The 72,089-nt window shown below is 43.5% G+C and overlaps 2 long non-coding RNA genes across 2 annotated transcripts; both read left to right on the forward strand.

Moving 5' to 3' along the window:
- The first annotated feature begins 10,650 nt into the window (after positions 1–10,650).
- On the forward strand, positions 10,651–36,145 carry LOC126991494 (uncharacterized). The gene is made up of 3 exons (XR_007745586.1): positions 10,651–12,294; positions 34,853–35,032; positions 35,795–36,145. It is a non-coding gene; the product is annotated as an uncharacterized LOC126991494 (long non-coding RNA).
- An 8,598-nt stretch (positions 36,146–44,743) lies between these two features.
- Positions 44,744–46,914, forward strand: LOC126991497 (uncharacterized). Its single transcript, XR_007745589.1, has 3 exons — positions 44,744–44,812; positions 45,415–45,594; positions 46,228–46,914. It is a non-coding gene; the product is annotated as an uncharacterized LOC126991497 (long non-coding RNA).
- Positions 46,915–72,089: the final 25,175 nt, after the last annotated feature.

Consider the following 72,089-nt stretch of genomic DNA (forward strand, 5'->3'; position numbering starts at 1 on the left):
AAACACACACACATATATATATATATATATATATATATATATATATATATATATATATATATATATATATATATATATATATATATATATATATATATATATATATATATATATATATATATATATATATATATATATATATATATATATATATATATATATATATATATATATATATATATATATATATATATATATATATATTTGGCAGCGAGGCAGGGTTAGGTAAATTTCTGAAATGTAATATGCTTCACACTTCTTGTCACTGGCAATCAACGGTTAAGTCAGCGGGTCAACTCCAGCAACAGTTTGCCTTCCTTATGATTTTGTGAGGGGTTAGGGGTTTCTTCTTCCTAATTTAACTGTAATGTGAGGAGATAACTTTGGCCAAGCCTGTTCTGACCTCTTACCCAACCAGGCCTGTGGCCGGCTGCATCGATGCATTGAAAAAGTAACTTCACTGCTCAGTATAATACATAAATCGGTCCATAAATCTTTCACGTCAACATAAAAATCTAAGGGTTGAAAAAAAATCATAGACCTTTAAGATGAGGACGGTTATAAGTAGGTGCCTTGCATTATCTTGAAGAACAGTCACCCCAGTGTTGTCTGAGGGGATCTGTGGACTGCTTGAATGGCTTGTGTACAATATACATTACGTACGAAGTAACGGGTTTAAACTGGATAAATTCAGATTCAACAGGGACATAGGCAAAAATTGGTTTACTAACAGGGTGGTGGATGAGTGGAATAGGCTTAGCAGTCATGTGGTGAGTGCCAATACAATTGTCACATTCAAAAATAGACTAGATAAATTCATGGACAGCGATATTAGGTGGGGTTAGATACACGGGAGCTTAGGGTCAAAGGAGCTGCCTCGTACAGGCCTACCGGCCTCTTGCAGACTCCTGCGTTCTTATGTTCTTATGTTCTTATGTTATGTTCTTATTTCGCTTGCCTTCAGAGCACTGTTGTGTCTAGTTGCTCGCAGAAATTCATTAATTTGCGGAAGTTAGAAGACAGAATTTCCACATATATCTTCACTTACCGTCTGGCATCCTTTGGGAATAAATGGAGCTTCACACCAGGGTGTGTTCTCCGTTTCTTCCCACAAACACAGCAGGCCGCATATTTGAGATTTGGAGCCATGGCGGGCAGTTACACGAGGGGCCGGTGTGTTGATATTTGAATGACGGCAGCGTTGCCGTCGATCTGAGAAAGACGTCTGGAAGTAGCGCTATAATAACCAGTATATCGGTTAGCCCAAGATAATCTTATCCACCCACTCTTTCCCCCCACAAACCAACAAATCTATGTAAATAATTACTGGAGGAATTAAGTCAGCGTGCTGCTAAAATACTGAGGTTGAGAGAAAAACATGTTTTGAAAGAAAGGCAGTTGGGCTACAACCTCGGTTCATTCCTGTGTATACAGACAGTTAAAACACATAAAGCACATCTAACCACTGCTAACCTCCCACAAATGCAGATAAAGTAATATAACCACGGTACAATAATATAGCATTACTAACATGACATGCAGTCAGGCTATATCTACCTGATAAATATATTTACTTCTTACTGTTCATTTTAGTATTTTTCTTTCTTTGTTTTTTTTTATTTATTTTTTTTTATTTAAAATGGGAAATAACCAGACTGAAGAAAAAAGTAGCAACATTTGCTGCTTGATCCCATGTAGCAACACTGCTGATGGGTACTGGGGTTAGGGGGTCTCTGTCTGGAGGGGGGGAGGCGCCTGGATGTAAACAACGCTGCACCTGCGCCATCTGTTGCAACCGACATACACCACCACCCGCCCACGGTCTCCCATAGAGGCCCCCTCTCCTGTTCTATAGTCTCCTTGGAGGAGACACATCATTCACAGTCTTGCCAACACTGCTGACACATATAATAATGAGGCCCTTATAACCTTACAAACACTTCAAACAAAATTACTCCCCCCGTACATACAACCAGGTATTCTTCCTTCCCAGGTGTCATGAATCAGACAAAAGCACCTGATATTCCTCTAATAATTTCATCCCTTAATTAAAACCCGGCACCTCATCAACTATTACTAGAACAAAACAAAACACACATTTCTCCCGCACTACAGCAGGTGTTCTCCCCCCCAGGTGTCGTGGATCAGGCGCCAGGACCTGCACGTGCTGACCACAGGTAACTTCACGTACACGACGGACACGAGGTTCCGCGCTGCACCTGCCCGGCTCGCCCTTCTGGAGCCTGGAGGTGGACCGGCCCGCCATCACTGACTCCGGCCTCTACGAGTGCCAGATGTCCACGCAGTCCAAGATATTCCGCCGCTTCAGGCTCAGCGTTGTGGGTGAGTGAATGGGGGGAGGGGGGTAAAGGGTGTGTGGATGTGTTTGGGGTGGAGGAAGGGTGGGTATAAGGTGATGAAGGTGGGTATAGGGTGTGTGGGTGTGTTTCGGGTCGAGGAAAGGTGGGTATAAGGTGATGAAGGTGGGTATAGGGTGTGTGGGTGTGTTTCGGGTGGAGGAAGGGTGGGTATAAGGTGATGAATGGGGGGTATAGGGTGTGTGGGTGTGTTTCGGGTGGAGGAAGGGTTGGTGTAAGGTGAAGGTGGGTAATTTTTTTTTTTTTTTTTTTTTTTTGAGGGACCCATCAGCCCTGGCTGGGCTATTAGGCCATGGGTAAAGGGTGAGTGGGTGTGTTTGGGGAGGGAAGAATTGGCACAGGGTGTGTTGGAATGGAGAAAGGGAGGGCACAGGGTGTGTTGGAATGGAGAAAGGGTGGGCACAGGGTGTGAGGGTGTGTTGGAGGTGGAGGAAGGTGAGTGAGGTGTGTGTGTGTGTGTGTGTGTGTGTGTGTGTGTGTGTGTGTGTGTGTTTGAGGGTGTGTTGGAGGTGGAGGAAGGTGAGTGAGGTGTGTGTGTGTGTGTGTGTGTGTGTGAGGGGGGAGTATTACCCGAATGAATGATTATGAAATATTACTCGTCTGCAGTAGGCTATGTATTGTGCATTTTTGTTGTCAGTCTGTAAAATTATCTTTTCTTTTGCTTTATACCAAATTTTACAGTTTCATTTTTAAGCAAGCAAGCCTAACTAACCAACCAACCAACCAATCAACCAACAAACAAAGTACTAACCATATAAACAAATAACCAATAAACTAACTTACGAGCTAACTAAATTACCAACTAGCCTAACTAACTAATTAATTAACCAACTAACTGATTAACTGACTAGCCCACCAACCAACTAACTAACAAATTGAGTAAGTAACAGTGGCGTGTGGTGCAGATGGATGTGTTCATTAATAAGATGACAGTGCTTTTTTTATGGGCATCAGCCCTGGCTGGGCTATTAGGACATATATATTTTTTTGTTTTTAGGTTTTGTTAATTTTTATTTTTATTTTTATTTTGTCATCAGCATCATTCACACAGCTCATCCACACAGCTTAGCAAAAAAAAAAAAAAAAGATTAAATAAATACATCTTAAGCCCAGTTCACACTGTGCCCACTCTGGGCCACGACTACCCACGACTCTAGGGTACACGAGGTCTTGGGTGTTGATGTGAAAGGGTCGGGCATGTCTTGAAAGAGGTCTTGAGACTGTTGCCGAATGCTGCGCCGACGTCGTGACGGGGGTCTGGAGTCGTGAGGGTTAGCACGACATGCTGGCAACTAGTTGGCCGAATGTCCCAGACAGTCGGCATGACACCAAGAGCCCAATAAAACCTACCCCCCATTCTTGGAGCGTGGGAACCAACTTGTCAAATGGAAAAGTCGCTGTGTTGTCGTGGCCCAGAGTCAGCACAGTGTGAACGGGGCTTAAGGGGGCCTATCCAAAGCTAGCAAGTAGGGGTGGGCGGGCACACAGGAGTACCACATTCACACGCTGTGTGGCCCAGCAATAGACCAACATCGCATATAAAAATGAGATAAAATATATATCAATTTTATATGTATCACCTGCTGATTATCACGTGGACCACAACAGTAATAGTACATTTGTTTACATAAGGTATATGTAGGATAACCATAATACTATGTTTATATTTCATATATAATAATATAAATTTGGAACCCCCCCCCCAAAAAAAAAATGTATATATATGGTGTCGTCACATCTCGTCGATCAAGTGGGTCTCTCTTAAGAAAAGCATCAATATATCGGTCACCTCGGGATTCCCATCCCCAAGAACTGCGTCCAAGGTGATGGGAATATCCCTCGCTCTGCAGTAGTTTACCAGTGGACTGCGTTCACGGGTAAATCTACTGCAGTGCAAGATGAGTTGACTGATAGACAATATAGCATCACAAGTCTGACATATCGGCAGTGCGTGTGTTTGGTGTATGGTGTGGTGATGGTGTGGCGTAAGGGTGGGGAATGAGGGAGCAGGACGGGGCAGGGAGGAGGGGGAGGCGTGCGTGGAGTGGGAGGGATAGATGATGGCTTCTGTCTTCAGCCCCGTTCACACTGTGCCGACTCTGGGCCAACGTGCCGAACGTGGCAGTAAATTCTCTATTCCATTTTACTTTAGTTGGCCATGAAATATATTTGCGTTTTCTATTTTTAACTTTTATCTTTGGTATTTTTTTTAACTTTTTCCTCTGCTTTGAATTCTATTCTCAACATTTTTCTCCTCTTTCCTTATTTTCCTGTTTCTCGTATTTTCTTTTTTACATTATTTTGGTTTTGATTTTTGAAGTTCGTATTTATTTTTCCATTTGTCCACTTTTATATTGCTTTGTCTTTCTCTTGTATATTTACGTCCTTGTTGTTTTTATCTTTTTTTTTCATTTTTAGACATTCTCTTTTCTGTCTTTCTTTTCCATTTAAAATAAATTTTTCTATTCATATTTAAGGACAACAGCTCATACCATTGTTTTCTTTTAGCTTATTATTATCATTATTATTATTATTATTATTATTATTATTATTATTATTATTATTATTATTATTATTATTATTATTACTGACTTTACTGCCGCTGCTAATGCGACTACTACTACTACTACAACTACTACTACCACCACAACTACTGTTATCATTATCATCACTGTTTTTACACCTACTACTTATACTACATCATTATCTTTTCATTATCATCTATTTTCATTATTACTATCATCCTCATTATTGTTACTATTAATCTACCAGTACCTTCTCTCACTTCCATTAGCATCCATTGAGTTATTTATCAATTTGCCTTCCTTACGTATGGGTATTCATCGTAGCAAAACAACAACAACAGCAACAAAACCTCTTGAGCGCCAATCACCAGGGTTCACGGGCACCAAATCCCTCCAGTATTTCTCTAAACAATCAAGTCGTTCCTCTCCCTCTCTGCCCCTCGTCCTTCCTCCGTCTCCTTTCTCTTGGCCTCTGTTTCTCATGCAATTTCCTTAACTCTTAACCATCTCTCTCTCTCTCTCTCTCTCTCTCTCTCTCTCTCTCTCTCTCTCTCTCTCTCTCTCTCTCTCTCTCTCTCTCTCTCTCTCTCTCTCTCTCTCTCTCATCAGGTTCTTTATAATCTGGTTTGATAATACGAGATCTTAATTGTTACTCTCTCTCTCTCTCTCTCTCTCTCTCTCTCTCTCTCTCTCTCTCTCTCTCTCTCTCTCTCTCTCTCTCTCTCTCTCTCTCTCTCTCTCTCTCTCTCCAGTTCCCTAGTTTGGTTGTTATCTTCTTCCCCTTCCTCCCTCATTTATTCGTTGCCTTATCTTCGTTCCATTTCCTTATTTAATAAACATACACTCGCCTTTATTCTTTCTCTCTTCGTGCTTCTTCTGTTTCTCCAATGTCTATATTTCTTTGCTTTGTTTCTTATCTACTGCGTTTATCCTAATTTTGTATCATCATAACCTCTCATTAATTGTAATATTTCCTTTTTCCTTTTTCATTTCATTCTTTTTTTACTTAATTCCCTTCTAAAACACCTCATCTTTGTATCACTCTTCTCTTTTGTTCTCTTCTTTTTGTAACTTTTCCTTTTGTAGCTCGACTGTCATTTATCTTCTCTATATTCTTTTTTTTTCATTCTCATAGTCTTTTAAGCACTTGAATGTTCTGTCTTTTCCCATTCTCCTCTCCTCTTCGTTGTCCGTTTATTTCTCCTTTTCTTTTCTCGTTCCTTTCTCTTCCTTACATCTCTAGTCTTCCTCCTCCTTTCTTCTTCTGACATTCACAATCTACTTTCTCTGATCTCTCCTCTTAATCCTTCTTCTCCTTCGCCCTTTTCCATCATTCATCAGCGCCTTTTTTCCCTATCTACCTTCTTCCTAGTTCCTTCTTCTTCCTCTCCTTATTTTCGTTACCCTCACCATCACTCCCTCTTCCTTGATTCTTCTCCCTCTCCCCTTCTTCATTGACCTATCCTCCACTTCCTTCTTCCATCTTCTCCTTTTTCCTTACACTCCACTTTTTGTCTCACACCTTCGCCTCGCTTGTCTTTCTCTGCTTTCCCTTCTCGTCTTCTTCCCCTCCTGATCATGTTTCTCTTATTCTTCCTTAATTCCTCTGTTTTCTGTTTCTCTTGTCTTCCTTCTTTCTTTTCTCTCTGTGCTTTCAACTCTCTCACTTTTCTTTCGGTTGAATTTTCTCTTTTCCTCGCTTTTTCAATGTCTTCTGAACATATTAAAACTCCTTTTTTTTTTCCTTCCTTCCTTTTTTTTCGATCTTTCTTTCCTTTTGTTTTTGTTACTATCAAATCTTTCTTTTCTAGAACCTCATGTTTACTGTTTTCCTTTTACACTACACAATGTTTCCGTGATTTGCATTTTTTGTCTCCTTTCTTCTTCTCGTCCTCTTCATTCTCTTCATCCACACGACCTCTTGGTGTCTCACCGCTTATCTTTAGTCACCCATTTAGTCCACTTGCCCGTTTGTTTTAGGATTCGTCTGTAAAATATTTACCTCCACTTCCGTGTCCTACAGATTCACCAACCTTGTCAACCTCCTATTAATCTTTGTCCCTCCTCCTCCTCCTCCTCCTCCTCCATCTCTTGTTCCTCCTTTTTTCACTCCAATTTCACCTCCAATTCCTTGCCCTGCAATCGAGTCTTTCTCCCACTTCTGTAAATATTTTTTCCTCATTCTCCTCCTTTCTCTTCCACTTCTTCCTCCTCGTTATCTCTCTCCCTCCACACCTTAGAAGAAATGTAATCTCCATCTGTTTCTCCACGCCTTTATTCTTGTCTCTCCACATTTGCTTCGACTGTTTAACCGCATCGTAGATCCACAATTCCTTTATAAATGTAATTCCTCCTGTTTCTCCACCTCCACCGAGGCTCAGGACAAGCGATTGGTCTTTGAGGCGTTTTCAAGACCCTGTGGGAGCGAACTCCCAGTGTTGGAGGCATCTAACACAGCAGTATCTATTTTCCATGCACAATTTTTATACAATTCAATTTATGGTCACAATTTAAGTTATTTCGAAAGCGCTTTTAATATTTGCCCAAACTGTTAACTCGCTTAAATTTCTAACAATGCCTTCGAACCTTAAGTGTGACGTCTGTCCCGGACGTTTTGCAGCTCAGTTCTTCCAGCTGAGTAAAACTTGCCGCCTCTGCGTTCAAAGATTACATCTTCAGAAGGCTGTTACTGAATGGAAAGTCAAGCACAATGATCTTGAAAAGAAATTTGTAGCCCTTCAGGAATTTGTTTTAACTAATGTGGCAGTGACTCCACCATCGATGGTGGAGAGGCCCTCCACTGAGACTGTGCCCTCTCCAGATGACCCTCCTGCTTCACGGGAGGACGTGTTACCTGCCTCACAGGTTGACTCCCAGCCTGCCTCACAGGCTAACCCCCAGCCTGCCTCACTGGCTAACCCCCAGCCTGCCTCACAGGCTAACCCCCAGCCTGCCTCACAGGCTAACCCCCGGCCTGCCTCACAGAACAACCGCCAGCCTGCCTCACAGGCTGACCCCCAGCCTGCCTCACAGGCTAACCCCCAGCCTGCTTCACAGGCTAACTCCCAGCCTGCCTCACAGGACAACTTCCAGCCTGCCCCACTTAACGCTTCTCTTCCTGCTTCACAGGATGTCGGGTTCCAACCTGTAAGGAATGGAGCCAAACCGAAGCAGGCAACCAAGGATTTACTGACCCCCCACTACCTTCAATAGGTTCCAGGTGCTGGCAGACACCATGGAGGATGAGTTCGAGACTCGCCTAGTTGGGGACTCCAATGGTGCGTGGCCAGCAGGTTGAGTTCTGTGGTCGTTCATCAAACGGCCGCAGAAAACGTTACTGCTATCCAGGTGCCAGACTGGACGACATCACCGCAGCTTGCGATGATGTCACGAGAAATGCCGACCGAAACACCCTCTTTGTCATTCACGCGGGGACAAATGACGTAAAGACAACCCTTTCTGAGGAACAGCTTGAGAAATACCGCCGCATGATCAAGCAGTATAAACGTAAAACGGATGCCAGTAACATCATAATCTCAGGAATCCTCCCGAGGGTCGGTGCCGAATCTAGCTTTTACAGTAAGGCCTTCAGCACAAACAACAGACTTCAGTCCCTTTGTTCACAAGAAAACGTCCAGTTCGCTAACTTGTGGAATAGTTTTTACTACGATTCCTTACTGATGGCATCCACTTAAACCCTGTCGGAGCAGCCCGTTTCGGCAGGTTCCTCTGTGACCAAGTGGCTCTTCGAAAGCCAAAAAACGCGAAGGCGAGAACACTAGCAGCTCCACCGTAAAGGGGCACTCAACCCGCCAAACCCCCACCTCGAGTCACATTTAAGCTTGCTATATAAACGCTCGTAGCCTACGTAACAAATTTGAAGACTTAGAAGTCCTCGCAGCTACAAATCATTATCACATCATCGGAGTCACAGAATCTTGGATAGACACTTCAAATAGAGATTTCATTGCGGAATATAGATTACCGGGTTATACCATCTTTAGTCATGAAAGAGAGAACAGACAGGGTGGAGGCGTTATCTTTGATATTCACAACTCTCTCCATCCAGTATCCGTGAAAACAGATATTATAACCAATGTAGACACGGTCTTCATTGAAATTAAAAATAAATCTCGTAAAATAGTAATTGGACTTATCTACAGACCGCCAAGGCAGACTCTTGATATCGACCACGCATTAAGTGAATTATTAGAAACAAGTAGCAGTTGCGAGGCAGTAATTGTTGGGGACTTTAACTTGCCAGTGAAAAGATGGGGTGAACCGTTGAACTGTCATACAGGGCTCGACCTGTACACAAATTTACTAGAAAGTGATTTACATCAACACGTTCAAGAACCGACTCGGGAAAATAATATACTTGACCTTATCTTTTCAACGACAGCTGATCTAGTTAACGAAGTAAATGTTGGTCCAATTTTTTGTTCTAGCGATCACCAAACAATCACATTCAGTATCAATATGAAAGAAAGTAAAGTAACTCCTAGTAAAGAAAAGGTGCCTGATTATCAGAGAGCGAATTTCGTAAGACTCCGATCAATTCTAAATAATTCTGACTGGACTGAAATCACGGCGGAAACAGATATTGATAAATCTTGGGGGGCCTTCACCACAATATTGAACAATGACATAAGCATATGCGTACCCTATCGTAACAGACGTTCAGCTTCTAAGAAGAAACCCAAATGGTGGAATAACGAAATTCAAAATAGCCTATCTCTTAAAAAACGCGTATACAGTAGGTACATATCATCTCAGAGCGAGGCTGACAAACTAAAGTTGGACAGAATTCGCCGCGAAACCAAGAATTAATAAAACGAAGCAAGAAAAATCTTGAAGAATATATAGCGGAAACAAGTAAATCTAATCCTAAAGAATTTTTCAGCTATGTAAATAATAAAAAGTCACTCACTTGTGGTATCGGACCGCTTGCTAATGAAAATGGTAACCACACGAACGATGAAAATGAAATGGCTACAATCCTAAATAACTTTTTCGCATCCGTATTTACCGATGAAGATTGTTTATCACCTCAACCGCCGGAGGTTAGAAGGACCGAAAAGATGTTAAGTGGCGTGCTCATCGTAGAAAGTGACATTTTACGCACAATTGAAAAGATTAAAGTAAGCAAAGCTCTTGGTCCAGACAAAATTACCCCTAGGGTCTTAAAAGAAATCAAACATCAAATTTGTAAACCGCTCTCCATCATATTCAATAAATCTTTAACAGCTGGAAAAGTTCCGTCGGATTGGAAACTTGCAAATGTCACACCAATTTTCAAAAAGGGGGACTAGTCTCATCCAGGAAACTATCGACCAATTAGCCTGACATCGATTGTTTGTAAGTTAATGGAGACTATCATTTGCGACAATATGGTGAAATTCTTCGAAGAAAATAATATAATAAATAATTCGCAACATGGCTTCCGTAGTAAACGTTCGTGTTTGACTAACTTACTTGATTTTTTTCATTATATTTTTGAGGTGTTCCATGAAAGCAGATTAGTAGATATCATATATCTGGATTTTCAAAAGGCATTTGATAAGGTCCCCCACCAACGATTGCTCAGCAAACTACTGGCGCACGGTATCTCGGGTAACATTCACAACTGGCTTGCGGACTGGCTCTCTGAGCGGAAACAGAGAGTAGTTCTAAACGGTGTTACATCTAACTGGCTCGATGTCAAAAGCGGCGTACTTCAATGATCAGTGCTTGGCCCCATGCTCTTCTTAATTTATGTTAATGATATCGATGATGGGCTCACTTGCAAAGTATCAAAATTTGCTGATGACACAAAAATTGCTAGTAAAGTAACTGCGATACTCGACGAAGAAGCTTTACAATCAGATATAGATCGACTTGCACGTTGGGCCAATCAATGGCAAATGAAATTTAACGTTGAGAAATGTAAAGTGTTGCACATCGGAAAAAATAACAATCGCGTTCGGTAAGTAATGAATGGCCAACAACTTTCTGCAGTAAGTAAAGAAAGGGATCTTGGAATCACTATATCAAGCGATTTAAAGCCCGGTCAGCATTGTTCAGAGGTAGTTAAAACTGCAAACAAATTGGTTATCTTCATCGGACGAGTCTTTAATGATAAATCGGAAAAAGTAATATTGAAACTGTATAATTCGTTGGTTCGACCCCGTCTAGAGTACTGTGTACAGTTTTGGTCTCCCTACTACAGAAAAGACATAGAAAAGTTGGAACGGGTCCAACGAAGAGTAACAAAGATGATTCCTAGGTTGAGAAATTTGTCATATGAACAAAGGCTTAAAGAAGTAAATTTATTGAGCCTATCAAAACGAAGAATGCGAGGCGATCTAATAGAAGTGTTTAAAATGTTTAAAGGATTCAGTGATATTAATGCGGAAGATTACTTTACAATTGATCGATCAAATAGAACAAGAAGAAATCACAATTTGAAGATAAGTGGTAAAAAATTATCGTCGCACGAAGCTAAACACTTCTTCTTCAATCGAGTTATTAATGTTTGGAACTCTCTACCCTGTGATGTCGTTGATAGTACAACAGTTACGGCCTTCAAGAATAGATTAGACAAGTGTTTTGAATCCAACCAGCAATTAAGATATTACTCATTGTCATATTAACGTTAAGTAAAAGATTCTCGTCGCACGAAGCCAAACACTTCTTACATCGAGTCGTTAATGTTTGGAACTCTCTACCCTGTGATGTCGTTGATAGTACAACAGTTACGGCCTGCAAGAATAGATTAGACAAGTGTTTTGAATCTAACCAGCAACTAAGATATTACTCATTGTCGTAATAACGTTAAGTTCTTTCGAATACTGGTGTCCTTGTCCGCTTTTATCGCCCGGTTAGTGGTAGCAGTAATGGTAGTTCTTTCCTCTTTCCTACATAAATTCCATGCAGTTTTTCCATGCTGCATGGTTCTTTTTCCTTTCCTGCCAGCTTTGGCTGGAGGGATGGGGGGGTGGGGAGGAGCCTTCGCCTTTGCTGTCCTTCATCTTCCACCTTTGATTAGATAGTTAGTGTAGCTTGTCACAAACAACCTCGTAAGGACCAGCAGGTCTGCTGTTGTTTGTTCTTCCTTTGTGTTACTTTGTGTGTGTTCCTCCTCCTCCTACTCCTACTCCTCCACTTCCTCCTCCTCCTTCTCCTCCTCCTCCTCTTCACCATACCCCCCTCCCTCCCTCCCTTATCGCTAGTGCAATGAACAAGCCACTCATGTCTAACCCCTCTTCCCCTCTCCCCAGTCCCCAGCGCGCGCATCACCGGCCCCAGGGAGATCTTCATGAAGGCGGGCAGCGACATCAACATCACGTGCGTGAAGGGCGCCATCAGGGGAGCGCCCGTCACCTGGTACCACGTGCTGCCCCGCTACCTACGTGAGTACACACGGGGGGGGGGAAGAAGGGAAAGACAGGAAAGTGAGTAGGGGAAAAGGGAAAGGTGAGGGACTGTACCGTTTAGAACTACTCTCTGTTTCCGCTCAGAGAGCCAGTCCGCAAGCCAATTGTGAATGTTACCCGAGATACCGTGCGCCAGTAGTTTGCTGAGCAATCGTTGGTGGGGGACCTTATCAAATGCCTTTTGAAAATCCAGATATATGATATCTACTGACCTGCTTCCATCGAACACCTCAAAAATATAGTGAAAAAAATCAAGTAAGTTAGTCAAACACGAACGTTTACTACGGAAGCCATGTTGCGAATTATTTATTATATTATTTTCTTCGAAGAATTTCACCATATTGTCGCGAATGATAGTCTCCATTAACTTACAAACAATCGATGTCAGGCTAATTGGTCGATAGTTTCCTGAATGAGACTAGTCCCCCTTTTTGAAAATTGGTGTGACATTTGCAAGTTTCCAATCTGACGGAACTTTTCCAGCTGTTATAGATTTATTGAAGATGATGGAGAGCGATTTACAAATTTGATGTTTGATTTCTCTTAAGACCCTAGGAGTAATTTTGTCTGGACCAGGAGCTTTGCTTACTTTAATCTTTTCAATTGTGCGTAAAATGTCACTTTCTACGATGAGCACGCCACTTAACATCTTTTCGGTCCTTCTAACCTCCGGCGGTTGAATGATAAACAATCTTCATCGGTAAATACGGATGCGAAAAAGTTATTTAGGATTGTAGCCATTTAATTTTCATCGTTCGTGTGGTTTCCATTATCATTAGCAAGCGGTCCGATACCACAAGTGAGTGACTTTTTTATTATTTACATCACTAAACAATTCTTTAGGATTAGATTTACTTGTTTCCGCTATATATTCTTCAAGATTTTTCTTGCTTCCTTTTATTAATTTCTTGGTTTCGCGGCGAATTCTGTCCAACTCTAGTTTGTCAGCCTCACTCTGAGTTGATATGTATCTATTGTATACGCATTTTTTAAGAGATAGGCTATTTTGAATTTCGTTATTCACCATTTGGGTTTCTTCTTAAAAGCTGAACGTCTGTTACGATAGGGTACGCATAGGCGAGGGAGGAAAGGGGAGAGGGAATAGGGAAGAGGGAAGGGGAGAGGGGGAATGAGAGAGGAGGAAGGAAAGAGGAAGCGGAGAGGAAGAAGAGAGAAGAGGAAAAGGGAATGGGAGAGAGAGAAGGGAGGGAAGAAAGGGAAGAGAAAGGGAGGAGGGAATGGGAGAGGAAGGAGAGAAAAAAGAGATAGGGGAAGAAGAGGAGGAAAGAGGAGGGGGAAGGAGAGAGGGGAAGATGAGAGGGAGAAGGGGACTCTGGGAAGGGGAGAAAGAGAAAGGGAGAGGGAAAAAAATGGGGAAAGGAGAAAGGAGGGAATGTAGTGAAGGATGCTGAGGAAATGGAGGATGTAGCAAGGGGCTGTTGGATGCAAGAAAAGGATTGATGCAGAGGAAAAGCGTAAAAAATAACGCGTAGACACGTCACGGAAGTGTAAGTATGTTAGTGATGTAGCATCGAAGAAAAGAGAACAACAAAATGACAGCTACACAGGAAAATCAGTGGAAAGGAGCAAGAAAATCAAGAAAATAGACGAACATCGAAAGATAAAAGGTAAAAATAATGCAATACAGAAAGAGAAGAGTAACACAAACAACAGCGACACAGGGAAATGCGTAGAAAATGAAAGAAAGGCGACAAGTACCGAAAGCGAGAAAAAACAGAACATAACAGAAATACAAATGGTAGATAAAATTTAATAGAGAAACAAATAAAAAGGAAAAAAAGAAGAAGGATGTACGGGTTAGCGGAGGGAGTGTGTGGAAGTGTACGAAGATGGAGAAGAAGGAAGGAAGGAAGGAAGGAAAAAAGAGAGTTGCATATTTTGTTTTAGACTGTGTTCACTATTTGACACTTTCTTGTTGTTGTTGTTGTTGTTGTTGTTGTTGTTGTTGTTGTTGTTGTTCACTCTATAAGGCTGATGACTTTGTTTTCGCTTTCTTGTTACTGTTATTATTGTTGTTGTTGTTGTTGTTCGCGTGACAAGATTGAATGCTTTGCTCTTGTTCTTTTTTATTTGTTAGTTTCTTTGTCGAGCGAAGCTTTTGATTTTGCGGATTCTCTCTCTCTCTCTCTCTCTCTCTCTCTCTCTCTCTCTCTCTCTCTCTCTCTCTCTCTCTCTCTCTCTCTCTCTCTCTCTTGTCTGTGTTTCCACGCGTGTAGCTTCAGTTATCGCTTTGGACTGTCTGTCTCTGTGTGTGTGTTTGTATGTCTGTTCTTTATACGTATTATCTTCTGCCTTTTTTTCATTCTTCATAATTTTCTTAACTTCCCCCTTTTATAAATCATTTTTCTTTGGTTTCACTTTATATCTATTAATATTATTTTTCATACTTTTTGGACATTCATTTGTCACCACCGGAAAATCTCTCTCCCACTCTTTTTCGTACTTCAGTCTGTTTTTTTTCAATGCACAGGTTTTTTTCATATTTTTGCTTTCTCCACATTTCAGTTGTTTTTTTAATATTCTACATCCATTTTTTAATATTCCACAGTATATATCTTTTTACATTCCACAGTCAGGTTTTATCTCATATTTCAGTCTGCTTTTCTTCATTGTCCACTTTCTGTTATTTTCCATATTCCACAGTCATTTTTACCAGATTCAGCAGTAAGAGTTTTCTTTTTCAATGTTTCACAGTCATTTTCCATATTTCAATTATTTTCTCCACACTGAACAGTTATTTTTTAATCCATATTCCAGACTGTTTTTCTCCATATTCCACAATCTTATTTTTTCCATATTGCACAATCTTCTTTTCCATATTCCACAGTCTGTTTTTTTTCCATATTTCAATCTGTTTTTTTTTAAATATTCAAGTCAGCTTTTTCCATATTCCACAGTCATCTTTTTTCAATGTTCTAGTCTGTTTTAAATCAGTATTTCCCTATCTACGTTCTGTCCTACCTGCTCCTCCTCTCCTCGCGGCCTCTTACCATCGCCACTAATTCACTCTCGCCTCATGCATATCATTTCCTTTATGCGGTTCCTTTACCTGCCTCCGCCGAGCCGCCTCCTTTGCCCTATATATCAGACCTTGAGACTCTCCGTATTTTTTTTCCTTCATTTACCACCATCACCACACACCATAACTACCACCACCACCACCTTAACTACCACCACCAACACCAACAGCAGCAACAACAATAATAACACATATAACCAGTAACTACCACCTCTTCCTCCATCACCACCAAAATAGCAACACCCATCACCACCACCACCACCACCACTGTTTCCCCTTGTTGCACACCCCATACACTTGATTTCCCCTCCCTGTTCTCTGTGTTTCCTTCTCGTGAATATTTCGACCCCGCTTTTCACAGCAGGGTTGAGGGAAAAAAAAGGATAGGTAAGGGAGAAAACAGGTACGAAGGAAGAGATGAAGAGAAATGAAGGAGGAAGGGGAGGACGAGGAAAGGGGGAAGGTGGTAAGGGTAGGATGTGGAAGGGGTTTGAAGGAGGGAAGATAAAGAACAGGAAGCAATGGGGAAGGGAGGAGAAATATGAAGTTAAGTATATATGATTGAAGGGATAAGGAGGAGCAGAAGGAGTTGAAAAAGAAGGTAATAGTGGTAAGATATGGAAAGGAAAATAATAGGAGGAAAGGAAAGGGTTTGAAAGAGGAGGGAAGAAGAATGGGATGCGATGGGGAAAGGGAGGAGGAAGATGGAGGTAAGTATCTGTTTGAAGGGAGATGAGGAGGTGGGGGAGAGAGGTAAGGAAGCAAGAGGTGTGGGAGGAGGTGAGGGAAGACAGAGTGGGTCAGGGGAGGAAGGAAAGCCAGTTAAATAAATATAAAAAGGAACAGTAAAGATATGGTCTCGGGTGTGAGGAAAACGAATAAAAAATAGAGAAAAAGTTACAGCTAAGAGGGAAAAAATTCTGGAGATCTATTACAATATAAATTATTCACTTTTATATTTTAACATTAAGTGCAACTGTGATTTCTCTCTCTCTCTCTCTCTCTCTCTCTCTCTCTCTCTCTCTCTCTCTCTCTCTCTCTCTCTCTCTCTCCTTTCTTAATTTACGTCTATTTTTACATATTTTTTTATCCTATTTATTTTCCTTCTCTCTTTTCTAATATTCTTCCATTTATGGTTTTTTTTTTTTTCTTTCTATTCGTCTCATTTTTTTTTCTCATTTATTGCATTTTTTTCTTATTTTCTATTTTCTTTCTCACTTCTCTAAAATTCTTCCCTTCTTTTTTCTTTTCCTTTTATTCCCTCGTTCTTCACTTCATCGAAATCTGAGTCTCCACAGGCAAGCATTTTTTTATCTCTTATCTCTCTCGCATTTTTCTCTCCTCCACGTTTCTCTCCATCTCCTCCGAATCTTCTCTTCCTCCTTCCATAAAACAATTCCTAATACCATTCTCCTTTTTTTCCTCTCCTCATCCACGCCTTCTCTCCACAGGCTGAGAAGATGGAGGAGAGAGAGAGAGAGAGAGAATAATTAAATAAAACACCAGTAAACTCCTTCCTTATTAACCCAAACTTTCCTGGACACATTTCGTAAGGGATCAAATTAATTATAAATAGTTTCTCACCCTCCTCTCACCCCTTCTCTCCCCTCCCCCTTCTCAGTGTTTTCCTTCTTTTAATTTATTTTTCTTTCCTTTTTATCTTATAAGCAACTAAAGTCTCTCTCTCTCTCTCTCTCTCTCTCTCTCTCTCTCTCTCTCTCTCTCTCTCTCTCTCTTCCATTATTCCTTTCCTCCGCGCTTTTCGTTTTTTTTTCTTTTCATCCTTTAGCTGCTTCTAAAATTCTCCCTGTCCCCCTTTCCTTCTTTTCTCTTCTCCTCCCCTCCTTCTCGCCTTCCCTTCGCCCCATCTTTTCTTCCTACTTCCGTTCTAACCTTACCTAAAAGAACTGTTTAATTTTCATATTTCTCTTTTCTTCTGTCTTGTTTTTCTATTAATGCAGTTCATTCACAAAATGTTTTCATTTTTCTTCCCATTTTCTTTAATTTCTACTTTTTTAATCCACTCTCATATTATCCATTTCCTTAATGCAGTAAATCACACTTACTTTCGAACAGCAAAATATTTTCCATCTTTTACAATTCTCATATATTTCCCTGTTGTTTCTCATTTTTCCTTTTCCTCTTTTATTTCTTCCAATGAACTTTTATCACAGTTTTCGTTGAGCTACATATTTTTTCTCGTTTTTGTTTTTAATGTTCATCGTTTTCCCGCTGTTTCCTTGTTCTTAGTTTCCTCTTTTTTTTTTGTGTGTGTGTGTGTGTGTGCAGCTCAACCACACGTTCTGTACTACACCATCAGTTTGCCATATTCTCCATTTCCTTTCCTCTACAGTTTATTTCCCCTTCCTTCTCTTTTTCTCTTCCTCGCTTCCTATTTTTTATTTTTTTTTAGCAATTCAGCCGCACACATTTATTTTCTTCTTCAATAAGTGACTGCTCCCCGACACACTAAACCCATGAACCCGCCCCATAACTTTTGTACGAGGAAGTATGGGCCTAACTATTTTGCGGTAGAAGCCTATAGAAGGTTATCACGTCCTGCCAAACCTTTAAATTATGAAGCTAATAGTTGTACCGACTGTTGTAACCCGTAATCCGGGTCACACAGGGGAGACGACACACTGTTTGTATTAGTGACACTTGACTTAAAATTCTGGTACTTTAGGAGTATTTAAAGGAGTTCGTAAATGGGGTGATGAAACGGTGTCGCCTTTCTTTTATGTATTTTATTCTACCTTAATACTACTTAATATTACAGAGGGTAAAAATATTGTTTAAACCAGCGACTGGCTTACTAGACTCAATGAGTCTTCAGGTTTTCTTTCACTATTGGTTACTGACGTTAACACTGGTATAATATTGAGTAAAAACTCACACAATAAAGTATCATAGAAATATAATCCTAAGTAAAACTATGATAATAGAACACAATAGATATGTTAGATACGCTTTCCTCTATGGTAATTCTTCACTCCATACTCACAGTAGCAACGATGAATGTTCTACCCATGTTGTCTAGGGAAGGACAACTGAGTGTCCAGCCACGAACAGAGTGCTGGTTAATCTGAGGTCAAGCCTGGAGAAAATGCTTCTTATATAGGCAGACATCGCGAGGGTAATACGTCAGGCGTGTGAGTCATACATCAAACTCACACCGAGCTCATACAATAATCTACCTAACCGACATGCTTAATTCACGCGGTGACGCAGCTTTGTTTTCATAACATTTTGTTCCGCGGCTGATCGTGTTTTAGGCCGCGGTGATTGTGTTTTGGCTTAGAGATAAGCGGGTGCGTTAATGGGCAATTACAATTGTGTATAGGGTGGTAAATGAACAGTGGGGACAATCATGTGTTGGAGTCCGTGTTGTGTTTAGCGGTCGATACCGCTGTTGTCATCGGAAAATATTGCCGGTGAAGATGATGATGACACGAGTGGTGTCGCAGCCCTCGGGGCACCACATACCCCCGTTAAAACCACGCCACGTCCTCGTGGCACGAAGCGATCCGCCCGGCGGACGACCATGGAGGGCCAAGACGGGGATGGCGGGATCGTGGGGAGGAGGCCTGCGAGACGGGACCTGAAGAGACAGAAGGCCACCCACCGGCGACGAAGACGACGCCGAGGAGGAGCAGCCACCCCACCAAGGGAGGAAGGGGTCGAAGGCGGGGACCGGAGACGGATTCCTGGAGCGCGTGAAGTGCTGGAGGGAGGTCCAGCAGGGGGCCAGAGACGACCCGGGCGACGGCGGCAGGGAGGGAAGGGTCCAAGGAGTCTTGGCCAGGAGCGATGAGACCACGTCACGTCCGATGTGGAAGGGGCGCGATGAACCGTCAGCAGGGCGTCACCGTCCATAGTAGCAGAGGCAGGGAGGCTGAAGGCGTCGGGTGGGCACTACAGCCCATACCGAGGCGGAGACCCGTCCGTTGATGGTCTGCCTGTATTTGGAGACCGGGCTGTCCGGGCAGACCATGGTGACCACCTGGGGTATCGGTAGCGAAGACCCAGCCCGCAGGAGACAGGATGAAGACCGGGGAAGACTCTGAGGAGAGACTTAGAACACAGCGAGAGGGCGTCTGGGCGATCGAGAAGAGCGATCTCGCAGCGCTGGACAGAAGTCGAGTAGACAGGGGCGACAGGGGACATACATAGAGCAGGTGGTGTTTAGTACAGCGGTCCAAGGAGTCCAGAGCATATAGTGAGTGCGGTCTTCAGAAACCGCAAGGTAAGTGGAAAGCGTGTCGGTGTGCAGAAAATATGGCGTGCCATCAAGATGAAAAGGCAACGCGTCCATTTAAACACATCGAACACGTCAGAGGATCCCCTTTCATGGGGATTTGTAAGTAGAAGTGAAGGGTTCCTGAGGAAAGCGTACCTTTAGAAATAACCCTAGAGACATCTCTATACAATGCTAAATATTCATGTGCTGCAGGAAAAGTAAGCCTGGGTAATGGGTGACGCATTGCTGAGCACACGAAATAGTACATCATTTGGAAGGAGGAGGAAACCTGCGTTTGTGACAGCTGCTGAAGGCCAGGCTTGAGAGTCCGAGTAGCAGGAGTTAGGGCAGTAAGTGCCAACTGAAGGAGAAGGATCGGCTCCAAAATACGCATTTCCCTTCAATTTGCAAGGTTTTAGTGAGAACTGACGGATAATATCTGAGTCAAAAGCCGAGGAGGAATCTATACTGGAGATTGCAGAATTAATATTACGGAGGTCACGAACTTTGGCGTTGAGGACTTCCTGATGGAGGTTAAGTTGACGTCTCTCTTCTGTGGACAGAGTGTAGAGCTGGGAGAGCTTCCGTGTATCACATCTATTTGGGCCTGAGTGGCCGTACCGAAAAGGAGGTTTGCTACCGAGCCAAGGAAATCCACGGCTCCTCGCTTCTGGCGAGTCCGAAACGGGCTTCCATCTCTACCACTCATAGCCGACAGAAAGCTGTTAAGATCTTTGAATAACTTCTCAAACTCAATGTGAAAAGAGTCTAGAGTGCGCCTGAGCAGACCAACAGTGGGGAACGATTGATTCATATGTTCAATCGACCATGAAACTTCCGCTGTTAGATTTGCCACGTTGATGAGAGGACGTTGGATGTCGTCCGTCTTGATGACGACGGGGACAACATAGTACCGTCCTGTCAACAGCATCTTAAAGACTGGGGAGAAGACGAGGCCGGGACGAATGGGTTGCTCCAGGAGGGATCAAGGGAAGAAGACAAGGGCAACTCCCAGGATCTGTAATTATAGGGGGCATCAGTTCGTTGGTCGTTGGCGATACTCAAGAGGGCGGTCCATCACATTGGGGAGAGAAGGGGGTACCGTATTGGAGCGTAATGAGCGACTGACACAGGGTTCTGAAGGAGCTGGGGAACCAATGAGGGGACCTCTGAAGCATCTGAGGAGACAGGAGCCGGTGAGGAGAGCTCGGAAGGAGCTGGAAAGGACAATGGCAGCAGCTCCTCAGGGAATAAGTCATGGGAGTGGGTCCACTTCTACTACGTGATCAGGGAGAGGGTATGCACGCCTGACATTAGGAAAGTCATGGAAGCCAAGAGAGTCCTCGTGAACGACCTGAACATTATTTGTGTGAACTGTCTTGATCTTACCACCTCTAACATGACGCAGTCGTAAGACTACAGGGCTTATTTTTTCTAGCACCCTAAAGGTCCATTGAACAAGGGCTGGAGCTTCTTTGGTTCGCCCTTTGTACATACATGCCTTAAGTAGACCCGATCTCCTACTACCACCTGTTTGGGTTTGGATTTCCTAAACATTCTTTCTGACTCCTGCCATCCTATATCTATATTGGTCTGACATAGTTTATAGGTCCGCTGCGCGACACTAAAGTAAATGCTTTATAGCTGTCAACATCATAACAAGGTTGGAGTTTATTCTCAAGCACTTCAAAAGGAACATTTGGGTCCCGAGAGAAAAGCAAGAAAAATGGTGAATCTTTCAGAACACGATGGTAGGCAGTGTTGTAGGCGTGTGTTGCAACCGGAAGCATTTGGTCCCAGATACCGCGATTGTCCTCGCACAAAGTTCTCAAGATATTTATTAAGGTGCCATTAGGCCTTTCTATCACACCGTTTGCAGACGGGTGATAAGGAGTTGTCCTTAGATGATCAATCTGTAACAACTGAGTCAACTCTCGTAAGAGTGTTGACGAACTCCTTTCCTTGATCCGTGACTAGAATCGGCGGGATGCTGTGTACACAGACTACGTTCTTGTAGAACGCAGCTGCCACTTCCTTGGCTGCCTTCGTACGACGGGGTTGCTACCAAGAAGCGTGACAGGACGTCTATCACTGTCAGTACATACCTATAGCCTTCGTCTGAAACAGACAAAGGTCCGACAATATCCATATGGACTCTGTCAAACGGTTGGCCAACCTCTGGATACCTCATAAGTGGAGCGGGCGGGGATCCACTCTTCTTAAACCGACAACAGACAGGACAAGATCTGACATATTGCTCCACGTCCGCCTTCATTCCCGGCCAGTACGCAAACTTGCGACAGCGTGCCAACGTAACCTTAGTGCCTCCATGCCCTGCAGGTAGCATGGAATGCGCCCAAGCTAACGCGTTAGGAATGTAACGGTGGAACGATAACCAGTCTTTTCTGCTTGTTGTATTCATCGCAAACATCGCGGTAGAGAATGCCGTTCTCTACACACACTTCACTAAGAGGCAGTTTTTGAAGTGCCTCTTAGCTGCATTAACGTTACATTGCTCCTCTCTGCAACCTTTCTCTCATCTCTCTCATGTACGTTACCACCGGTGGTTGTTCAAAAGCATGCTTCAATTCTCTCAGTTCAGGATCGCGATCCTGGTGCTCCATGAGTCCAGCAAGACTCAATGGAGAAACTTATCCTGTTTGTCATGTCCCTCCGGAGAGGCGACAGACATGTCCTGTCCACCCGTAAGGGTGACAGACATAATTCGAGCATCAATTCGCCTTCTATCACGTCACTCTCTTGATTCCTAATCCTTGACAAAAAATCTGCTACCATGTTGCTGGAGCCTGGGAGATAATCAATACTAAAGTCAAATTCTCCTAGAAGTGTCTGCCAGCGTGCAATCCTGCTGCTAGGTACTGTGCTTTTTAACAGCCAAGTCAGTGGTCTATGGTCCGACAGGATGTGTATCCTATAACCCAAGATAAGGGGTCGGTTAGTACTGAGGCCATAGATGACTGCTAAAGCTTCTCTCTCTACCGCTGAGTAGTTACGTTCTGCTCCATTCAGGGTTCTACTAAAATATGCTATGGGACGTAAATTACCATTTTCATCCTTTTGTTGCAACACACCACCTATTGCCTTATCTGACGCATCTGTGGTGAGATTGAAGAACTTCCGGAAATCGGAAAGGCTACAACAATGTCATTCGTTTGACTGTTCTTTAGTGTGCTAAATGCATGCAATTCCTCTTCATTCCACTCCAGATGTGTCTTCTCATTCTTGGTTACTTTAAGACCTTTGTGTAAATTATTAAGTGGGGATGCTCTCGTGGCAAAGTCTTTAATGAATTTCCGATACAAGTTAACCAATCCCTGGACACCTTGAAGTTCTTTGACTGTTTTCGGAGGAGTGAGTTGTTGCACCGCCTGTACCTTTGAGGGCTGTGGCTTCAAGCCAGAAGCACTAACAATGTGACAGATAATCTACTTGCTCTTTGAAAAAGGAACACTTATCTAGTCTTAAGGACAGGTGAGCCTTCTGCAGTCTGTCCAAGACGGCATGGAGGTTCTTTGGGTGATGGTCCATGTCTTTCCCTTGTACTATCAAATCATCAAGGTATACATGTACAATTCTTCCTGTCAGACCTATGAGAACTTGATTCATGATCCGTTGATAGGCTGCAGGTGCTGTTTTTAATCCAAAGGGGACTGTAGTGAATTCATAGAGGCCATAAGGTGTCGTGAAGGCTGTCAAGTGTTTAGATTCCTCTGCCAATGGGACTTGGTGGTAGCCCTGGCGCAAATCAAGGGAGGTGAATACTTTACTTTCCCCAAACTGTTGCAAAAGGAGGTGAATGTTAGGGAGTGGATGTTTGTCATCAATCAATTCATCGTTCAGAGCGCGGAAGTCGAGACAAAGTCTGACTCCACCACCCTTTTAGCAACAGGGACTAGAGGTGCGCTGTGACGCACTAGGGCGTATAATACCCTGGGCCTCAAGGTCCTTGAGCTGAATCTCTATTTCTTTATGATATTTTACTGGTATTGGGTATGGCTTTTTTTATATAGGCTTGTCATTTTTAGCCTTAAAGTGTGAACATAATAGGGGTAATAGTGAGTGGCTCGTTTTATAGAGCAAACACATCAGGATACATGCGGGTTAAGAACTTCAGACAGCAATTTTCCCGTTGTGAGGGTAAAAATAGCTCGTCTATCAGCTTATCAGTACCATCTGCTTACTTGACTGGGTGACAGGCGGCTTTGTAGCTGTTTTTGTGACAGCCGCTACACATTCATTAGTCGATGATTGATAGTATTCTGAGTGACAAGAATAAATGTGTCCCATCACTTCACCTGTTGGCATCTCAATAGTTTCTTCAGTTGGGTTAGCATAGGGAATGATGAATTTACCTTTGGTTTGTTTGACGTTAGGAGTTAAGGTAACTAACCGGGAAATAAAATGAAGAAGGGATATCATTGGACCTTGGGAGAAATAAGGCTTGCTGGGCTCTGCCAATCTCTGCCTCCAGAGTGACATACCCTGCCGTGCCTGGGAGCAAGGACGCCACGTTAATAGCGTATGCTTTCACTGGTACTTCCTCCATCTCGTCTAAAGTAGGTTTATGATCTTCTGGGTACGGGCTCATATCGTCCGCAGCCAGGAATGTACTTCCACTGGGTAGGCGCCCACCATTACCTAAACTGCCCAGGTGTGTCCAGCGGTGCAGCTACCACATTTGTCTCCACATAAATTCTAGGCCCAACAAAACTGCTGTTGGTAACACTATACCTTGTGATATTACTACAAACTTTTCTATAATTTCTCCGTGCCCAAAGTCTACTACTACTTCGGCTATTCCTTTATTAGGGATTGAGTCCGATCTACCCCTTGTATGGAGAGAGGTTCTGTAACTATCATCTTCCCGCCTACCTTCCTAAATAAATCTTCTTCTATTAGGGACGCTCCTGCTCCTGTGTCTAGCATTGCGTAAACCATCTCCTTTTGTGCATTAGCGCCTACGCACAATCTCAACGTGAGGGCGTTGGTAGGGCCGTGGACTGCCGCAGCTACTCTGGGGTCGTTTTTTTGTTGTTCTTCTCGTGGTCAGGGTTAAACCAGGTGCAACGGGGTGAGGGACAGGCCGTGTACTCGGGCGCCAGGCAGCGCAAGGCGAGACAGGCTGACGCCTGTTTCAGTGGGCTGGTACTGAGGGTACCGAGCCCGTTGGTGGGTGGTAGGCACCCCTATACTGCCTTCCATATGTGCAATCGCGAGCCATGTGTCCTACATACCCACAAGCATAACATGTAGGTGGCGTGGGCGCGTTCCCATATGGGCGTGTAGGTGGCGCGGCGTGCCGTCCTCCCCTTTGGGGTATCGGGTAACGTGACTGGCCTGGAGGGCGTGGAGGACGGGCTTGTGAGACATGTTTGGGTCCGGATGCCTGGGTGGAACAGACGTTCAGCACTTTTATTTCTTTGGCGATATCGGCATCGGATAGCTTCGACTCTGGATAAGCTTTAATATACTCATACCCTTTCTTTAATACCTTCTGTGGGTCCCCTTTTCTTCCTCCGTTAGGATGAGTAAGAGGGCCGGAGGGAAAGCCTCTCTGAGCCGTAAAGCGGTTATCTCAGTTAGAAACTGGCATTGTCAGGCTTGAGAGCGATCAACTCGTCTCTCAATGTCTCCAGGCGGATGAGGAAGGTGCGGATGTTTTCTCCTGTCCGCCGTTTTGCCTCTCCCAATTCTTTCTGGAGGACCGAAAGGTCCTTACTGTGGAAACACACGTAGGAAGTCTTCCTTTACTTTTCCCAATCCTGTCCACATCTAGTGATACAACCGAGGAGATGATCGCGCGCTGCTCCCAGGGCATATTGTTTGGCTAACTCAATCTTTCCGGTAGTGTCCCAATTTGCCTGTGTCCGGCTTTCAATATCCTCTATCCATTTCTTTGCTAGCTTATGGCATGGGAGGTTTGGTGCTTTGCTACTTTTGTCTTCTCCACCACAAAAATATAAGAGTCCCTGCACTCTACTAAAATCATTCAAGGTATGACGGCTAAGTAGCGTGACAAGATCATCATGGGCAAGGGTGATCGATTTTCCATCTTCTTTTTTGGGGGGAGGGTTCTTGCCTTCGTCTGGCATTTTTAACTCTAAAGTCTTATTCCCGTAATTCCAAGAATAACTGTCTTCTCCCTCGCTTTCGGATGTGGACATACACCAGTACAATACCAATATAAACCAATATAAATCGCAAGTTTCACCACAAGTTTCACCACAAGTTTCACCACAAGTTTCACCACATGTTTCACCACATGTTTCACCACATGTTTCACCACCAGTTTCACCACCCCACACCTGACACCAATGTTGTAACCCGTAATCCGGGTCACACAGGGGAGACGACACACTGTTTGTACTAGTGACACTTGACTTAAAATTCTGGTACTTTAGGAGTATTTAAAGGAGTTCGTAAATGGGGTGATGAAACGGTGTCGCCTTTCTTTATGTATTTTATTCTACCTTAATACTACTTAATATTACAGAGGGTAAAAATATTGTTTAAACCAGCGACTGGCTTACTAGACTCAATGAGTCTTCAGGTTTTCTTTCACTATTGGTTACTGACGTTAACACTGGTATAATATTGAGTAAAAACTCACACAATAAAGTATCATAGAAATATAATCCTAAGTAAAACTATGATAATAGAACACAATAGATATGTTAGATACGCTTTCCTCTATGGTAATTCTTCACTCCATACTCACAGTAGCAACGATGAATGTTCTACCCATGTTGTCTAGGGAAGGACAACTGAGTGTCCAGCCACGAACAGAGTGCTGGTTAATCTGAGGTCAAGCCTGGAGAAAATGCTTCTTATATAGGCAGACATCGCGAGGGTAATACGTCAGGCGTGTGAGTCATACATCAAACTCACACCGAGCTCATACAATAATCTACCTAACCGACATGCTTAATTCACGCGGTGACGCAGCTTTGTTTTCATAACATTTTGTTCCGCGGCTGATCGTGTTTTAGGCCGCGGTGATTGTGTTTTGGCTTAGAGAGATAAGCGGGTGCGTTAATGGGCAATTACAATTGTGTATAGGGTGGTAAATGAACAGTGGGGACAATCATGTGTTGGAGTCCGTGTTGTGTTTTAGCGGTCGATACCGCTGTTGTCATCGGAAAATATTGCCGGTGAAGATGATGATGACACGAGTGGTGTCGCAGCCCTCGGGGCACCCATGAACCCGCCCCATAACTTTTGTACGAGGAAGTATGGGCCTAACTATTTTGCGGTAGAAGCCTATAGAAGGTTATCACGTCCTGCCAAACCTTTAAATTATGAAGCTAATAGTTGTACCGACCCTCCTCAACCTCCCCTCTGCCCTCTTCCCTTCCCCATCCCCCTTGTCGATGTTATTTTTTTTTCCTTCTCTCTCTCTCTCTCTCTCTCTCTCTCTCTCTCTCTCTCTCTCTCTCTCTCTCTCTCTCTCTCTCTCTCTCTCTAACTTTCATCTACCCCTCCCCTTCCTCTTTCCTTCCTCCCAAATCCTGCTCCTCTATCTCCCCTCCTCTTTTCCTCCTCCCTTAGATCCTCTTCCATTCCCTCAGCCTCTTTTCTTCCTTTCTCCAACCTTTTTTTTTTAATATCCTTTCTCTCTCTCTCTCTCTCTCTCTCTCTCTCTCTCTCTCTCTTTGTGTGTGTTATTTCCTTAAAAAATATCAACACGGATTTAACAGAAGTAAACGAAACAATCACTGCAAACGCAATAACAAAAAAAACATACATAAAGAATTACACTAAAATTGCATGAGAAATAATTACACTAAAAATCTCAATAATTACAAAATGGCAAAACGAAAAGATGAAAAAAGAACAAAAATAGAAGATAAAAAAATCATTCATTAAGCTTTGAAACTATAAATATAAAAAGTTAACTAATGAAGATTACATGTATCAAAAACAGTAAAACAATATAATAACCTACCCCGTCCACACACACACACACACACACACACACACACACACACACACACACACACACACACACACACACACACACACACCATGAGGAGCAGATTAATGTAATCAGTTCTTAATCCTGCTGATCCATGTGGCAGGCATTGTTATATTGCTTAATTAATGGTTCAGGAGGAGGAGGTGGAGGAGGAAAAAGAGAAAACCCACAACGAGAGGAAGACGGTGATACAGCTGATGGAAATGAAGGATGGGGATGAGGAAGAGGAAGAGGAGGAAGAGAAGGAGGAAGAGGAAACGAAAAATGAAGATGAAGGAGATGAAGAGGAAATCAAGACGAAGAATAAGAGGGCGAGAAGGAAAATGAGGAGAAAGGATGAAAGAGGAAGATAAAGTGACTAAAAGAGTTGGAGATAGAGATGAACAGGAGGCGGGAGACGATCTGGACGAGGACGAGGAGAGAATGATGCAGCAGACGGAGGAGGAGAAAGGGAAGGAGGAGGAGGAGGAGGAGGAGGAGGAGCCTATTTCTCTGTGGACACAGTTATGGCCCTTCAGTTGTCTGTAGCAGTAAATCTTCCCGTCCGGCAGTCTCTCTCATCACTGTTCCCTTCTTCCACCAAGAGGCTACACTGCTAACACCCCTACCCCCTCACCCCGCCCTCCCTTCCCTCCATGGACGTACTAGGGCCACAATGCTACAACACTAATGGTGACTCAAGAACAATATCACTGATAATAATATGACCCATGTCACAGGTCAACACTAAATAACAGATGTATCTCGTTATTGCTTCCATCACTACGTTCATAAAAGCTATAGTGAATGCGGAAAAACGATGGATACAATATGAATACCTCGGTTTGAATTCCCTTTGTAGCATTTCTTTTTTCCCACAAGCGCCTCTAACCGAACACTGTTTCTCCCACTACTACAATGTTAATACGATAATCTACAGAATTACATAAAACAACGCAATTAATCGCTACCCTGGTTCGAATCTCCTCTTTTGACACTTCCAAGCACTTCTAACTCGGTACAGTCCACCCCTGAACACGACATTTCTAACTTCGCTAAACACACATCGCCACTTGATACAATAAAACCACGAATACGATAACAGTGCCTTGGTGTGGATTCCCCTCCTGGCGCCTCCTTTGAAGTCTTAGCTTCTCCTTTCGGCAGCCTCCATTTACAACAAACTGCCTCCCAACTCCTCCTGGCTTTCTCTTATCATTGGGTTCCTAAGGGAAAGTCAGCTAAACACAAGACAATGAGTACAGTAAAAGAAACTGTTCGAATTCCCCTTTTCAGCATCTCCCGTTCCCTCCCCGTGAACACTTTATTCTCTTTATCATTATGCTTCGTTGTGTAAGAATAAAATAAAATAAAAATCAGCAAATAAAGACTATACAACACACATGTTGAAATATCCTTCCCAACACCCTCTTTTCACACCAGGCCGCCCTCGACACTTTACTCGTTTTATTACTACACTCCGTTATAAAAATACCTGAAAAAGCAAAATAACAAGGATCGTGCAGCAAACAACACCCTCTCTTCACCTTTAACCTCTCTCAACCAACTCCGACTCACCCTTGAACACTTTCTTCCCTCCATTATTAAGCTCCGATGTCAAAAAAAATAACCGAAATACCACAAAATACAACAAACAGGTTCGAATCTCCCTCCCGGCACCCTCTTTTCACACCGAGGACCCCAAAACCAGCAACAAGTCGGCCGTGAACACTTTAATTCCTTTATTACCACGCTCAGTCGTCGAAATACCCTAATACCCAAATATATCAAAATAATACAGAAATGTTCTAATCTCCCGCCCAACACCTTCCTTTCGCACCAGTCGCCCCCAAACCAGCACCAAGTCGGCTGTGAACCCTTTATTTCCATTATCGGGGCGTCGCGGAAAGAGTGTCGGCGGTACATAGTGGGGATGGGCTTCGAGGGCACAGGTGGAGGGCCAACCCGAGCCCCGGAACGGCCTCTGCGGGCGCGTGGTTCACAGGGGCGGCGCCGAGGCATAAGGAGCCCTCCTGACTGTTGACAACTCGTTATGGGTCTTCTTTTCTCTTATGTAACGACTTGTGAGGGTGTAAGGAAGGAGGAAGTGTGGGTAGCTGGGTGGGTGGGCGGGTTGAGTACGCGCGCGCGTGTGTGTGTGTGTTGTAGTTGTTATTATGTTATGCGATCCTGTGTTGCTCCCTCGAATATTGATCAAAGTTTACCTTCTAAATAATGTTATGCTTTTACACATTTTGGCGCCCTATAATAAAAAAAATAGCACATATATTTGACAAGATTTTGGACGAGTAGTGGGTCACTTCCCTGAAGGGTACTGCGTAGCTTTATGACCTTCGTGATAAACTGACAAGCCTTCTGCACCATAAACTTGAAAAAAGTAAACTGATGAGAACCCAATTAACCTCCTTTGTGGCCTTCAGGAATCGTTGAGGAAGCGTCTGAGAATACCGACAAGAGGATGCTTTGGTGCTGGTTTAGAGTTGCCTGAGGTGAACATTAAAGAAAAAATAGTGTTACGAGAAAATTTGAACCTTGGTACTTGTTTATGTATTGTGATGTATTGTTTAATATATTCATCCTCATTCTCTTTTGCTGCGCGATGTGACTTTCAATAGTGTGTTCAAGAGGGACTTGGGTTGCCTTAGTGTTGGCGGGTGTGGAAAGAGAAAGAGGTGTAAGGAGGAAAATTCAAGCCGAGATACTCTTTATTTTGTTGCATTTAGCCTTACTCCCCCGTCTGCAGTGGTAGGAGAGGAAGGGCCAATATAACGTCTGTTTTGATGTTTCTTTAATTGTACACGACTCACAGTGATAATGAATACGTAACGATCAGGGGTACCGTGGCGGTTCAGAACTTAAGATGACTGCTGAAGGGGAAAGGGGTGGGGGGAGGCCGGGGTTAAGACGACACTTGACGGTAGCAGTATATAGATATATATATATCTATCTAGATATATATATATATATATATATATATATATATATATATATATATATATATATATATATATATATATATATATATATATATATATATATTAACGGGAGAAGTAATAATATGTTTTAATTTTAAGTGTTGGTTTGAGAGGCAACTATACCCAGTTGGTCACGTCCTTCAGCTATGGCCTGGCGTCGAGGCAAAAACAGCTGCGAGAGAAACATGTTTTGTATCATCAGCTGGGCAATTCTTCAACGTGGGAGACGAAGTGTGTGTGTGTGTGTGTGAGAGAGAGAGAGAGAGAGAGAGAGAGAGAGAGAGAGAGAGAGAGAGAGAGAGAGAGAGAGAGAGAGAGAGAATTTTTCAGTAGGCTATGAATAGTTTGTGTATAGAGCGAAATAACCTACTGTTATAGCCATTTATTTATTTATTTATTTTTTTACAACAAAGGAGGCAGCTCAAGGGCAACAAAAAAAGAAAACAATAATAAAAAAAAAGCCCGCTACTCGCTGCTCCTAAAGTAAAGCAAAAGAGGTGGCCGAAAGGAAGATCAAATACAGGAGGAGAGGTGTCCTGATACCCTCCTCTTGAAAGAGTTCAAGTCGTAGGCAGGAGGAAATACAGATGAAGGAAGATTGTTCCAGAGTTTACCAGCGTGAGGGATGAAAGAGTGAAGATGCTGGTTAACTCTTGCATAAGGGGTTTGGACAGTATAGGGATGAGCATGAGTAGAAAGTCGAGTGCAGCGGAGGGGGGGAGGCATGCAGTTAGCAAGTTCAGAAGAGCAGTCAGCGTGGAAATATCGATAGAAGATAGAAAGAGAGGCAACATTGCGGCGGAATTTAAGAGGTAGAAGACTATCAGTATGAGGAGGAGAGCTGATGAGACGAAGAGCCTTAGCCTCCACTCTGTCCAGAAGAGCTGTGTGAGTGGAGCCCCCCCACACATGAGATGCATACTCCATTGCTGTTTTTATACTGTACATCACTGGCCATTTGTACACTGGATGCTGGACGATACAAAACACAGCAGTGAATACAACAGTAGGCTACCTCGGTAAACAAACTAAATAGCAATAGCCTACTCCTGGAAAAAAAAAAGGTTGAAACGTATTTGTGGCGTATAGAACAACGTACATTTACGTACCTGTCACACAGCACACAGAGTGGTGGTGTTGTAACACACTGGGGGGTGACCGGGGGGGACGAAAGGGCAGCGGCGCCAGGGTGCAGCGGTGAGGGAGTCAGGGAAGGGCCGCCCCCTGCTGTGCCTCACGGTGAACACTCAACGTTGACACTCCTCCTTCACCACACACCTGACCACAGTGCACAGCCTCACGTGTGTCAAGGCGGCCACACCATCGTCCTCACCTTGGACAGCCGCTTGGCGAGGAAAAGCTAAAGTGGGCAAATTATCCACTCCATGCGGGTGTTGCCGTGCACACCTTCACCGTTCCCTTGCTCTAAAGACACTGACGCCGCCGCGCAGCCGCGGGCAGCCGGGCACGTTGCGTTCACTACTAATAATCGCCGCACTTCTCGTATCATGGCAACAGCGTTCACCTTTGTAAATGTTGAAGTATTTCCCTCACATTCTCATTACCATTCTCTTCACTCTACTTGCATAATTTTCGCCTCTTCCTCCAGGTCCATTTTTAAACTGTCCTTATTGGCTACTTTATTCTTTCCATCTCTATTTTCTCTACTCTGACAATTTATATTTTCCTGCTTTTCATTATCCTTCCGTTTTTTTCATTGCTTTTACCTTCAGCTACGTTTTTCTTTCGATCATCTTATATTTCTTTTTTAACCCTTTTATTTTCCTGTTCATTACTCTCATGTTTTAGTTCATTTATTTTACCTTCAGCTAATTTAATCTTAGTGTTATCATTTTTTTGCTTGCACCTTTCTTTTTTTTTTCTTCTTTGTCCTCTTCCTTTTTGGCTACCTACTTAATCTTCTCCCTCTTCGTTATCTTCGCATCCTTGTTCCTTGTACCTGGCTCCTTTACTTTCTATACTTTTATCACAATTATTTTTCAGTTACTTTTTTCGTCTTCCTCTTCCTTTTTTCCCGGTTACTCCATCAGTTTCCTCTTCGTTATCTCCACATCTCTTTTCCGCGTTCCAAATTCCTTTACTTCCTTCGTAATCTCATTGACTACCAGATAAGGAAGACAGAAAAAAAGATCAATCCCTTACGATCCTTTTTCCTAGTCTTCCTCCTCCTCCTCCTTTTCCTCCTCACTGCATCATAACTTTTGCAATTTTCTCAAATCTCTCAACATATTCCTCCAATCCCTTAAACGACGAACAAAGAGGAGGTAGTGGAAGTCAATAGCCAGGATCGAAACTGTTATTCATTCCACTCTTCCTCTTCGTCTTCCTGTCTAACCCTTCCTCCTTCTTCTCCTCCTGATCCTTCTTCATATAGCGTTGAATCCTGTTCTGCTGATCCTAATGTTTCTTCAATTCTCCTAGTTCGGCAGATAAGAGAGAGAGAGAGAGAGAGAGAGAGAGAGAGAGAGAGAGAGAGAGAGAGAGAGAGAGAGAGAGAGAGAGAGAGAGAGAGACGCCAGAGCTCTCGAGGGGCAGCTGAGGTTTGGAGACGACACCCTGGCCATTGGGGACTCCATCAACATCCTGGGGGTGGAGGTCGACTCCAAACTCAGCTTTGACCGCCACCTCGAGAACGTGGCGCGCAAGGCGTCCCTGAGAGTGACACTCCTGCGTCGAGTCCGCCACCTTCTCGACACTGATGGACTCCTAAGGCCTTACAAGGCCCAGGTGAGGCCCATCATGGAGTACAGGCTGTACAGCCCCCTCACATGGATGAGGAGCGCCCAGTGCCACCTCTCCCTGTTGTACCGGGTGCAGAGGCGTGCCGAACGCCTCATATACGGTGCCAGTGACCAGCAGCAGCAGCAGCAGCAGGGACGACAAAGGGGACACCGGCAATGGCAACAGCAACAACAACACCAGCACCACCGTCACCACCCGAGACAGGACGTTCCCCGCCACCAGATGGATAGTCTGGAGCACCGCAGGAGGTCGGCGCCCTCACAGTGCTGCACAAGGCCCAGGTGAAGCACACACCACACCTCGCTGCCCTCGGAGTCCCGTGGAGGAGGTCAGAGCGAGCTACGAGAGCGGTAGCGTCCTCGAAGTCCCGAGGACCCGTACGCTGAGGTGTCAGCGGGCTTTCACTTGTGTCACAGCAATACTGCGGAACGCCTTCAAGGCCGAGGTGGACCTATCAGGCCTGAGCACCCAGCGCGTAAAGACAGCTGCCCATCTGTGGTGTCGCGCACGCCCCTTTAAGTGACAGTGTCTACGAACAATACGGACTTCAAGGGGGGCCACACCCACATTAATATAAAAGAACAAACTATTGGGCAAGCTTTAGAATAGGTGCCCTTATGGACGAAGGCTCCTTTAGCTCGTGACACCCCATGCCATACTAATAGGATTTCATCTATGTGCTTTTGTTTAAGGAGAGAGAGAGAGAGAGAGAGAGAGAGAGAGAGAGAGAGAGAGAGAGAGAGAGAGAGAGAGAGAGAGAGAGAGAGAGAGAGAGAGAGAGAGAGAGAGAGAGAGAGAGGTCAACTGTGTATTCCTCATCCTCTTTCTCCTTTTCTTCGTCTTCTTTTTCTCCTGCTTCTAAAACAATGAGTTATACATTTCTTTCCTATATAGAACGTAAAAAAAAAATATTGATGTACATTTTCTACATTTTTTATCCGCCCTTTATTCCCTTATCATCCTGCTTCACATTAATCAGTGCTTCTAATTTCAATTCTAAATTATTGTTTTCGGCTTTTCTCATTGTCTCAGCCTCTCTCCACCCACTGTTATTACCCCCATTAACTCCTCGTTTGATCTCCTTTTTTAAAGCATCAAAACCCATCCATTTCAACTCGTTCCTTTTATTCCTCATCTTTCTTAAAGTTCTCCTCCTCCTTCTGTTCGTCCTCTTCCTTCTCGTCAACGGATCGGAGCCTCACCAGTCCCTTCCTATCACTATTTTTTGTATATATATATATATATATATATATATATATATATATATATATATATATATATATATATATATATATATATATATATATATATATATATATATATATAGCCATCACGCCTTTCCCTCCTCCCTCGCCCTACAAACAAGACAGTGGAGACTGGAGACCAATCCCATTTACTGCTCCTCTTAGTACCCTCTCAGCGTCCTCCCTGGCAATCACGCCTGTCTCTTCTCCCTCGCCCTACAAACAAGAAGACAATTATTATCACCCACAACTCCATCTCCTCTCTCCTCCCCGCAGCCAAGGAGGAGCTGGTGGAGATCAACGCCGGGAGTCGGGGCGGCGTGCAGCTCGTGACGGACAAGAACTCGGGCACCAGCTGGCTCCTGGTCACCCACGCCACCTGGAGGGACGCCGGGAACTATACGTGCGCGCCTGTGCACGCCACGCCCGCCTCGGTGTCCGTCCACGTGCTCGACGGTGGGTGGGCGTGGGCGTGGAGGGAAGAGAGGGAGAGGGTTCAAACTGTTCCGACTCTGGGCCACGACAACCCAGCGACTTTTCCATTAGACAAGTTGGTTCCCACGCTCTAAGAAGGGGGGAGGTTTTATTGGGGTCTTGGTGTCTTGCCGACTGTCTGGGACACTCAGCCAACTAGTTGCCAGCATGTCGTGCTAAGTTGCTAACCCTCACGACTCCAGACTCTCGTCACGACGTCGGCGCAGCATTCGGGAACAGTCTCAAAACCTCTTTCAAAACATGCCCGACCCTTTCACATCAACACCTCAGACCTCGTGTACCCTAGAGTCGTGGGTAGTCGTGGCCCAGAGTCGGCACAGTGTGAACGGGGCTTAAAGCCCTGTTCACACTGTGCCGTCCTGGATAAAATCCTTCCTTCCCAAACGTTATGTATTCCATGTCATTCTTCGTTGTTCTATTTATTTCGCTCACTATTAGTTTTTCATTTACTTTTCAATATTCGTTCTCTCTCATGATCACTATTTGTTCTCTTTCTCTCACTATTCGTGTGTACTACTGGCCACTTGCAGACTCCTTACTTTCTTGTTTTTATGTCCTTTTTGGTCTTTAAAACACTAATTCTTCCTTTCCTCATCAGTCAGACTCCTTACCGACCACTTGCAGACTCCTTATGTTGTTATGGAATCTCCTTGTGGTCTTTAAAACATTCCCTCCTTTCCCCACCGCTGCGTGCCCTTGATCCCCGTTCCTTTCCCCCAGAAGAGGCTCCAGCCGAGCTCCAAAACGACCCCCAGCCGAGCCGGGCCCAGACGTCCACCCAAGGAACGCCAGGCCTTCCGCTGCTCCTGCTGGGGCTTCACCGTCTGCTGGGGCGCAACAGGACGAGAACGTGGTGCCTCTGGGTTCTCCTGGCTGCCTGTCTAGGGTTCTCCAGCGCCGTCAGTGGTACGGGTGGCCTTCAGGACGTCTCTCAGACTAGTAAGGAAGCCAAGGCATTGTTGAAAGTCGCCGCGAGGGAGGAAGGTGGTTTGCGGATATCCTTTGCTTCTACACTTCCTCCTCTTCTCTCTTTGTATCCTACACTTCATTCTCGTCTCCCCCATCCTTCATCTGATACACTCCACCCTTCTCCTCATCGTTGGAATCCTACACTACCTCTTCCTTTTCTTCCTCCTCCTCCTCCTCCTCCTCCTCCTCTCGAAGGCACCATGACAAACCACTCAGTTCCGACGCCCACGTGCATTGATCTAACCCCCTCCACCTCCTCCTCCTCCTACTCAACATCATTTCCGATGCTCAGCACAGTTTCAGGAACAAGCGCTCATGCTTAACCAATTTATTGGACTTCTTCCAAGGTATCTATGAAAACTGGGATAATCATATCCCCAGCGATGTTATATATCTAGACTTTCAGAAAGCCTTTGACAAAGTGCCACACGAAAGACTCCTCAAGAAACTCAAGTCGGCGGGATTAGGCGGCAATCTGACAGCGTGGATCAAGGACTGGCTCACTGGAAGAAAACAACGAATTGTACTCAACGGACAGGCCTCCGAGTGGCTCCCGGTCACAAGTGGAGTGCCACAGGGGTCAGTGCTGGGACCCATACTTTTCATCATATATATCAACGACCTAGAACTAGGATTGAAATCCAATCTTTCAAAATATGCCGACGACACAAAGGTGGGTGGGAAGGCCCTCACAACGGCAGACTGCGAAATTATCCAGAGAGACCTGGACCAGATCACTCGGTGGTCAGAAAAATGGCAGATGTCCTTCAACACTGCCAAATGTAAAGTAATGCATATCGGATCCAGAAACAGCAACCACACATACCACATGGGTGGCGAACCACTACATGTTGTGCAAGAGGAAAGAGACCTCGGGGTCACCATCAGCAGTGACTTGAAACAAATAAAACACTGCAAGTCCGCCTGTAAGAAAGCCAATACAATGCTTGGGTTCATATCGAGGAACTTCGAATACAAGACGCCGGGAGTTATGTTATCCTTGTACAATTCGCTGGTAAGGCCCCACCTGGAATACGCCGTGCAATTCTGGTCTCCTAATTACAGGAAAGACATTGAATTACTTGAGAGAGTACAGCGCCGCGCCACGAAGATGATACCATCACTGAGGACGAAGCCCTATGAAGAGCGACTCGAGCGACTCAACCTCTTCACGTTGGAAAATAGACGCCTGCGGGGAGACATGATACAAGTCTTTAAGTACCTGAACAAGCTCAGCAACGTTGATCACTCCAAACTCTTCACGCTACAAACTAACCTGAGAACAAGAAACAACGGAAAAACAATTTAAGCAAAGCGATGCAATACCGACATCGGCAGGAGTTATTTCTCGAATAGAGTTGTTCGCCACTGGAACAGCCTTCCTGCAGAAGTAGTTAGCGCAGAGACCATCAACTCCTTCAAGAAACGCATTGATCGCCACTTTGCTGCATCGGGAGTGAACTGAACGTTCCCAAGAGTAGATATACAAGTGCTTTAATCCTTCCCTGCAAGCCACTCCTATGGCAAACGGATTGATTGAATCACTGAACGCAGGCAGCCTAGTAATGAGCCAACAGGCTTTCTGCTGCCTGCTAGTCCATGTTTCCATGTTTCCTTCCCTTTCCTCACCCACGCTTAGTGCACTTCCCCCTCCCACGCCTTCCGCCCTCAGCTCTAGTCCAGAGCGGGGCGTGTGGGAAGCGAGGCGCGGGGGACGTAACGGCGCGTTGGTTGTGTTGGTTGTCTGCGGTGATGTGGCGGAGTTGTGTTGCAGCGGTGTGTTGATGCGGGTGTGTTGCGGCGGTGTGTTGGTGCGGGTGTGTGTTGGTGCGGGTGTGTTGCGGCGGTGTGTTGGTGCGGGTGTGTTGCGGTGGTGTGTTGGTGCGGGTGTGTTGCGGCGGTGTGTTGCGGTAGTTGTGTTGCGGCAGTGTGCTGGTGCGGGTGTGTTGCGGCGGTGTGCTGATGCGGGTGTGTTACGGCGGTGTGTTGGTGCGGGTGTGTGTTGCGGTGGTGTGCTGGTGCGTGTGTGTGTTGCGGCGGTGTGTTGGTGCGGGTGTGTGTTGCGGCGGTGTGTTGGTGCGGGTGTGTGCTGCGGTGTGTTGGTGCGGGTGTGTTGCGGTGGTTGTGTTGTGGCGGTGTGTTGGTGCGGGTGTATTGCGGTGGTTGTGTTGCGGCGGTGTGTTGGTGCGGGTGTGTTGCGGCGTTGTGTTGGTGCGGGTGTGTGTTGCGGTGGTTGTGTTGCGGCGGTGTGTTGGTGCGGGTGTGTTGCGGTGGTTGTGTTGCGGCGGTGTGTTGGTGCGGGTGTGTTGCGGTGGTTGTGTTGCGGCGGTGTGTTGGTGCGGGTGTGTTGCGGCGGTGTGCGGGTGCGGGTGTGTGTTACGGTGGTTGTGTTGCAGCGGTGTGTGTTGCGGGTGTGTGTTGCGGCGGTGTTTTGGTGCGTGTGTGTTGCGGTGGTGTGTTGCGGCGGTGTGTTGCGGCGCTGTGGTGGTGCGGTGTGTTGCGGGTGTGTGTTGCGGCGGTGTGCTGGTGTGGTGTGTTGCGGCGGTGTGTTGGTGCGGGTGTGTTGCGGCGATGTGCTGGTGTGGGTGTGTAGAGGCGGTGTGTTGGTGCGGGTGTGTTGCGGCGGTGTGTTTGGTGCGGGTGTGTTGCGGCGGTGTGTTGGTGCGGGTGTGTGTTGCGGTGGTGTGTTGCGGCGGTGTGTTGCGGCGCTGTGTTGGTGCGGGTGTGTGTTGCGGTGGTGTGTTGCAGTGGTGTGTTGCGGCGGTGTGTTGGTGCGGGTGTGTGTTGCGGTGGTGTGTTGCGGCGGTGGCGTTGGTGCGGGTGTGTGTTGAGGTGGTATGTTGCGGCGGTGGTGAGTTGTGGTGTGTTGCGGGGCGTGAAGAGGAAAACTTTGCATCTATCGTGTGTGTTGTCCCTCCTCCCTCATGCATGTGTAAAAATGTGTTGCTCCTTCCTGCTCTCTTGATCACGCTACACACACAAACACACACACACACACACACACACACACACACACACACACTAACTAACTAACTAACTAACTATGTACAAATTTTAAGGTCGTATGTACAGTATAATCATCAGTGTGTTAATAATAAAAAGAGTGGACGAGGGAAAGGTTATGAAAGAGAAAAAAGTGAGAACGATAAAAACGGAGAACGAGAAAAAAAGTGTTTGACAAATAAAAGGTTAATGATAAGTAGAGAATAAGCGAAAAGAAATGTGTGGAAACAGATAAATGACTGAACAGAAGCTTAATTAAGGGAAAAAATACTGTGAAAGGTAAGATATGCAAAACAATGAATAAAGAAGAAAACTTAGTGATTCATGAAAAGGTTGATGAGAAAAAGATGGACAGTGAAACAGGTGACAGTGATAGAAAAGACTGATTGAAAAAGAGACAAATGAGGAAAAAGGTGAACGAGAAAAACAATCTGAAAAACGGATGAGAAATATTGGAAGGGAAAAATAAGACTCGCAAATATAAACGAGAATACCAATATAGTAAAAAAAAAAAAAAAAGAGGGAATAAAAGTGGAAACTCTAGAAGGGAAGAATGTGCGGGGATGAAATTTAAGTGCAAATGTGATCAATTATTCTCTGTTTTGTGAAAATACGATAAAGATGGAAAGAGTGCACAAAAAAAAAGAATACTGAAACTCATAAAAATGGAGGATGTGAGTATCAGAAAAACGTAAACATCGAATGAGTAAAAAATGAAGAAGTTACCGAGAATGACTCCCGTAAGGTTGAAATAAAACTGAAGAAAGGAAAAAGATGAAAAGACTGAGAAAAAAATATTGAAAATATATGGAATGACTGAAAATTCTAAAAAAAGGGAACTTCAGAAAAGGCGTGATCATTAATTGTCAGGACAACGTGTGAAATTCAATGAGAAAAAAAAAAATATCCTTGAAGAAAATGTGCTCATATGTAATTCAACTGTTATTGTGACCAATGATTCTTAACTTTGTGGTAATGAGATAAAGATGAACAATGTCATGAACGATTGAAAGTTATGAAATGAGAATCTCTAAAGAAATTGGCAATGTTAGGACTGACTCAACTTCGAAACTTCGACGGATGAAAATATGCAAAAAAAAAACTAAAAAACAGGAAACTTACGCAAAAGGAAAGTGAAAAGCATATATGAAGACATTTCAAAGAAATTAAAAGAAGAAATATATAAAACTCTCCAGGGGAAAAATATGCAGATATTGAATTGGGCTTAATAATTTGTAAAAAGTCAAGTGCTTTGTATATTAATCGTCGACGCTGTGATCCATTAGAGAGTAAAACCAAAACGGCGAGATAATAATAAAAGAAAATTACCAAATGGATGAGTTACCGTTAGCAAATATTCATTTTCTATTAATTAAGTGATTTCTGTGGGAGGGAAAATATCGAAGAAAATTAGCTGGTTGCTCTCTCTCTCTCTCTCTCTCTCTCTCTCTCTCTCTCTCTCTCTCTCTCGTGACCTGAATACACATAGGCTACACACAATATCGTTTTAAAATATGCATCCTTCCTCCTTGTCTCCTCCTCCTCCTCGTGCTACTCGTGCTCCCCTCCTCTACCAACTCAGCCCAACCTCAACCCAACTCAACCAACTCAAGAACTAGAAATAACGGTTTACCCATTCAGTCGAGTCGATGTAACACAGACATTGGAAGGAGTTTCTTTTCAAACCGAGTCATCCGCCACTGGAACAATCTTCCCTCGGAAGTAGTAAATGCGAATACCATCAACTCCTTCAAATATAGAATCGACCGTCATTTCGCTGCGTCGGGAGTAAACTGAATAACGAGGGGCTTTCATCTGCTCCTCAATATCGAGGTGCTTTCATCTGCTCACCAAGCCCCAAGTGGCGGTCGAGCAGATTAAATCACCCAAGCGGGCGACCTCGTAATGAGCCAATAGACTTTCTGTTGCCTGCATTTCCATGTTTCCTCCCCCTCCTCCTACACCCGCTCCCCGAAAATACCATTCTCTCCTTCCCTCTCCTCATGTTTCTACTTTTCTACATACTGACTCTTCTTCCTCCCTCTTCCCTTTGTCTACGTCTCTATCTTCCTCTCCTTTTTCTCCGTCACTCCGTCCCTACTTCTTCTCTTTTTGTCTTTCCTCCTCTTCTTCCTCCTCTTGTTCCTCTTTGAAACTGTGGTGTTCAAGGACTCTCAATGCCATGGAAAGAGGAACCGTCGGAAGAAAAAAGAAAACCAAAAAAGACGGACAGAAAAGGAAGAGGGAGAGGAGGAGGAGGAGGAGGAGGAGGAGGGAGGGTGGTAGAGGGAATGGGGCGAAGGAAAAAGGCAGTGAAGAGAAAGCTGGAGAGATGGAGAGAGAGAAGAGGGGTAGATGTAGAGGAGTAGAAGGGAGGAGAAACTGGAGAAAAGTTGGAGGAAGTGAGGAGAGGGTGAAGAAACAAAACTGAGGAGAGAGAATAAAAAAAAAAGAGAAAGATAAGGGAGGAATGAAGGTAGGGAAAAGTAGGGGAAGAATGGAGCAAAAGGAGAGAGAGAGAGAGAGAGAGAGAGAGAGAGAGAGAGAGAGAGAGAGAGAGAGAGAGAGAGAGAGAGAGAGAGAGAGAGAGAGAGAGAGAGAGAGAGAGAGAGAGAGAGAGAGAGAGAGAGATGCCTTTATTTTCTTTAAAAAATATTAAATTAATGAAAACCATGTAAATAGGAAAGAAGGAAAGAAAGGAACGAGAGAATGAGAAATAAGTGGAGGTAAAGTAAGAGAAAGAAATGAGATATAATGAAGCTGGCAGGGAGGAGCGGATGGGAGGAAAAGTAGTATCGGGAGATGAAGAATGAAGAGAAAATGAAGGAAGGACGAAGCAGCTAACATGAAAAAGGCGAAACGAAAAAAAATGAGAGGGAAGAGAACAAGAACATGAAAATAAAATTGAAGGGAAGATGGAGGAGTGAAAAAGAAGGAATAACCAAAGTGAAAAGAAGGAAAAAACGGGAAGAAATGAAAAAGAGGACAAGAATACAGACTGATAAAAAATTAGATTAAACTCGAAAGAAAAACAAACTAATTAGGAAAAGAACTGGAGTGTGAAAACAAAACAATTAAGTTAGTGAGAAGGTATTAGGAAAAAAGAAAAACTACAGAAAATACAAAACACAGAAGAGTGAGAAGAGAATGGAATAACAATGATACAAATAAAAGCCAAAACCGTGAACAGATATACACAGAGAAAAGAAGGGCAACGGCGACAAAAAGATGAACAAGGCAAAATGTGAAGAAAAAATGAGGAAGAAGAAGAGGAGGAAGATGAGGAGGGAAAAGACAGTAAGGAGATGGATTAAGGAAGGTAAAGGATCACAAAAGGAGCGAGATATTGAGGAAAAGCTAACCAATAGAATATAAAGAAAGTTAGGAAAAGAAAAAGATATATGGTAAAGGAGTAACACGCACAAAGGAATTCAGAAAATAAAGGAAAGAAGAAGGGTTACAGAGAAAACGAAAAGAGCGTGTGAAAGAAATCCTGAAATACCTGCGAATCCCTGAGGAAAAGATCAATGGTGTGGAAGCGGAGGAGGGGAAAGAAGAGAAAGGAGAGGAGGTCAAGGAGGGGAATCGGAAAGGAGGTGGAAGAAGAGTGAAAGAGACGCGTAAAAAAAAACGATATGGAGATACTGGAAAAGGAAGAGGCAAAGAAGAAGAGGAAGATAAGAGGAGAAGGAAGAGGAGGAGGTGGAGGAGGTGGAGGAATAAGATTAAAGAGACAAAATTTAATATCACATGAGGAGAGGAATGTGTTAGTATGTGAATATGTGTGTGTGTGTGTGTGTGTGTGTGTGTGTGTCGCGTCTCACTTCCCTGATTGATGAACAGTGCTTATTTTGTGTGTGTGTGTGTGTGTGTGTGTGTGTGTGTGTGTGTGTGTGTGTCGCGTCTCACTTCCCTGATTGATGAACAGTGCTTTTTTTGTGTGTGTGTGTGTGTGTGAGAGAGAGAGAGAGAGAGAGAGAGAGAGGTTTGAAATATTAAAAATAATCGAATCTGCAAAACTGAATTGAAACAAATGGAAATGTTACGCTCGTGAACATGATTCTTCGAACGATTTCGTTCTTTTTTCGCACACGATTTGTTAAACTAATTCTCTCTCTCTCTCTCTCTCTCTCTCTCTCTCTCTCTCTCTCTCTCTGTTAAAAGCGCTCAAGGGGAGGAAAAGAAAGCGGAAGAGTAAAGGAGAGAAGGAACATGCCAAGAAGAAAAGGAAGAGCGGTGACGAACACTGAAGCGAGGCAAATAAAGAATATTCACGCAACTTGAAGGGAAAGGTGAAGGAGTGAAGAGAAAATGATTAAGAAAATAAGAGGAAAGAGAAACAACAATAAGAAAGAAATATTGAAAGGTGTCAAATAAATGAAAAAAAAATATGAAAGCAACTCAAAATGAATAATAGATTTAAAAAGTCAGAAAGCTTAGGAAAAAAGAAAGTAATGGCCGGAACGAAAAATGGAAACGTGTCAGTCGAACAAAAGAACAGACATGTGAACAACTCAACATGGAAACTTAATTAGAAGAGTGAAAGTCAGAAACACTAAGAGGAAAAAGAGGAAAAAATGATAAGAATGAAATTAGAAAAGAGTCAATAAGTGTATGAATAATTAAACAAAGAAACGGAATAATGAAATATAAATAAATATATAAAAGATGAACACACACAAAAAAATGTAAGGGAGATGTGAAAACGAGGGAATATTTTCAGGTCCAGCGTCATTACATACTCGTTTTGTTATAATTATGTGTTCTCCATATTTGTTAGGCTAGTGTCACACATTCACGATCTTGACTCGACGTTAGAAAATGTCACGCTGCCAGACGTACGTTAAAATCATCGTAAATAGATCCCCTAAAATGTCGATCATTGCCGACGTCGAAACGACGTTGTCGAGACGTTGCTGAGATGGACATCCAACGGTGATGGTTTACTGCCGACGGTGGCAGATGTCGGGAAGGGCGCTGAGTGTTTAGAAATTTCCAAAAGTGTCGGCGTGTGACCTGACGTCGGGAGGCGTCGAGAGTCAAGATCGTGAATGTGTGACACTTGCCTTGGTTGTCTTTGGTGCATGTGTTCCTCATAACAGATTATACCACACAGTGTTTGGCTGGTGTGTGTTGAGGCTTTGTTCCCTTTTTCCTTACTATGCAAGGAAGAGAAGTTGCTGCTCACCCTCAGCATCAATTCTGTTGATCAAATGCAAGAGGAATACAGAGGTGATTTTTAGGAAACCATTTCCCGGTGCTGCTCTGAAGTCATGACCATTTTCACTTCATTTCAAAGTGCTGCCTTTGGCCCCTTATCTGGTGTTCACTGCGTAATGGTTTGCTTTCCAGGAACAGCTGCATTGCATGTTTAAACAGGAAGATGGGATGATTAACAAAATTAAAGTACATAAGATTAATGGAAACTTTTGGATAACTTTCAAGAGCGTTTATAATTCGGGATATATATATATATATATATATATATATATATATATATATATATATATATATATATATATATATATATATATATATATATATATATATATATATATATAAGCCTGAATAGGTTATAGTATATGTGTATTGTTTTAGGGCCCTACACTGTGTGTGGAGGAAATTATCAACGGCATCCCGAGTAACGACACCAGCACCCAGCCGGTGGCCACACAAGCTGAACTCAATAAGCTGTCAGCTGCTCTTAGATGCCACCCCGGATGCCGGCCTGGTGCACCCCCTTGTACTCCTCCTGGAGAGGGCAGACAAGTGAGTGTGGGCTGAGTGCTGTAACCAGAGGACAGGGTTCAGGATGTCTATTTATTCTCTTTATAAATTAAACTTTCAAGAGAGGAATATCAAATCTTCTCAAACTGAAACTGATCACTCTTTTGACATGTATTAAGGCCATAGGAGCAACAGTTGTGTTCACTTATTCATTTGTTTCGCTCTTTAGCTGCCTCCTTTAGTTTATAAGTAAACTGAATTACAAAATGGTTTGTACAAATTGGCGACCATTACTGTTACGTGTAGGATTACTTCACGACGAACGTGTGGAGATGTGTGGCTGCCAAGCGCCCTGCCGCAGCCCCGCCCTACACGTTCTATACTGTTCTTTCTGACCCATTCATAAGTAATAGCAAGGTTAAGCATTCTGTGGCATCCAGCCCTGAGTTGTATCGTTCCTGCTGTGAGGGTCTCGCGTTGAAAAACGTGAAGGGGAACATGAAGTCTGAAGATGAAGAGAAAGCGGTAGAAAAGGGTGTCGCTTCTTGATTGAATCTTCCTACTTTGTTTTTATGTTGTATGAACAAATTATTAGTTTGAAGTTTGTTCCTGCATGTAATCCACGGTGTTTGCCTCCCCAACAGACTCGGGCGCTGTCGTGTTGTTCGTCAAGCTGCTCCGCTCGCCGCACACCAACGTAACATGCAGAGCAAGCCGTGTGGGCGCCGGGAAACACTGCTGGCGATGGCCCCAAACTCAGAGACTTCGTCATTAAGGCTGGCATTGTACAACCTCTTTTGAAACTCATTAGACCAGACACAGAGGTAAGTTCATGAGGATGATTTCTTACATTTTATAATGGGATGCTCTACCATTCAGTGATGTATTCTTTCTTCACTTCAAAACTCAAGCACAAAGTGGAACAGTAAACTAATGTTTATAAGAGAAAGAAAAAAAAGAATAAACTGTCTTCAGTATCTTCATTCCAGTAGCATCAGAGCTTCATAATGAATGTATTGCTGAGTGTAGATACACAGGTCTTTGTTGAGCAGGCATGAAAAGGCGGCACCAGGTGGAAGGCCACAGCCACAGACGGCAGGCCAGTGCTGGTACACAATACGGTGATGGAGGCAGTGATAGTGAACGCGGTTATAACTTGTTGGCTGTTGGAATATGTTTGACGGATGGGTACTTTGAATTACGAGGAACTAATAAAGTAATGTAAAGGCTAGAGTTCAATTCTCAGGTCTGAGGACATGTATCTTAACATAAACTCCTTAGTCATTCATTCATTATTGTCTTAGAAGACACAATAAAACCCAGTGAGGTGATGCCCCACTCGGACCGCTTCCTGCATGCATCAGTTATTTGTGTGTCATACCAGTGGGGGTATTGTAGGTTAACATGGCTCGTTAATATTCACCCAGCAAAGGGTTTAAATGTGTTCATCTTCTCAGACTGCCGAGATCAACGAGGTGGACCGCCTGGACCAGATGACTGAGGAGTGCGGCGGACTGGACAAGACCGAGGACTGCAGCACCACGACAACGAGGCCGTGTACGAGAAGGCCCTGGATGGATATCATCGAGAAGTGTTCCGGCGAGGAGGAGGGCCCCGAGGTGAGCAGCCCCACCAGTGGCCAGGTGTACGACTACTCTGCCGTGAACAACGTGCCTGAGGGTGGATTCTCTTTCTAGGACTTCAGTGTGCGTGTCTGGCAAGGGAGGAGCAGCAGCAGGCAGGGTGTGTGTTCCACGGCGGAATAATGTGATAATGTATCTAACCGTCAATCTCACTTGTCTAAGTGACCTCTGCAGCATGTTTTACTGGGCCTTCAGTGGACCCGCTGGTGCCTCAATGTTTTACTGGGCCTTCAGCGGACCCGCTGGTGCCTCAGTGTTTTACTGGGCCTTCAGTGGACCCGCTGGTGCCTCAATGTTTTACTGGGCCTTCAGCGGACCCGCTGGTGCCTCAGTGTTTTCCTGGGCCTTCAGTGGACCCGCTGGTGCCTCAATGTTTTACTGGGCCTTCAGTGGACCCGCTGGTGCCTCAGTGTTTTACTGGGCCTTCAGTGGACCCGCTGGTGCCTCAGTGTTTTACTGGGCCTTCAGTGGACCCGCTGGTGCCTCAATGTTTTACTGGGCCTTGAGTGGACCCTCTGGTGCCTCAATGTTTTACTGGGCCTTCAGTGGACCTGCTGGTGCCTCAATGTTTTACTGGGCCTTCAGTGGACCCGCTGGTGCCTCTGTGTGTCTTTCAAAATTGTTTGCTTGATAGGCTGAAGCTTGAGGAATTCTGTGGATTACTTTTCATATCAGGTAATGGCTTTTTACCTGTTTTTTTTATTCATCCAATAAATTTATCTTTATAAACTGCCTAATGCATTTGACGCAACTGATATTTTGTAATAAGGGACCAAATAAACTCGTGCCAGATGATGAAACATTTGATCATCCAGCACAGTGTATCCTTCTCAACCTGTCAAAGATATTTTCCTACATCAATAAAGTCAAAATAGGTTGTCTTGGTGCAAATTATCCTACAAATGTTATAAAAGTCTCTCACGCCTTTCATAGATTTTTTCATGATAGGTTAGCTAAGGGCACTTGTGAAGTACTGTGGGTTATTAACTATACAGAGTAGTGTTGAGGGTTGGGTTTACTTTCCTTCGAGTTTTCATTCACACGTAGTCACGTACAGACACCCTGGCAGGCCTGGACGCTCAAGACTGCGTAGTGTAACTGGCCACTCAACACTGACATGTCCTGCTTCCCTGACTAAGACCGTGACTGGTTACATAGACATCATTGTTACAATCTCATATATATATATATATATATATATATATATATATATATATATATATATATATATATATATATATATATATATATATATATATATATATATATACAGTAAAGTAGCCAAATCCATCTGGCACCGCTACCCGCGCTTTTTTTTTTTTTACAAATAGAAATACGATAATGTTCGCAATTTCTTTTATTTATTTTGTACGTTTATATTTATTTTATTATTATTATTATTATTATTATTATTATTATTATTAGTAGTAGTAGTAGTAGTAGTAGTAGTAGTAGTAGTAGTAGTCGTAGTAGTAGTACGTATTAGCAGTAGTAACAGTAATAGTAGTAGTAGTAGTAGTATTGTTATTATTATTATCATTATATTTAGTAGGCTAGTAGTAGTGTTCACAGGAATGATACCCCCCAGATCTCAGTGAATCTTTGAAAAGGCACAATTTAGGTTCTAAAAGGGGGGGGGGGGACGCCCCCCACGCCCCCCGCCTGGATCCGCCACTAGCTGAAAGGAATTTGTGCTGTTCCTGTTTGGCACGACGCTGTGTATAGATGCTGCCGCTAAATCTCTGGTTGACTGAGTTCCCATTGATAATTATGCTCTCCACCCTTGACCTTGCCACACTGCTCAGTGCTTGGGGGAACTTTGTCTCTACCTCCTCTCCACCATCCCACTGACAGCAAGTTGGCCCTGGACAACCCTCCTGTTTCCTCGCAGTACCTCCCTCCCTCCTATCTAGGGGTGGGCAGGTACCGTTAATTTGAGTACCGGTAATACCGGTACTAAAAACTCCATTCCTGGTAATACCGATCCGTTACCCGTACCTGCAAGGTACCGGTACTGGTATCTTAGGTGCTAAAGGTACTTTACCGGTACCTTAGCGGTATTAACGGTTGGTACCTTAGCGGTACTAACGATACCGGTAACTAGTTCCGGAACTTAGTACCTGTTTCGCTAGTGCCGCTAAGGAGTCGGTGCTGCTTTGGTTTCGGAATCGCTACTGCAGCCAGGAGTACGCACTCGGCATCTCTTGTCGCCTGAAGAGGACGGCTGCTCATCGTGTGGTTCACGCCGGAGTCAGTATGTGTCAGGAGAGCGGAGCTGCCTTGGTTCGCTGCCCTACACCCTCGACGTGTCTTCACCCCGACGCTAAGTAGCCTTCCTCTCTCATCCCAGCGCCGCCAAATTAGCCTTAGTTAGGTTAGAGCTTAGTGCTGCAGCGTGCTTGGTGTGTGAGTGGGCTTCTGCTGTGTGGTGCGAGTGTTTTAGATTTCCTGTAATAAAGTGTACCGAGGTGTGCACGTGTCTGCTGCCCCATGTGAACTCCTGAGCCCTGGAGGTCCTTCACGCGGGTGTGGGCGCTGCCACCCCCACGAGAGGTCTTCAAGAAGTACCCTCAAGGTGAGGTAAGTCTTCATGAAAAAAAAACTGCCCCAACATACATCTTCGTCAAAAATTTTGTTAGTGCTGCAACAGGTTAATTATTCACTCTCATACCATGCCCACTGCTGCTTTGGGTGAGTCGGGGTTGCTGGAATGGCTGGCTGGGCTCTATTGAACTCCATCCCTTTCATGATCCTTCGGCGAACAGTCACCTTGCAAGGGGACACTGCAATAATACTCTGCTGTTTTTCTATTACCTGTATCGCTACTTATATAGGTCCCCCTCTGGATCCTCTCTTCTGCTTCTTTACACACTTTGCTTTTCAATGGCGCTATAGTATTTATAGTGAGTCAATCTTGTCTTGCCGCCTCCCGACGGGGCTCGCGCCAACCCCCCGGGGCTCTTTTTTTCTTCCAGACATCTTTCTCGTATTGCTTCTTAGCTCTTTTGTCTCTTCTAATTTGGTGTCGCAGTTTATTACGTTCTTCCGTAATCTCTGAGGCTCTGTACGTAGCTCAATAGTCTTCTGGCGAGAGTAGGCTATGGTTTCTTCAGTTTCTTACTGATAATGTCCATATCTGTTGGATAAAAAGTCCCGTAGTTCATTATATACATTTTTTTCAATTTGTCCCCTGGCCAGAGTGAATAATTATTTTTTAATAGGAAAGATCAAACAGATTTTTGTTTTAAATGAAAGGTGGGTTGGAGAGGCAGTGCACATTGAATGTAATGTACGAAAACTTTGTGAAAATGTGATGAAGATTGATTTATAGTAATATGTCTCTAAAATCAATTGAAGAAAACGAAACAGTCAGGTTGAGAGTGTTGCCATTTCAATGGTTCTTACAGAAGATCTGGGCCAGCCGGAAAATTTCGCTACACCGGAAAATTTCGCTGCACCGGCGGAATCTTGGAGGAAGAATACATGGAGTGGCCCTCAGCGGGCGCCGCTCTTCACTGTGAGGTGAAGCATGGGGGGTAGGGGTGAGCGGAGCTTAGCCGGTGGCCTTGAGCCAGTAAGTCCACTCAAAACATTCTCCCTCCCAGATCGTCGGAGTAAATGAGCTTGTCTGCCTTATTTCTTCCACATATCATATGGTTTTACTTATTCAACTGCTGCAGTATATGCACTAAGGATGTATGTACAGGTTTTCATAGAAAAAAACACCAGCATTTCCTTGTCTTTATTCCGTAGAAGCTGATCGAGATGAAATGTTCTACACCCGCCTTGATCCCTCACACTTCCTCTGTATAGTATTCAATATACATTGACCATGGCCTTACTTTTAATGTAGAAGGATGTACAGCCTTCTATGTAGAGCGTCTCAGATGTGATCAAAATTCACTAATGTACAAATAACTACTAGGGAGCTCTTAAGCCAAAATGAATTTCATTTTGTATACAAAATTTAATGTGTCACAATTTAACGAATAAAATATCTATCTATCTATTTATCTATCTATCTATCTATCTACGAGAAAACAGAAGGAAGTATTGGGGCAGGAAGGAGAAAAACCTACCCATGCCCAAATAATAGTATATATTTGACTTGACGTCAACCAACCGTGTTACACAATCATGCATGTCATTGTTAGAGGTATATTAATCAGTAGATGGAGAAAATGCAACATACAGGTCAGGCACCAGTTACTGAGAGGGGTTTTGGTTCCATGTTTTTAGGGAGAAAAATGGTTGTGGAGTGGTGGAGATGTCTTGATCACCAGGGATGAAAAAAACGACTAACAAGAGTGGAACAAATGACACAAGATAACTCCTTTAGGAGAGAGAGAGAGAGAGAGAGAGAGAGAGATAGATAGAGAGAGAGAGAGAGAGAGAGATTAAAAATGAGAGGGAATGACAATGAGAATGAGAATGTGAGAGAGGTAATGATAATGATAATGAGAAAGAGAGAAAGAACGACAATGAGAGAGAGAATGAGAATGAGAAAGAGAATGAGAGAGATAATGAGAATTAGAGAAAAATAAGAATGAGAGAGAATGAGAATGAGAGAATGAGGGAGACTCGTTATGAGAGAGAGGTAATGAGAATGAGAGAATGTGAGAGGAAGAATGAGAAAGGAAGAATGTGAGAGAGAGAGAGAGAGAGAGAGAGAGAGAGAGAGAGAGAGAGAGAGAGAGAGAGAGAATGAGATATTTAAAATGAGGGGGAATGATAATGAGAATGAGAGAGAGGTAAAAAGAATGATAATAATGAGAGAGAGAGAGAGAATGAGAATGAGAGAGAATGAGAATGAGAAAGGGAGATAATGAGAATTAGATAATAAGAATGAGAGAGAATGAGAATGTAAGAATGAGAGAATGAGAATTAACGTTGTCAGGCAAATGAGTGCCCGCGGGTTGAATCAACTCGGTAACTTGCCCAGGTTTAACTCTTATTTTACATGTTTTGAAAAAAAAAACTGAGTGTTCATTGTACTTCTGATAGTACCCAAAGACCTCTACATTCCAGTAATGTGACCTGTTTGTGTGTAAAGGCCATGGGATTCGCATTCTTTTGTGTCGCTCTTTTTCAAACTCAGTTTTCTCGCCTCCTATATAATGTTTCACCACAAATATCATTTAGTCTTACCGATGAAAAGGTATGCTGCCATCCCCGCCTCTGTGGGCGCAACTAAAGGTAAAGCAAGCCGGCATGAAGGCAAAATGTTGAGGTGTGTGGGTGTCGCTCGTCAACTGGGCAGCGTGTTTCCGAACTGCCTATTCAAAAGTCTACCCCGCTCTCCCAGGCCCAAAGCTCCTCCCCCACGTGATGACGTCATGATTGACGGCATGAACCTCGTCAATCACAGTGCTACTACAGTCTCTCTCTATATATATATATATATATATATATATATATATATATATATATATATATATATATATATATATATATATATATATATATATATATATATATATATATATATATATATATATATATATATATATATATATATATATATATATATATATATATATATATATATATATATATATATATATATATATATATATATATATATATATATATATATATATATATATATATATATATATATTATTAGACAACTTATTTAACTTTATAGATGTAGGAAAATATCTTTGACAGGTTGAGAAGGATACATTGTGCTGGATGATCAAATTTTTCATCATCTGGCACGAATTTATTTGGTCCCTTATTACAAAATAACATTTGAGTCAAATGCATTAGGCAGTTTATAAAGATAAATTTATTGGATGAATAAAAAGAGGTAAAAAAGCCATTACCTGATATGAAACGTAATCCACAGAATTCCTCAAGCTTCAGCCTATCAAGCAAACAATTTTAAAACACACACAGAGGCACCAGTGGGTCCACTGAAGGCCCTGTAAAACATTGAGGCACCAGCGGGTCCACTGAAGGCCCAGTAAAGCACTGAGGCACCAGCGGGTCCACTGAAGGCCCTGTAAAACATTGAGGCACCAGCGGGTCCACTGAAGGCCCTGTAAAACATTGAGGCACCAGTGGGTCCACTGAAGGCCCAGTAAAACACTGAGGCACCAGCGGGTCCACTGAAGGCCCTGTAAAACATTGAGGCACCAGTGGGTCCACTGAAGGCCCAGTAAAACACTGAGGCACCAGCGGGTCCACTGAATGCCCAGTAAAACATAGAGGCACCAGCGGGTCCACTGAAGGCCCAGTAAAACATTGAGGCACCAGCGGGTCCACTGAAGGCCCAGTAAAACATTGAGGCACCAGCGGGTCCACTGAAGGCCCAGTAAAACATTGAGGCACCAGCGGGTCCACTGAAGGCCCAGTAAAACATTGAGGCAACACCAGGTCCACTGAAGGCCCAGAAAAACATTGAGGCACCAAAGGGTCCACTGAAGGCCCAGTAAAACATTGAGGCACCAGTGGGTCCACTGAAGGCCCAGTAAAACATTGAGGCACCAGCGGGTCCACTGAAGGCCCAGTAAAACATTGAGGCACCAGCGGGTCCACTGAAGGCCCAGTAAAACATTGAGGCACCAGCGGGTCCACTGAAGGCCCAGTAAAACATTGAGGCACCAGCGGGTCCACTGAAGGCCCAGTAAAACATTGAGGCACCAGCAGGTCCACTGAAGGCCCAGTAAAACATTGAGGCACCAGCGGGTCCACTGAAGGCCCAGTAAAACATTGAGGCACCAGCAGGTCCACTGAAGGCCCAGTAAAACATTGAGGCACCAGCGGGTCCACTGAAGGACCAGTAAAACACTGAGGCGCCAGCAGGTCCACTGAAGGCCCAGTAAAACATTGAGGCACCAGCGGGTCCACTGAAGGCCCAGTAAAACATTGAGGCACCAGCGGGTCCACTGAAGGCCCAGTAAAACATTGAGGCACCAGCGGTTCCACTGAAGGCACTGTAAAACATGCTGCAGAGGTCACTTAGACAAGTGAGATTGACGGTTAGATACATTATCACGTTATTCCGCCGTGGAACACACACCCTGCCTGCTGCTGCTCCTCCCTTGCCAGACACACACACTGAAGTCCTAGAAAGAGAATCCACCCTCAGGCACGTTGTTCACGGCAGAGTAGTCGTACGCCTGGCCACTGGTGGTGCTGCTCACCTCGGGCCCCGCCTCCTCGCCGGAACACTTCTCGATGATATCCATCCAGGGCCTTTTCGTACACGGCCTCGTTGTCGTGGTGCTGCAGTGCTCAGTCTTGTCCAGTCTGCCGCACTCCTCAGTCATCTGGCCCAGGCGGTCCACCTCGTTGATCTCTTCAGTCTGAAAAGATGAACACATTTATAACCCTTTGCTGGGTGAATATTAACGAGCCATGTTAACCTACAATACCCCCACTGGTATGACACACAAATAACTGATGCATGCAGGAAGCGGTCCGAGTGGGGCATCACCTCACTGGGTTTTATTGTGTCTTCTAAGACAATAATGAATGAATGACTAAGGAGTTTATGTTAAGATACATGTCCTCAGACCTGAGAATTGAACTCTAGCCTTTACATTACTTTATTAGTTCCTCGTAATTCAAAGTACCCATCCGTCAAACATATTCCAACAGCCAACAAGTTATAACCCTGTTCACTACCACTGCCTCCATCACCGTATTGTGTAACAGCACTGGCCTGCCGTCTGTGGCTGTGGCCTTCCACCTGGTGCCGCCTTTTCATGCCTGCTCAACAAAGACCTGTGTATCTACACTCAGCAATACATTCATTATGAAGCTCTGATGCTACAGGAATGAAGATACTGAAGTCAGTTTATTCTGATGATCATTTTTTTTCTTTCTCTTATAAGTATTAGTTTACTGTTCCACTTTGTGCTTGTGTTTTGAAATGAAGAAAGAATACATCACTGAATGGTAGAGCATACATTATTAAATGTAAGAAAACATCCTCATGAACTTACCTCTGTGTCTGGTCTAATGAGTTCCAGAAGAGGTTGTACAATGCCAGCCTTAATGACGAAGTCTCTGAGTTTGAGCCCGTCGCCAGCAGTGTTTCCAGCGCCCACACGGCTTGCTCTGCATGCCACGTTGGTGTGCGGCGAGCGGAGCAGCTTGACGAACGACACGACAGCACCCGAGTCTGTTGGGGAGGCAAACACCGTGGATTACATGGAGGAACAAACTTCAAACTAATCATTTGTTCATACAACATAAAAACAAAGCAGGAAGATTCAATCAAGAAGCGACACCCTTTCTATCTCCTTCTCTTCATCTTAAGACTTCATGTTCCTTTCCACGTTTTTCAACGCGAGACCCTCACAGCAAGAACGATACAACCAGGCTGGGGCTGGATGCCATAGAATGCTTAACCTTGGTATCATTTCTGAATGGATCAGAAGGAACAGTATAGAACGTGCAGGGCGGGGCTGCGGCAGGGCGCTTGTCAGCCATCAGATGACGCGCATCTCCACACCTTCGTTGTGAAGTAATCCTCCAGGTAACTAACGGTCGCCAATTCGTATCTAGAACATTTTCCTTACTTCACATTGGCACAAGAGTAAGTCATTTTGCTTATAAACTAAATGATGCAGCTAACGAGCGAAACAAATTAATAACTGAGCACAACTGCTGCTCCTATGGACATAATACATGTCAAAAGAATGATCAGTTTCAGTTTTTTTTTTTACGTCTTTGCCTATTGCGCCGGTAGGCTTCTTCCCGGTGGATCCTGATGGTCGGTCAAAGGCTTCTTCCCCGTGGGTCCTGATGGTCGGCCCAGCCCGTTCTGGCGCAGGAGAGTGTTTATAGTGGCGCCATCTTGCATTGGCTCATGCTGCCCTCCAGGAGCTCATCTTTAATTCTAGAATCTAGAGTCCGGGTTGATAGGTGGTCTTCTGGACAGCATGTGGGTAGTTTTAAGCCACTCGGCGGAGGCTGAAAATCCCAGCTTGGTGGCACCTGTCGGGGATTGAACTCGCGTCCTCCTGAACGCGGGGCCATCTCGCTATCCGTTCAGCCACCGCCTTGATATTCCTCTCTTGAAAGTTTCATTTATAAAGAGGATAAATAGACATCCTGAACCCTGGCCTCTGGTTACAGCACTCAGCCCACACTCACTTGTCTGCCCTCTCCAGGAGGCGTACAAGGGGGTGCACAAGGCCGGCATCCGGGGTGGCATCTAGGGGCGGGCTGAGAGCATCTTGCGTGCAGCTTGTGTGGCCACCGGCTGGGTGCTGCTGTCGTTACTCGGGATGCCGTTGATAATTTCCTCCACACACGGTGGGGCCCTAAAACAGTACACATATATTATAACCTATTCAGGCTTATAATTTCACAACCCCCTAGAAGTTTAGGCAACATATCTATATCAATCTCTCTCTCTCTCTCTCTCTCTCTCTCTCTCTCTCTCTCTCTCTCTCTCTCTCTCTCTCTCTCTCTCTCTCTCTCTCTCTCTCTCTCTCTCTCTCTCTCTCTCTCTTCCTGTCACTTATTTCTCAGCTCTATGTTTTTAATTCCTTGCCTACTTGATTATTTTTTTCTCATCACTATTTCACTAGTTTTTTCCCTCCTTTTTTTGTACCCGTGGTTCTTTCTCTATCTTTTCTTCCTTGTTACTACGTATTTTTTATGTTTGTTTTTTTCATTCCTTTCAAGCCTTGTGTTTCCTGTCCTCTCTCCTTTTCCCTCATTCTTCTCTTTCTTTTTCTTCCTGACCCGTATTTTTTGCTTCGCCTTTCCTTCCTTCCCTTACTTTTCATCTTTTCATTTTCATTCCTTTGAATTATTTTTCCTTTCCTCTTCTCTTCCGTCCCTTCTTTTCTTTCCCATCTCTTCGTTTAACAACATTCCTTTCTTCACCTCTCACTACCTTCACACGTCTCTTTACTTCCCACCTTCTCGTCCTATATATTTTCTTCCTCATTTATCTTTCTCTTCCCCCACTGTTCTTAATCCTTTCCTTTCCCCTTGTTCATCTCTAAGGCTTCTGTGAGGTCATGCCCATCCTTTCATCATGCCCTCTCATCTCCCCCTCTTTTTTTTTACCTATTTTGACTTATCTTTTCTTCGTGATATTCCCCCCGTGATTGATTTTTCGAGAATGTTGATACTGGAAGCCACTGGTAGCTAGCTACATCCTCTTACTTAAATTTCTCCTCTTCCTCCTCCTCCTCCTCCTCCCTCATTTCCCGTCTGTGTATATATATATATATATATATATATATATATATATATATATATATATATATATATATATATATATATATATATATATATATATATATATATATATATATATATATTTATTTTTTTTTATTTTTTTTTTTTTTTTTTACACCAGAGGAGTCAGTTCAAGGGCATAAAAAAGGAAACAAATGTGAAAAAAAAGCCTGCTACTCACTGCTCCTAAAAAGAGTTAGAAGTGGCCGAAAGAGGGGTGAATTTCGGGAGGAGAGGTGCCCTGATACTTTCCTCTTGAAAGAGTTCAGGTCGTAGGCAGGAAGAAATATAAGTGAAGGAAGATTGTTCCAGAGTTTACCAGCGTGAAGGATGAAAGAGTGAAGATGCTGGTTAACTCTTGCGTAAGGGATATGGACAGTAAAGGGATGAGCTTGAGTAGAAAGTCGTGTGGCGATGCTGCGGAAGGGGTAGACCTTGCCTTCCCTTCGTCTCTCCCGCAGACCTTCGTTCCAAAAATGCTAGTGACTATAGGTACGCACCGTCCTTCCCCTCGATCTTCGTCGCTAATCCTTCGTGACTCTTGGTACGGGCCTGGGACTCCACTCTCTCTCATCCTCTTAGCCCTCAGTCATCCATATACATTCATCCCATTCTAACACACACACACACACACACACACACACACACACACACACACACACACACACACACACACACACACATAATTCAATTCAATTCAATTGTTTATTGACCACAAAATCACAACAGTACATACAACTCATTAAAACGATCTTAATAACGACCACGGCAAAGAATATATGACTTGGAAAATATGCGACTTATTTGTAGTCCAACACAGAATATCTTAGTATTATAAAAGTAGTGTAGCTCCTGAATTTAAAACAAAAACGTATCCTTAATTTGCAATTATATTAGCACGTTAATATTAAGACTCAAACAAAAGCGCATTTTTCAATAAAACACAAACAACCAACATAAAACTATTTCCACGAATCCTGTGCCCATACCAGTAAATTACAAACGTTCCATAAACAAATAAAATTGACTGAACTACATCTTAACTACAAAGTCATAAAACTCATAAAACTCTAAAACAAAAGAGAAATAAAAGGTAAAACACATGAACACTAAAAGAAATATCAAACGAAAAAGTGAAGCACATAAACAATAAAAGAAATATCGGTCGAAAAAGTAAAATATAAAAACACTAAAAGAAATATCAAACGAAAAAGTGAAGCACATAAACAATAAAAGAAATATCGGTCGAAAAAATAAAATATATAAACACTAAAAGAAATGTCAAACGAAAAAGTAAAGCACATAAACAATAAAAGAAATATCGGTCGAAAAAGTAAAATATATAAACACTAAAAGAAATGTCAAACGAAAAAGTAAAATACATGAGCACTAAAAAAATACCAAACGGGTAAGAATCGATAAGAACTCATGCAAAACTATGAAGTTACCAAACATTAAAAGAAAACATACTGTCTGCATGAGATGTAGCATACCTATGTAAAACGTGACAGCAGTAAACACTATCTTAGGTACGACAAACTGATCACGCGTGTCCATCAGCTGCTTCAAGATGTGAACACGTACTGAGCACGGATATCATCAGTGAGGGGACAAGATTCTAATACATGTAGTTCTGTCTGTACGCTCCCGCAAGGACACAGGCGCTCTTCCACGGGTAGGCGTCCACTACAGCGCCTGTTCAATTTTCCACACTCAATTGCCAGTTTATATCCGCTCAGTCTAAACTGGCTGTATGCAATTCTATAATGTTCACAGACATTATTACCCCTCAAGTAACATACACTGATAGTCAGGTTAGGGTTGAGCAGCCGGTATGTAACACGCCTCGAGGACGTGGATTCACAAATGGAACGTTTCACGTAGCTAAGTCCTACTTCATAATCATTTAATGTTATCTGTGATCAGGCCTCGTACATGTCGCAGTGTTCGTAGCAAGAACTAACTTTACTGCTGCACCCACGGATCATCCATCATATGTTGGCGTTCCTCCACAAGCTTTGAAAATTTTCTTTGTTTACTAATAACTAAATACATGAGTGGTGGTAAGCCAAGTTCAACGTAACAAATATCCGTACAGGTTGTCATACGAACGCCGAGCAGTTGTTTTACAGCCCAGTTGTATAATTTCTCTATCGGTTTCAGGTCCCCGTTGAGCCATGACTCGCATCCATACAGCACTGGTGACATTAGGGCAGCATTAAATACCTTAAATTTTACTTGACATGGGACGTCCCTATTTAAAAAGAAAGACACAAATTTAAGTATGTGACACATCTTTGTTTCAGCGTGCGCAGCTAAAGCTGACGATAATGACCCGTCTGAAATGAAAAGGCTGCCCAGATACGTGTGTCTATCACACCACTCTACTGCAATATGTTCAATAATAAACGGAACCCTCTCCTCTGGCAAATAATTCAAGGCACAAAATTTAGTTTTCACATTATTGACACACATTCCATGGCCCTTAGAGTACTCATTTAATTAACAGCGTCAACTTTCTCTGCATCCCCTGTCTCGTTGTTGATAAAAGGACTGTATTGTCCATTAATTAGGGTAGGCGGTGGCCGAAGTGATAGCGTACTGGACCCACATTCGCCGCGTGATGGACGACGCGGGTTCGAATCCTCACGCTACCACTCGGATTTTTCAGTCACCGCCGAGTGGCTTAAAACTACCCACATGCTGTCCTGAAGACCACCCATCAACCCGGACTCTAGAGGAAGCCGTCCAAGCGAATCAAGAACGAGTTCCGGGGGGCAGCATGAGCCAATGCAAGATGGCGCCACTATAAACACTCGCCTGCGCCAGAACGGGCTGGGCCGACCATCAGGCCCCACCTGGAAGAAGCCTTGGGCCGACCATCAGGCCCCACCGGGAAGATGCCTACCGGCGCAATAGGCAACAACGTTAAAAAAAATAAATAATAAAATAATACTAAGGTGTGCAGCCATGCGAGAAACCCGTCCACATCACACCATTCCTAATCAGAGCAATAAGGTCATTTACAAAGATAATGAATAACAAGCACGACGTTGTAACGTAGAAACGCCATTATATTTTAGTATTATGATTTAACTAAGCAATGGAAGAAATTATTTATTTAATCGCAAACTTCAATAGCAATGCTTATTATTCGATGGAAAGCGACCAACGTGCCCCAGGTGTCAATGTAACCATGTCGACAAAACCATCGGGCATTGTGGGTAAAACAAAGGCGCATCGGTGACGTCACGCCGAGCCCAGAGTGCTGTGGAAAGTGCCGGAGTGAGGATGTGTCCGTGTGCCGTGCGTGTTGGGGTCCCGGCGGGTGTCTCGCTTGTGTGCAAGGCGGGCGGCGGCGTGCTGAGGCGAGGCGAGCCAAGGATCAGGTGAGAAACGGTGTGGTTGTTCTTGCAGGAAGGGACGCGGCGTATAGACAATGACTGAGAGCAGGATGGAGTGAGTGCCCTGCTGCCTGAAGCCTTGTCCTGCCAGTTTGCTCCTTCCCGTGCGACTATTCTTGATTATTACAGTGATTGTGAGGCTTGTCCATGTTGCCTGGGGAGTGAATTGAAGGTATTTAAAGGCGTATAATTAGTAATATTTGAGGGAGGTTGTTCCGTGTTGTGATTGGCTGCCGGCCGTGACGTCATCGGTGCCTGGCCGGTGATGTTGACGCCCGCGGCGGTGGTCAGAGTGTGAGTCGCGCTCTGCAACAGCCCCGACGAGACGGACGGGGCGGCGTGCGTGTGTGTAGCATGAACAGTCATGAGCAGTCTGACACAGTGCTGAGGAATGAGTGTGAAGGAACCGGGGAGCGTGAGTGTGAGGGAGTGATGAGGAGAGAATCGTCGTACCTCAGGCTGCTGGGAGGGAAGGAGGGAAGGGGAAGGGAGGAGAGGAGGGTCTTAGGGTCAGCAAGACAAGCCGCAGCAAGTCTCGATAGTGTGTTAATTTTACGTAATGCATCATTTATTATACTAAGGTTGTGTATGTAGCTTATACTTGGTGTTGTCCATGCTTAGCTCGTCCATAAGGCTTCCGGTAATGATGGAACGAGCGATATATCGTGAGCTCGTCATGGTCCCGCATTGGTGTTTCGAGCCGAGTGTCGTTCCGTGCGGGTCCAAATGAGGCTGCCCGGCGCGTAGTCTCTCATCACCACACAAATCCTAACCAAAGCTGTTGAAACTCTTACATTCTTCACCTAACGCAATCTTTGAAATACAGCTTTTATTTGTTTCAATATTTTAGTCCAACATGTATTACAGTAGACACTCTCTCTCTCTCTCTCTCTCTCTCTCTCTCTCTCTCTCTCTCTCTCTCTCTCTCTCTCTCTCTCTCTCTCTCTCTCTCTCTCTCTCTCTCTCTCTCTCTCTCTCTCTCTCTCTCTCTCTCTCTCGTGGTTTTCGTTTCTTTTACTTCTGACACCTGTATTCCCGTCTTATTCCTGAGGGCATTCCAGGATTCCACCTAAATATGCCTAACCATTCACCAGGTATTGTAGGTGCTCTGTATTACGCCATCAAACAAGGGACTATATTAAGAGGTTGTTACACTCGCAGCTTGCCCGATTACTTAGGACATGACGATCGGGAACGAAACACTTGAGGGATAAACACACCCATGACAAACCATCAACACTAACCCAGCCTAGAGTAAAAGGGATTAGAAAAAAATAAAGGGAGGACTGCTTTGAGCTTTAACAAGGTAATAATGTGACTAGCGATTTCCCACGCCCTTTAATAATTAAATGGCTTGTCTTTCCTCTCCTTATCCTCCCTCCCCCACCCTCAATCCGTCTTTAATTAACCTCCACCCCCCCCCCCCCATCATTAGCATATCATCTCCTTACCCCCATCTAACTTCACCCCCAGCCAATCCTTTTCCAGTACCCCTTTACTCCTCGATCCCCCCAACTGCTTCCCCCAAACTCCCTTCACCCTCCATACTCCCCACCAGTTCGTCCCATTCCTCTCTCTCCTTCGCCTCCCCACTCCCTCGCCCCACTTCCCTTCCTCTCCTCTCCTCCTCCGCCCTCTCTCCTCCTCTCTCCTCTCCTCCCTCCTCTCTCTCTCCTCCCTCCTCTCTCTCTCTCTCTCTCTCTCTCTCTCTCTCTCTCTCTCTCTCTCTCTCTCTCTCTCTCTCTCTCTCTCTCTCTCTCTCTCTCTCTCTCTCTCTCGCTGTCTCTCTCTCTCTCTCTCTCTCTCTCTCTCTCTCTCTCTCTCTCTCTCTCTCTCTCTCTCTCTCTCTCTCTCTCTCTCTCTCTCTCTCTCTCTCTCTCTCTCTCTCTCTCTCTCTCTCTCTCTCTCTCTCTCTCTCTCTCTCTCTCTCTCTCTCTCTCTCCAGTGCTGCTCCTGCTTCCTGAGCCTTACTCCTTTCTCCCTCTGTGATGAATAGCCGAGGAAGGATGGCTCTAATTAATACGGGATGATAATAATCTGCTGAGGATGAGTATTTTGTTTTGTGTTTTACGGAGGCGTGTTTCTAATTTACCAACACGAGATACGTAAGGTTTAGTTCGCTTGTTAATAGAATAGTTTGTTGTTTCTTTTTAATGGCATAGTTTTCGTATGAATTACTCACTATTTTGGGGATTGTCTTGCCACAGTAGTTGATATTTCCTTTCTTCCTCTCCTTCCTTCCTTCCTTCCTTCCTTCCATCTTTCTTTCCTTCCCTAGGTTTTTTTTCTTCTTGCTGCCTATCCCAATTTTTTTTTTAATTCATTTTTATCTTTTATAAACGTAAGTCTCTCTCTCTCTCTCTCTCTCTCTCTCTCTCTCTCTCTCTCTCTCTCTCTCTCTCTCTCTCTCTCTCTCTCTCTCTCTCTCTCTCTCTCTCTCTCTCTCTCTCTCTCTCTCTCTCTCTCTCTCTCTCTCTCTCTCTCTCTCTCTCTCATTACAGATTTTTCTCTCTCTCTCTCTCTCTCTCTCTCTCTCTCTCTCTCTCTCTCTCTCTCTCTCTCTCTCTCTCTCTCTCATAAAATATTTTTATTTTTTTCCTATCAAATTTTAACTCCAGTAATTTTTCCTCACTTCTCTCTTTACTCCACATTCATGTTCCTGTCATCCCTCGCAGCTTTCCTCCATCCCTATCCAATATAGTTTTTTTTCTCTCCATTTTTGGTGGCCAGGCCCCGGCAATATCTCTCTCTCCCTCATCATCATCCTCTTTTCCTCCTCCTCCCTTCTTCTCTCCATTTCCACACCCCTTTTCCACTTTTGATATTTCCCCTTTCTCGCTTCCTCTCATCCTTCAGTTTCCTCCAACCTTCCATTTATTTAATTTCCTTCCCGCTCGTTCCCTTCCCTTTCTTCTCCTTCCTTTCCCTTCTCTCCTCCACTTTAGATATTCTCCCTCTCTCCTTCCTTTTTTCCCTCGTTTTCCTCCAACTCTTACTTAAACATGACCTTCCTTTGTATCCTCTCCTTCTCCCTCCTCCCCTGTTCCTCCATCACTCTCATTCTCCCTCCTTTCCCTTTCCCCTGTTCTCCACTTTGGATATCCTCCCTCTCTCCCTTCCAATCCTCCTTCGTCCTCTTCCAACTCTCCCGTTATCATGGCACTCTCTATACCCTTGCCATCTTCCTCCTTTCCTCTTGTTTCTCCATATTTCTCTCCCTCCTCCTCCTCCTCCCCCAAACCAAAGATAAACACACCCTCTCGTCATGTCTCAACCCCCCCCTACCCCCCCTCTCACCTCCCCCTTATATAATTCTCCCTTTCATTCGTTACGCAGGTAATCTCCCGTTTCTTAAGACTAATGTTGCTACTAATTACGCCAGGTGAGCTGCCCTTCCCTTCGTCCCCTCCCATCCCTTCCTCTCCCTTCCCTTCCCTTCCTTCCTTCCCTTCCCTTCCCTACCTGTCTTCCTCCTTCCCTCCTCTTCCCTCTTTCCCCTTCCGTGTCCTTCTTTTCCCTTCCATTCCCTTCCTTTCCCTTCATTCCTTCCCTTTCCCTTCCCGTCCTTTCCTTTTCATTCCCTTCCCATACTTTCCCTTCTTTTCTCTCCATTTTCCTTCCCTTCCCATTCATTCCCTCACTTTCCCTTCCCTTCTTTTCCCTTCCTTTCCCTTTCATTCCCTTTATCTTCCCTTCCTTCCCTTCTTTTCCCTCCTTTCCCCTTCTCTTCCCTTCCCTCCATTTCTCTTCCAGTCCCTTCCCCCCTTCCTTTCCTTGCCTTCCCTCCACCTTTCTATTCTTACCTGCCTCCACTCCCCCTTCCCCATACTGACCTGTTTGTGCCACCTTCCTCCCATCCCCCCTCTCCCCTCAACCCCCTTCTCCCTCATTGTGTATTTACGTTTTTCTCCCTAGAAGTCCGAATTACCGTACCTTTTTACATTATACGCCTTTTATTCACATTTTTTACCTGCGCGGCCACGGTTTCCTGGGTAGTATAATACAGCCAGACTTTAGCTCTAATTACTTTTTCCTCACGCCCAAGGTCAACATCATTTTATCTAACCTTCTTACCATTTTTTTTGTCCGTTACTTTCGGTCATTTCCGTGTTATTTTCCCCCTCCGTGCAGCGCTGCGGGCCGGTGTTTTCCTCGTGTGTGACTCGTGCTGCTCTGTTTGGTCCGCCTTAACTTGGTCCGTTAATAAGTCTGCGTGTGTGTGTTTTATTTTTAGACTTTACCGGAACATGTTGTGGCCGGGACGAGTTTATGCTTTATCTAGTGTTTTTCTTTTATGTGTGTGTGTGTGTGTGTGTGTGTGTGTGTGTGTGTGTGTGTGTGTGTAATTCATCGACGTCCTGATCACTAGCTGGACTCGTCGTCGCCAGCAGGTACCCCTCCGATTAGAGTAAGGCTCATTATATTATAGTCGATTTCTGGGTACTGCTGAGACCTTCACACACCACACACACCATCCTCCTTGCACAAGGGGGGACAGTAACCGCTCTTTACCAGCGGAAAATCCTGGCGTGAGCGGGGCTCAAACCTCCCCCAGCCAAGCCGCGAAGCCTGGCCGCGCAGAGCTTTAACCACTGAGCTATCGGAGCGGTGTGTGTGTAAGTAAGTAAGTAAGTAAGTAAAGTAAGTAAATATTTATTGCCTTTAAAATATAAGAATATTGTTATATATAAACATAACATAAAACATGGCAATGGCACAGCCTGTCAAGCCGAGGCTTCCCGACAGACATGGAATTATATTATTTTATTTAATGTTTACATTGGCACAAAATTGGTACCTAATATATTATTAACTAACGTATAGAACAATAAGAATAATTATAATAATATGTTGCTGAGAATAACAATAACAATATCAATAATAATAATAATAATAATAATAATAATAATAATAATAATAATAATAATAATAATAATGAACATTACACTTGTGAAACTATGTTCATACCACACACTACATTTGATTACTACTTTGACAATTATATAAATAAGTTTTCACAGATTTTTTAAAAATGGATAAATTTATATGATTGAGAAGAGTCTTAATATGTAGAGGCAATGAATTCCACATTTGGGGACCTGAGTATAATATACTGTGCTTAAAGAGAGAAGTTCTGAACTGTGGACATATGAGATTGATATCATTACCTCGAATGTTGTATGATGTGTGTACCAGTCTGAAAGGCTGACCTCCACAATACTGTGTAAGGCACTTGTAAATGCTTAACAATGAAAAAAATTATGAATATTTGGAAAACTAAGAAAATTTTGTGTATTAATTATATTTCGTGTTGACTCAAACCTACTCATATAGAATATACACCTAAAATTTTATTTTGAGCTACTGACATTTTCTTAATGAAGGACTGCCAAGTACAGGCCCAGACTGATACACAATAGGTGAGATGGGGATAACAAAGTGTGTAATAAATACTAGTGAGGATTCAGGTGTGAAATTATTGCGGACTCTGTATAAAATACCGCACATCCTTGCTAATTTATTTGTGACAAATGAAATATGTTGATTCCAATTCATATTCTCATCTATGTAAACACCCAAAAATTTGTGAAATTTACTCTGTCTAATGTGTTTCCCTCTATGGTTATAGGAGGAATGTTATATTGTAATGAACGATTTTGAAAAAATATGTAATTAGTTTTGCAATATTCAGACTCAATTCATTAATTTTAGTCCAATAATTATTTTTCTAGTTCTGTAACTAAATTTATATGAAGATCGTTAATGTTTACATTATCTAATAAAAGATTTGTATCGTCAGCATAAATCGTATATTTGAATTTAGAACTTACATTAACAATGTCGTTTATATAGATGAGAAAGAGTATCGGTCCTAATGTTGACCCCTGCGGTACACCCTTGTTGATTGCCCTAAAAGAAGAATACGTGGCGTTGCAATATACAGCCTGTGACCTATTGGTAAAATAACTTTAAAATAGTTTTAAGGAATACCTCTAACGCCATAGTGACTTAGCTTACTCAATAAAATTTTGTGATTCAGTGTATCGAATGCCTTAGATAAATCTAAAAATATTCCAATTAAATAATGTTTCTTTTCTAGATACTGATATACATTAGATATGAACTGTAAAATAGCTGTTTCTGTGGAACGACCTGCCCTAAACCCATGCTGGTAGTCTGTGAGTAGATTATTGTTTTCAAAAAAATATACAAGACGGGAAGTAATGACTTTTTCAAAAACCTTGCTAAATGCTGGAAGTATTGAAATAGGTCTATAGTTTTCAATATCGGATCTACTGCCTGATTTAAGTAGTGGTACAACTTTGGCTTTTTAAGTGCATCCGGAAATATTCCAGTTTTTAACATCAGATTCACTATGTGTGTTAATGGAATGGATATATTATTAGCTGTGCGTTTCAAAACAATTGGAAATATCATCAAATCCGGAGGAAGAAGTTTTAAATGCCGTAATATATTTTTCAATTTCTAAGTTTGTGGCAGGAAATAAATACATAGAAAAATTGGGAGAGTTGTGTAAATAATAAAAAAATTCATTACCTACAGTTTCTGCTGCTTGCTGACTTGCTTTCAAAAAATGTTCATTAAATTTATCTGGAATGTTATAACAAATTGATCGTAGCTCAATTTCACTGTTTTTACCATCTGTAGATCTACCTAATAAGTTATTTATTGACTTCCAGTGAGACTTAGGGTTGCCTTGGCTAGCTAATAGTTGGTCTTGGTGATACTTCTTCTTTGCTTCTTTTAAAAGTGATGTTAGTCTATTTCTGAAAGTCCTATATTGCTCTCGAAAAGTTAAAGGCCATTTATATGCTAGTTTTTCAAGTCTATGTTTTTCTCTAATGCTCTTCTTTAATGCTGGAGTAATGTGTGGACTGCGATTATTTTTGTTACTAACTTTAATTGTTTTCTCAGGGAAGCAATTATCATAATTTGTTTTGAAATTGTTGTAAAATAGATTATAGGAGTTGTTAGGACATGTACAGTTTATGACATCAGACCAATCTGTGTGAGAAAGTGCAGCACTAAATGTGTCTAAAGCTTCCTGGGTGAACGTTCTTTTCGTTATGAATGTGGGAGGAGATGGAATATTATTACATTTAAGTAAAGATATCACTGGAAAATGATCAGTAATATCAGTTTTGATTACATAATTTCCTACGTTGTTCTCAACACATGTGGACCAAATGTGATCTATAAAGGTGGCGGATGTGGCCGTAACTCGTGTTGGCAGGGTTGTAAGTGGAAACAGGAAATAACTATACATTAAATTCATAAGGTCCTGAATGTTATCGTCATTATTATGTAATAAATTCATATTTAAATCTCCAAAAATAAATATTTCACTAGGATTTTTATCTTTTGCAGTAGTTAAAATTTCATTGAGAACATTAAGAAAATTATTCACATTACCTTGAGGAGGTCTATATATACATAAAAATAAAAATATTTTACCAATAAATTTTACTTCCACTGCCACCCTCTCAATAAATGTTTCCATTCGACTGAATTCAATTACTTTATAACCTGTGTACCTGTTCGAGACGTAAACAGCCACACCCCCACCATACCTGTTCCTGTTATTTGTGAACATTTCATATGCTGTCAAAGAATACAATGTAGAAATGTCTGCGTCGAGCCTGGTTTCAGTGAAACCAAGCACGTCATAAATTACATTGTCAGACAGTACAGTGTCTTTGAAATACTGGAAATTGGTGGATATGGATCTTACATTCAGTGTTAATAAATTAAAATCACTATTGTTACAAAGAGAAGATAAATTATCAGGAAAAATGTATTCAGATTTAGGAAAGTTAATGTTTCTAGATCTTATATAAAACTGATTGACATCGATATCATTGTTATAATTGTTATCTTGCACACTTAAGGGATCAAAGCTTTCATAAATTTCTTGCCTGAATATTTCATCGAAATTAAAAACATCCATCAAATCTTCATCGAAAACATTATTAAAAGGAAACATGTAGTTATCTAGCGTAGTAGTAGTAGCAGTAATGGTAGTAGGAGCAGCAGTGGTAAAAGTAACAACAGTAGCTGAAGTAGTAGTAGTAGTAGTTGTAATAGTTATAGTAATAGTAGTAGTAGTAGTAGTAGTAGTAGTAGTGGTAGTAGTAGTAGTAGTAGTAGCAGTAGTAGCAGTAGTAGTAGTAGTAGTAGTAGTAGCAGTAGTAGTAATAGCAGCAGTAGTAACAGTAGTAGTAATAGCAGCAGTAGTAGTAGTAGTAGTAGTAGTAATAGTAGTAGCAGCAGCAGTAGTGGTAGAAGCAGTAGTAGTAGTAGCAGTAGTGGTAGTAGCAATAGTAGCAGTAGCAGTAGTAGCAATAGTAGTAGCAGTAGTGGTAGTAGCAGTAGTGGGAGTAGCAGTGATAGTAGTAAGAGTAATAGCAGTAGCAGCAGTAGTAATAGTAGTAGTAGTAGTAGTAGTAATAAAAGTAGTAGTATTTCTGCATCCTGTCCTATCGCTCCTGTACACCCTCTGGACCCACCGAAGAGGCGATGCTTCTGGCATTTTGCTTCAGCTCGGTGGGACGACCTGAGGATGTACTTTTCCGATTTCCCGTGGAATGATTATTGCTTCCAGAATAGAGACCCCTCTGTGTGCTCAGCGCATCACAGAGGTGATTGTCTCTGGAATGGAGGCATACATTCCTCGTTCTTTCTCTACTCCTCACGCTAAAAAGCCTTGGTTTAATCATGCTTGTTCTCGTGCTGTCAATGATAGAGAGGTAGCTCACAAAAGGTACCAGAGCCTTCAAACTAATGCTAATTATGAACTTTACATTTCTGCCCGAAATCGTGCCAAATCTATTCTCCGACTAACCAAAAATTCTTTCATTAATAGAAAATGTCAAAACCTTGCTTTCTCTAACTCTTCCCGTGACTTCTGGCATCTAGCCAAAAACATCTCCTCCAACTTCACTTCTTCATCTTTCCCTCCACTCCTCAGTCCTGACGGCAACACTGCCGTCTCATCTATCTCTAAGGCTGAACTCTTCTCTCAAACTTTTCTAAAAACTCCACTCTGGACGATTCTGGGCATATTCCTCCTACTCATCCCCCCTCTGACTCCTTTATGCCTGTTATAAAGATTCTTCAAAATGATGTTTTCTATGCCCTCTCTGGCCTCAATCCTCAGAAGGCTTATGGACCTGATGGAGTGCCTCCTAATGTCCTTAAAAACTGTGCCTCCGTGCTGTCACCCTGCCTGGTCAAACTCTTTCGCCTCTGCCTGTCAACATCTACCTTTCCTTCTTGCTGGAAGTATGCCTTCATACAGCCTGTACCTAAGAAGGGTGACCGCTCCAATCCCTCAAACTACCGTCCTATTGCTTTACTTGTCTATCTAAAGCTTTTGAATCAATCCTTAACCGGAAGATTCAAAAGCACCTTTCCACTTCTGACCTTCTATCTGATCGCCAGTATGGGTTCCGCAAGGGGCGTTCTACTGGTGATCCTAGCCTTCTTAACTGACTCTTGGTCATCCTCTCTTAGCCGTTTCGGTGAAACTTTTGCTATTGCGCTGGACATATCAAAAGCTTTTGATAGGGTCTGGCACAAATCTTTGCTTTCTAAACTACCCTCCTACGGTTTCTATCCTTCTCTCTGTACCTTTACCTCCAGTTTCCTTTCTGACCGTTCTATTTCTGCCGTGGTAGACGGTCATTGTTCTTCCCCTAAATCTATTAACAGTGGTGTCCCACAGGGTTCTGTCCTATCTCCCACTCTTTTTCTGTTGTTCATTGATGATCTTCTTTCCAAAACGAACTGTCCTATCCATTCCTACGCCGATGATTCCACTCTGCATTACTCAACTTCTTTTAATAGAAGACCCACCCTTCAGGAACTTAACGACTCAAGGCTGGAGGGTGCAGAACGCTTAGCCTCAGACCTTACTATTATTTCCGATTGGGGCAAGAAGAACCTGGTGTCCTTCAACGCCTCAAAAACACAGTTTCTCCACCTATCCACTCGACACAATCTTCCAAACAACTATCCCCTATTCTTTGACAACACCCAGCTATCACCTTCCTCAACACTAAACATCCTCGGTCTATCCTTAACTCAAAATCTCAACTGGAAACTTCATATCTCATCTCTTACTAAATCAGCTTCCTCGAGGCTGGGCGTTCTGTACCGTCTCCGCCAGTTCTTCTCCCTGCACAGTTGCTGTCCATATACAGGGGCCTTGTCCGCCCTCGTATGGAGTATGCATCTCATGTGTGGGGGGGCTCCACTCACACAGCTCTTCTGGACAGAGTGGAGGCTAAGGCTCTTCGTCTCATCAGCTCTCCTCCTCATACTGATAGTCTTCTACCTCTTAAATTCCGCCGCAATGTTACCTCTCTTTCTATCTTCTATCGATATTTCCACGCGTACTGCTCTTCTGAACTTGCTAACTGCATGCCTACCCCTCCCGGCCCTGCTGCACTCGACTTTCTACTCATGCTCATCCCTATACTGTCCAAACCCATTATGCAAGAGTTAACCAGCATCTTCACTCTTTCATCCCTCATGCTGGTAAACTCTGGAACAATCTTCCTTCATCTGTATTTCCTCCTGCCTACGACTTGAACTCTTTCAAGAGGAGGGTATCAGGACACCTCTCCTCCTGTATTTGATCTTCCTTTCGGCCACCTCTTTTGTTTTACTTTAGGAGCAGCGAGTAGCGGGCTTTTTTTATTATTGTTTTTTTTTGTTGTTGCCCTTGAGCTGCCTCCTTTGTTGTAAAAAAAAAAAAAAAGTAGTAAAAGTAGTAGTAATAGTAAAAGTAGTAGTAGTAGTAGTAGTAGTAGTGATAGCAATAATAGTAGTAGTAGTAGCAGTAATAGAAGCACCAACAATAGTAGAAGTAGTAGTAGTAGTAGTAAGCGGCAATAGTAGCAATAAGTAATATTAAGAGGTAGTAGTAATTGTATTGGTAGTAGTAAATTAATGGTAGAAGAAATATAAGTGAAGTAGAGGTAATGGTAATCCTGAAGTGTTAAGTAAAGGTCACAGGAGTGACAATTGGTTGTACAATAACAATAAACAGTATTTTGGGTGACATGAATGAAAACAAAAGTACTGGTATCATGCTAGTGAAATCGAAGTTGAAGAATGTTGAGTGACTTTACTTATCTACTTCTTCCTGCGTTCTCTCAGATTCTTCTGGGTACGTCCACCCATTATGTCCATTCCTCCTCCCATTTGAACACCTGTCTCAGTCGACATCCCGTCAGCACCAGCATGAGGCAGCAACGAGGAGGCACCGCCAGCACCACCACTAGGCACCTTCGGCAGAGCACCAGTCAGGGAAGTAGCAGTCTTCGAAGCACTAGTCTGGGAGTCTCCAGTCGCAGCAGAACTTACGCCTCCAGTGGTCCCAGTCCCAGCACTGTGGGCCGCCCCGCCCCCGCCAGAGCTGTAAGGCTTCTTTCAGACGGCGGGCACTGCCCGCGTCCGCGTTTAAGCTGGACACACCGCTTCCGCGTACCTTTTCAGACGGCGCGGGTGAAAACCACCTGCCACCCACGGGCCTCGTCATCTGGCTCACCAGTTTGTGTTCTGCACGCACTAATCATGGACCGTGATCGCCTTCGTCTCCTCTACCTATTGCATTTGCGAAAGAAGAAGAGACATAGAAGGAGATTATGGATTCATCCCTTGATTGCTGAAAGGAGCAAGACTGGAGCATCCAACATTCTGTGGTGCGTGTTCGGGATTTGTAGTCTTCACGTGACTTGTCCCACAGAGCTGGTCTCTCTTGCACAAGGGATATCAACTGCTCTGTATCAATATTAGCCTCCATATTAAATGCAAGGGGACAGTCACGCACAACCAATCACGTTGAAATCCAGCAGACTATTGAATGAGTTTCCTCCGGAGAAGTGCGCGGGTCGCGGGCCTGCCCGCGACGTGTGAAGACATGCATTAGACGCTGTACCCTGTAGCAACTAGGCGCGGAGGCGGGCCCGCGGGCAACCCATGGGGCGCCCGCGCTGCATTTCGCTCGCACGCGGGCGATCGCCCGCGGCGGGC

Source organism: Eriocheir sinensis, unplaced genomic scaffold (genome assembly GCF_024679095.1).
Source record: "Eriocheir sinensis breed Jianghai 21 unplaced genomic scaffold, ASM2467909v1 Scaffold29, whole genome shotgun sequence".
In the NCBI taxonomy this organism is placed as follows: Eukaryota; Metazoa; Arthropoda; class Malacostraca; order Decapoda; family Varunidae; genus Eriocheir; species Eriocheir sinensis.